The sequence below is a fragment of the Euphorbia lathyris genome, chromosome 2, assembly GCF_963576675.1.
Source record: "Euphorbia lathyris chromosome 2, ddEupLath1.1, whole genome shotgun sequence".
Taxonomy (NCBI): domain Eukaryota; kingdom Viridiplantae; phylum Streptophyta; class Magnoliopsida; order Malpighiales; family Euphorbiaceae; genus Euphorbia; species Euphorbia lathyris.
This window is the reverse complement of record NC_088911.1, coordinates 86,187,099-86,259,187: the sequence shown is the minus strand read 5'-3', so window position 1 is coordinate 86,259,187 and position 72,089 is coordinate 86,187,099. Positions and strand designations below refer to the sequence as shown.

At 39.6% G+C, this 72,089-nt stretch overlaps 1 pseudogene; it reads right to left on the bottom strand.

Annotated features, from left to right (window-relative positions):
* Nucleotides 1-24,018: 24,018 nt before the first annotated feature.
* Nucleotides 24,019-51,185, bottom strand: LOC136217200 (uncharacterized; annotated as a pseudogene).
* Between the last annotated feature and the right edge of the window lie 20,904 nt (nucleotides 51,186-72,089).

Here is a 72,089-nt window from a genome sequence, read left to right as displayed (position 1 = left end):
AAGGCAAGTTCGTCACTCTTTCCATCTCATCGGCTAACAGCCTCTTGATCCATGAAGGATGCGGGTTCAACATAGGCATGACCATCGCGTCTGGATTAAGGAAACCAATCCCATCCTGCGACCAGCTTTTCTTCTCGGTGGTCGACAAAGCACTGATTACCGCATCACACGAATCCGTCGCCGATCCAGTATAAGGGGCTGAACCCTCACTCTCCATGTTTCGACTTCTCGACAAGACACCTCGGCTCATCCATACAGGTGAGGCATACCGCGCTTTCCTCTCGACGTTGTAGTCCACCATCGACGGATAATACACATAAGGATGCGGCATCGCAGAAATGGCTTTCTGCACCTCCAATACCTTAGCGGAATCTACGACATCCCGAAGAGACATTACGAACAGAATGTCACACTAAACGGCCTAATCCAGGTTAGGGCAGTAAGAAAACAGTTCCTATTTATAGCCCAAAGAGACGGGACATGAAAGACGCATCACCAAAGTCAGTCAAATCAAGCGCAGAGTTTCGAATAATTGCATAAAGATAAACAATCCAAAAGATCTTACAAAATCCGAAATGTACGAATGCATCATTACAGAAGAAAACATATAAAAAGATAAACTATCTTCGGCTACTTCTTCTTTTTAAAGCGCCCACAAAATTCGACGGCTTTCGCTTGGGCCTCTTTATCGTAAATATCCGGAGAGAATACCACCTCCGGAGGGACCGCATATCCGGCAGTATGAGCAGCGACGATCAGCATCATTCGGTCCATCTTAACAAGTTTCTCTTCGTGCTGCCCTGCGAAAGCACGAAGGTCAGCAGCCTCTTTCCGAGCTACCTCAAGGTCCCGATGAAGTCTCTCGTCCTCTGTCTGCGTGCTCGTCTTCTCCTCCGACAGCGCAGCAAGCTGCCGGGTCCTGTCTAACAAGTTCTCTTTAACGCGAAGAGTCTAGAGAATTGCCACCCTCAACAGCAACTTACGACAACGCAGCTCTTCGGCATCGCGTGCCAACGCCTGCAGCAGCTCGGAATTTCTTCTTTTCCTCCTTTAGCTGATCGGACAAACCGGCAATCTTGGCTTCATGGTGATCCAACAACTCGCCAGCACTGGCCAACTTCACGTTCGCCGCCTCCAGCTCGGCCACAGCACTTCGCAGACCTTGCTCCATCTCCCGAAACACTTTCTCATCATTAACACACATGTCGAACACCATATTAGCATTCGCGGTGGCCTGCGTACAAAACAACAGAATTGGACTCTCATCTTTAAACAAATCACACAACATATTAGAGAAAACTTACCACACCGAGCGCCGACAAGGTCTCTATCCCCAGATTCATCTTTGATACACCATAGCCCGAGGCAAGTCCAATGACATCATATCCGCATGCACTGATAACCCCATGATAAACTCGCGAAACTTCGCCAGTTTCACGTCCATGCTCTTCACCATCTCTGGATGGTCACCCACCCTGTTGACCAGGTCTGCCGCTAGCTCGGCCTCCACCTCGGCACGTGTTCATTTCAAACCCTCGCTCGCACCAACAACAACATCATCAGCGACCAACTCTTCATTCTCGCCCCCGACAACCTCTTTTCCCTTACTCATTTTTCGTTTCCGGGTCAGTACAGCCTCAATATGACCCTCACCAACCGAACTCTCTTCAAGCACAGCCTCTGGTTCCTCCCCGGCCTTGCCTAGCTCATTTCCTTGCACGGGCATCCCCTCGGGGATTTCTGCTGCCATATCACCATCGTCAGCCATGGACAGCACCCCGCCCATACTCTGGATCACCTGATTCGCATCTTCAAGCGAAGAAAACGAGGCCAGAGAAGCTGAGGCACCAGCAAAAGCTTCCTGAGCATTCTCAATACCCACACCAAACTAATCCAGATCGAATTCCATGCTCACCCGAGGATTCCCAACACCTGCAAAACAATGAAGGGGTCAAATACTTAGCATATTTCCAATAAACAAACGCAAGATCACTATCACATCTAAGCCACCCACACGCCTCACCTACAATGGCAACATTTACGGTTATCGACTCCAACTCGGCGAGATCACCAGCCGAGAAATTGTACCCTCTCTTCCACTTCTCAAAGTCTGACGCCGACCAACCCCGCAGCTGAGTCATCCGCCACTGATTCCAGATATATTAACCTGAGGCAAGGAAGTGATCGACGAGCTCGTCAACATCTTGTTTCTTATCCTTTCCGACAGGCAAATTCTTTAGGTATTTCACCAACTGATTCTCCGATTCCAACATCTCCCGAGGCCTCAGCCGCTGACCAGAGTCCATGGGGTCCTCATTCCAAACCACTCGGAATGGGAAGTCCCCGTCCAGCTTCCGAACAAGCAGGTAGCGATGCCTAAATTCACTCACTTTATCTTTTAGACCCCCTATTACCTTGAATTTTTAGTGGGAAAAGGTAACGTGTTGTGATCGCAGCCCTTTATTCGGCTGGAAGAACTGACGAAAAACGAGACCAGTCGCTCGAAAACCCGCTGACCTGCATAGAGAATAAAACCTGACCATCATCCTCCATCCGTTTGGGTGAATTTGGCCAGGGCAGAGGTCGTATTCTTTTAGAACCTCCACGAAGAAAGGAAGAAGGGGAAGCCACATCCCCGATTCAAGCTGTTCCTCGTAAACCACCAACTCGTTGGCCCCTCCCGCATGGTGAGCACGATCCTCTTCGCCTAGTGCAACCAATTCGTACGGGTTGCCTATTCGGTAAACCGCGGAGATAGAAGCTAGATCTGCAGACACGATAATGTTGTGTGTATCCTCTACAGTGAAAGACTCCGGTCTCTTCGAATGCTCTACCCTCTCTAAGTGTATGCCATCAGTACCTGCTACACCCGGTTGCCTCGTCCACAACTTGGCCCTCATCTCTTCGTAAATCATGCCAAGATGGCGATCCTGCATTATCAAACCATCCGGAACAACCACCACAACCTCAAGAACCCCGGCAACAACACCACCAACGGGTCGTTCCTTGCTCGGTACAGCTTGCGGTACGACCGGCTTCTTCTTCTTCGCCTTTACAACGGGAGAACTACTTTCCCCTTCCGATTCTATCCGCCTTTTCCGCTTAGAGGAACGGGTCCGTGATACGTCACGAAGCGTGAAATCACCCGGAGTGACGGGAGGCAATCGTCTGAAGGCTCCCCGGCAAGAACCTTCTGGCATACTCCCTCTCCCCCAAAAACAGTAAACAAAAGCAAAAAGAGGAAGATGTGACTGACCTCGCAAAACAAGCGGAGAAGCGGTCAGAAACAGCTTCCACCAGGTAGCACGAGAAGCACCAAACCTCGGGCACTCCAAACTAAAGACGGTTGTAGTCCAAAGAACGGCAGGCAACGTTTCGCAAATTTGGGTCCAATTGGAAGAGTCGAGTTACGCCAAGAAAAATAGGAAACAGGAAATGAGTAGAAATCATTTTCAAAGTATTTATACTTAAGCTAAAGTAAAGGCGCCGACAAAGCGCTCCATCCAAAGTATCTGGCGGCGTGTGCAGAAGCAATTAATGTCAACACATTTAATGCTACAGCAGTAGCCCTAGAGTGCATGCGTGGGAATTGAGGAGTCTTTCTAGTAAAAATCGGACTCCCTACGCTACCTCTGTTTCGCTACTCGACCACGGCGGTATCTACTACTAACTCTACCCCTCGCATGGAATACTCGCCATGCCTGTTCGCAGGGGGGACTACTTGATTCAGAATCTCACATAAAGACCCAATAGGGCCCAAAAGCCCAAGACACAAGGCCCACAAGCCATCTCAACTCATGATAAATACCCCCAACATTGGAAGGTAAAGGACACAAGAAACTGGCTAACCACAAATTGGGTAACCTCTAAAAGCTGTTCGATTATTTCCTTTCCTTAGTCGTCTCGAACATCTAACTATCTTGATCGTCGGAGTATTTGCAGGGACCGCTCCCCGCACAGAGACGATCCCCGACGAGCCGCCCGAATCCCTGTAGTCCGTTCCCTAATTAATATCTTATTAATTTTAGTCAAAAGTTATTAGAAAAAATTAATTTGGACATTATCATAAAAAAAAAAACTCAATTTTGATTTTACAATAGAAATTGTAGTACTTAATGTTATTTTTTTAGAAGAAATTTCATCATTAATTTTGTCAGAATTAATTTGAAAAATAAATTAAACTAATTTTGTTAATATAAGAATAAAAACAAGTTAAGGTTTACTATATTACCGTTCAAAAAAAGATTTACTATATTATAAAAATAAAATAAAAGTTTTTTGAAAAATAAATAAGTAGACCTAACGAAGCCCTACTTGAATAAAATGAAAGGAAAATGGGGGCACGCGCATAGTAAATAGTGTGGGTCTAAGTAGTAGAAAATTATAGTAATCATAACATTATCTATGGGACTGTGGGTCACGTGCACCCTTGGATTCTTCTCTGTTTTTTTCACCTCGTCGTTATCAACCTCCCATGTGATATCTTATTACATGAACGCCCCTGGTTTCTTATAAAATATCAAAAATACCAGTTTGTCAATTAGTTGAGGAAACGGCTAATTTGAGTTGATTATGGGGGTAGTAGAGGTAAAAAGAGTAATAATGAGAGTGATGGGGATTGGATTCAGATTCTGAGAACACAAAGAAAAGAGTGTCTCTTCAATATCAGCTTTGGTTTGTTTTAATTGTGATCTGGCCACGTTGTCTTCCTAACATGTCCACCTCATTTTTAATGTTTCTATTTCAATTATTTCCCTCCATCCCCCCTTCTAAAAATTCATATCCGCTAATCTACATAATTATCTAACCCGAATCAATAAATTGGACTAAACTGAAGTTATCTAAACCGAACGAACAAATTGTCAAAAAAAGACGTCCTTTTTCTAATGTTTAAGTGTCCGTTTATTTCTATTTTTCGAAACTGCTTTTTGCCTCTCCAGTCTAAATATGAAACAAAAAGCGTTTGGTCAGCTGTTTTTTAGACAAAAATTAATTAAAATCTGTTGCATAACCGTAACAGCAAACGGCTAACAACAACAGCAAACAGGAGCACCTGAAACAAACAAGCCCTAAATCAGTTAAATCAATATGTTATTATGAAAAGAGTAAATATACTTAAAATGAGAGTTTAAATGAATATGATTACGTATCTTGTACACTTTTATGAATGACTATTTATAGATAAATGAAAGTTACCTACTTTTAAGTAGCTTTCCACGTAAGACAGTTGATTGATTTACATTTTGTGCATTTTTGTGTGTGTCTTCTCTTTACCATAAATCACGATGTAACTTGGGGATTATGAGCATATCTTTAGAATCTGACCTTGTGATTAGCCCACATGTGTTGATAGTTACGCTTTATGTCTAAAGCCTTTTATTGGTTCATATGTCCAATCCAAACTCTTATTTAATATGATATCAGAAGTTCTCCCGGTTTGTATTGAAGCTCTGTAGGGCTTTGTTTTTAATCACTTTTCGAAAGGATGAGCCCATTTTATTATTTGGAAGTCCACTTTCTCCCTTCTGCAGACGTTTCCTTTCACTAGAAATTGTCTAGCTTATATCGTGTCACTAGATGCACTTATTACCTATCATTCATTTTTCAAAAAGATCTAGAAAATAAGCAATAATCATGAAACATGACATCCTTTGGGATCCATCTAGCTTACCTTCATAAATTATAAAGGCAAAGATTTTTGCTCACACCTTTTCTTCCCTCTTATTTCTATAAGTTCTTTTTCTTTCTTTTTTCTACTTTTTTGCATTCTTTATTAACTTGTGTTTAGCAGATTTTTCTTTTCTTTCAAATCATGATTCTCAAACCACAAAAAAACTACATCTTCCAAATCCAACAAAGCTTCCACTTCTACTCCTGCTCCAAACCCTAAAAAAGCTCCTACGGAATCCGAACAAATGAATTTAAATGTGTTTTCTCAACGTTCCACTTTATCTGAAAATACTCTAGCAGAGATTATAGTTATTATCTCTGGCCAGAACAAATGTATACTAGCCTTCCTACTGAGAATCAAAGGGCTTCTAATCCTCCTCTAGGTACCCTAGGAATCTTCACTTGATATCTCCAATGGGATATGTGTTTTCCACTATCTAGAGAAGTTTTCCAATTTGGAAATTTGGTATTATAAACAACAGGGGCTTCAAATACTCAAATTGTTTTAACCTGAGATGCCTTTGTTCAAGTAGATTTTTTATGCCAAGAATTGACTGATGCTAAAAAGGAGACCAAAGCTGCCAAAGTTACCGAATCTGAAGCAAAAAAGGAAAGAAAAAGTTGCTCTTCAAAAAGCTCAAGAGATTACAAACCTGGAGAAATTAATTGAAGAGAGAGATTCCATCATTCGGGGCCATCTGATCACCCTCAAAACTTTAGAGAATGATCTCCAAAAGAGCAAGAGCAAATTGGCCAATTATTTGAAGGTCCGGGAGAAATTTAAAGTTGATATATATAAATATAAAGACAGTGTCTCGGAGCTTGAGAACGAACTAGCTCAAGCAAAAATAGAGACTAAGGTTGAGAAAGAGAAAGTTGTTTTACTTAACCAAGGTCTTGCTCTTGCTCAGGAATCCTCTTCTGTCTTGTGAGATGAGGTAGAACTTTTAGAAACTAAGGCAAAAATTACCAACATTGCCTTTAGTTCTACTATACAGTAAAACTTCTATATAGGAATACACTTGACACTGGGCTATTTGTATAACAATTGGGAGGTTATTACTAAATAGAGTTTGGTAATAGAGGTTATTACCAAGTTGGGACCAAGGTTTTTATAACAAAATAGAGGTTATTCCTATATAGAGTATTCCTATATAGAGGTTTTATTGTATCTGACTTTAAAGAGAGATCTTCGTTAACTATGACTTCAGTTATGAAAGATACCACCAACGTTGGTCTTACACGATCTTTGAAGTATAGAGTTCTTTATTTTATTTTTTTTACTCTAATGGCTCATTTTCCTATAGCTAATTTTTCCTTATGGGTCAATCTATTCCCTCTAAAGGATGATGATGAGACGGTCGACAAAGTGACTAAAAATGAGAATTTCCCGACCCTTCGTAGTATCCCTTTATTCTTGGTGTTTCGCAAGATTTTGTGATTTCTACACATAAATGGATATTTGATTGATAAACCTCTTCGGTCCATTTACTTTTTGCAATAATCTTATGGATTCAATATCTTTTTTAGAATGTATCAACTGTATGGTTATGATTAGAATCCTTGTAGCAAGCATATGATTAATCTTTAATTTAATAAAAAAAAGGATTCTAAGTAAGATTTTAAACAAAAAAAGACGTAATCTCTTATTGTTTTCGACTATCTAAGGACATGATTTACAATTTTGCATGATGACTACCAAAGGATAGGTTTACATAATGCACTACAGATAGAATTTTCATAAAGCTATAACATTCCATGTTCGAGGAATAGCATTTCTTGAGAGCTCCCGAATCCTATACGTGTATGTGTTAAGACATTCGACAATTTGAAATGGTCATTGCCAATTACGTCCCAACTTGCCTTTGTCCTTTCTAGATTAGGAGGCTTTAGTATTTTGGAAATTAATGTCTCCCAGGAAATATTGCCTTGGAAGCACTCTTTTATCATATGTTGCTTTCATTTCCTGCTTATAAGCAACCATTCTTATCGCAGCTTGCTCCATTTTTTCCTCGAGGAAGTCCAATTTCTGAATCATGTGACTTTCATTATCAGCTTCTGAATAAAAAGTTACCATTAGACTGACCGCGCAAATTTCTACTAAAACACAAGCTTCACCCCCATATGTAAGAGAGAATGATGTTTCACCCGTGGCGGCCTTTGGGGTTGTTCTGTTTGCCCATAAAACATTTTGAAGTTGATCTACCTAAGAGCCTTTGAATTTTATAGCCTTTTCTTCAAACCTTTCACGATTGTTCTATTGCTCAACTCCATCATCCCATTAGTTTGTGGGTGAGCCACAAAAGTGAATCGAAGCTTAATATACATCTTCTCACAATTTGTCCGAAAAGCTCTACAATCAAATTGCTTACCATTGTTAGGGATTATAGCATGGGGAATGCTAAATTTGCACAAAATCATTTTCTCCATGAATGAGATAATTGGTGATAAAGTAATTAGAGCAACGGCTTCAGCCTCTACCCATTTTGTGAAATGATCAACAACCACAATAAAAAACTTATTTTTTCCTATAACTTTTGGAAAGGCCCCCACTATATCTATACCCCACGTTGCGAATGGCCATGATTTTTGACTGGGGGCGGATCGAACAAGAGTTTCTTTAGGTAGCCACCGACCAACAGTTATCCTTAAACTTTTATGCTTTGTGGAGAAAAAGCGAACAAAGGTATACTCGCTTGTTATCTTGTCCTCTGCCACGAACTGAGATCGCTTGCCAAATAGGTCAGTTTGGAGCAACATTTTTTGAGAACATATTAACTATCTTGGGGGACAAGGGGCATAATGACCTCTCGATCTACTTACTGCAGCCCAAGAATAAAAACGTATATAGCCCTCATAACTAATGTTGGAGATCGTACTATTGGTGCATAATTTTGACAACCTGAATATTTCTGTATAAACTCTGATGTATCTTTAGCCATTTTGAGCTAGTAGAAAGCTTGCAACTGAGTTTTTTTGGCAAGTGCATCTTTTCTTTCATGGGTTCCACAGATGCCCTCATGAATTTCGTGCAGGATGTACTTGGCTTCATGAAGTGTAACACATTTTAACTAGGGTCAGTCGAAAGATCTTCAATATAATGTGATGTCTATGACTAAATATCTTATTGCCTTTCTAATCACCTTTATCTGCTCATTTTTATCTTCGGGTAAAATTCTTGCAGTGGTATAAGAGTAAAAAGAGTAAAACCATTCTTTAGTAATATCAACCACCAAAACCTTTTTTTTATCAATGCTTGCGCCATGTGATTCTTTCAATGTGCCATGAATATAAGTGGGAGCCATTAGGGGTAAATGATAATTTTGCCAAATGGTATGCTTCATCATTTCCTTCTCTTGGATTTCTTTATACATCCATTATTCGGCCTTCATCTTTACCATCTTCCAAGAGTTGCCTCACTACTGTGAGATATTGTTTTATAATGATGTCATTTGCTTCGTAGTTTTCTGTGAGTTGGCATATTACTAGCTTAGAATCTCTCTTTAACATAACTCTATCTAGCTTTATTGTGTTCAAAAGCTAAAGTCCCTGAAGTAATGCCTTATATTCTACCAGATTATTAGATGCACCAAGGTCAAATGCAGCTGTATACCTGAGTTTAAGACCATAAGGGCCTCTCACACCAACACATATTCCCGCTCCATCTTTATTTGAACTTCCATCTACAAAAACTTCCCAGACTTTTGTGGGTTCTAAATTTTTAATGGAATCCTCAGGTATTTCTATCAAAACATCTTCTAGTATTTGTGCTTTAAAATCCTTTAGAGGGTCAAACCAAATATCGAATTCAATCAACTTGAATGCCCACTCCACAATTCTCCCAAATGTCTCTGGTCTCTGTAAAATCTTCTGAAGCAGCATATCTCTTCGAACCGCAATTACATGGCTTTGAAAACAATGTCTTAATTTATGCATCGCCACCACTATGTTGAATGCAAGCTTCAGATATATTGCTTTAGCATCTCTCGGGACTTTATTCATATAGTAGACTAGAAATTGCTTTGTGCCTTCTTCTCAAATTAGGAACATGCTGACAAAATCCATTGCAACACTAATGTACAAATATAGAGTCTCACCAGGCAAGGTTTTGCTTAATAATGGTGGTGAGGTGAGAAAAATCTTTAGCTTCTCGAAGGATGTTTGGCATTCTACCATCTATTTTAAATTTTTAGCACCTTTGAGGCTTTTATAGAATGACATGCATCGCTTAGATGAACATGAGATGAAATGGCCGAATGCATTTATCTTACCGTTTAATTTCTTCATATCATTCAGCTTCTTTAGTGGCTCCATGTTGATGATGACTTGTATTTTATATGGATTAGCCTCAATACCCTTTTGTGAAATCATGCCTAGGAATTTAACGAAAGATACAACGAATGTACATTTTTCTAGATTCAGTTTGAGGTTATGCTCATGCAGAGTAGAAAAGACCATAGCTGGGTTTGAAGCATGCTCCTCTACTGTCCGACTTTTCACAATCATATCATCAACCTATATTTCAACCTTATTACCAATTATATCTTTGAAGATCTTATTTACCGGTCTTTGGTATGTAGCTCTTGCATTTTTTAAACTAAAAAGGCATTATATTATTACCGTAAGTACCTTTATGAGTTCTAAAACATGTCTTCATTAGATCTTCAGGATTCATTTGGATTTGGTGATATCCTGCTGTCGCATCCAGTAATGAATAGATTGCATATCCAACGGTTAAATCTATCAGCATATCGATGTATGGTAGAGGATATAAATCCTTTGGGAAAGCCTTATTAAGATCTATAAAATCAACTCACAAACACCACTTCTCATTGGCCTTCTTGACCAGAACTACATTAGCCACCCACTTGGGATAGTAAACATTTAAGCCCATAGTCTCTCAAATTTTTTTCTACTTAGATGATCTTCTGTTTCTTCGCTCCATATGGTTTCTCTTTTTCTCAATGACTGGAATGGCGTCCAGGATGATGTTTAAAGAGTGCATCATAAGATCGGGGGATACCCCTATGACGTCTTTGGGACACCATATGAAGGCACTGATGTTTTTTTTGAAGTTGCAACAACAGCCTCCTTCGATTGCTTTGGCATCTCCGTGGAAATCTAAATATACTTTCCTTCGATCGAACAAACTATCTCCAATGTTCCAACAGGCTTTTCCCTTTCCTTCGCTCCCTCTATATGATCCTGCAATGGTTTCATATTCAAAAAAGCAATATCCGTTTCTTGAGCAACTACCCGGTTACCATGCGCCACTGTCATGCGCATTTGAGTTGGAATTTTCCATGCCAGATGATGAATGGAAAGGGCTCTGACCGATTTTGATAGGAGCGACCTACCTACGATTGTATTGTAGGGAAAAACATAACCAATCATAAGGAATTTGACCTTTGTATACAATTTCGTGGGACCGTCACCAATTGCCACTCTCATTTATGTGCCAAACAAAGGAACTGAATGACCACTGATACAAACCAAAAGGGATAAGGTATGAACCAATCACTCTAGATCTACTAATAATGCCTCAAAGTTTTTTTACATAATTATGTTACATAAGATCTCATAACCAGAACGTCATTGTGTGCCTGATGAGGACAATTCCTGAAGGTGAACTCTGATATGGATTCAGTTATTCGCTCTTTATCCTCTTATATTCGCTTTCGTTTAGCTGATCAATCTTCTTTCGGTCCTCCGATAATGATGTTGATGACACCCCTAGGTGCTCACTCTGTTTGATGTCAGTCTTTCGACTCTTTGGCTTTGATTGCACTTTTTAGAGACTTGTCTAGGTTCCCTGCTTCTATCATCTCATTAACTTTAGCAGATAATTGCATGTAGTCTTTGGTATCATAGCCTTCACTTTTATGAAACTCATAAATAAATTGTTATGCCTTTGGCCTGGGGATTTGAGCTTCGATGTGTACTGGATATCTTATCTATTTGAATCCACCCAATACAAGATCTCATTCCTATGAGTGTTTAGGGGAGCATAGTTTCGATATATTTGGTCTTTATATATCATATGATCCTCTTTGCCTATGTCATTCCTAGATTCCTTTGCATGATGAACTGGTCCCAACCTATCTTTTAACAAAGATTTGGGCGATGACCATCCCACTTGACAAAATCACATGCTCTTCTCATCAAATTTGGAAATGTTTTCAGTCTATTGGTAGTTAGCTCATTTCATAAATCCTTGCTACAGCAGTTACTTGCCATTGCTTCTACCATTTCGTAAACATCCAGATGCTTAATCTAGATGGTCATTCTCTAGAACCTCTCTAACCATTCCTTCAGAAACTCATTTGGTTCTTGCACCAAATAGTTCAGATCTTGCATTGTCTTTCTCTTATAAATGGAAGTAATGAAATGATCAGCAAATTTCTTCGAAATCTAGTTGAACGACCTGATGGAACCTGGAAGCAACTGATCATACTAGTAGGCAACATAGTCCTTCAATATTATGGAAAAATTTTACACATGATGGCATCGGTAGCCGTCGTCGTTTATAGTGTCTTGTAAAAAATTTAACATGTAAAGTAGGGTCAGTCATATGGTTATAGTCTTTAAGCAATGGATATTTAAATCCACACGACATAAAAGGAGTTTCCACATTTGTGGTCTCTAATAGTTGTGATTCCAAGCCTTCATCCCTCATTGCATGCCTAAACTCTTTTCTAATGAGATTATAGACATTATTCTTTAAGGAAGTTGCTTTATCAACTTTGGGGTTTGGATCTGACCATGGATTTCTTCACTCAAGAGATCTTGATCTAGCTAAATTGCAACGATTAGCTTCATACTGATGTATTAAGGAATCAATGGAATCATGATGAGCGCCTCTATGTCGTTTTGGGGACCTGAAGGCTTCTACTCTAGGAGGATACTTAGGAGGTGTTGGTGAATGATAACGTCTTTAATATACCAGACTAACATTCTTCTCTTTTGTCTACCTCTAATTATCTCATGAGATTCTTTCGAGGTGCCTCTCTTTATTGGACGTGTTCGGACGATATGATGTCATATAGAGCAAGTTGTAGAACCATGCCTATTTGCATGCTTATTTACCTCCCCTGTTTCCTTGAGCTTCTCTCTTATAACTGCCATTTGCATTGCATGTTTTGCCTTTAAAATATTCATCGATTCTTGAGCTGTCCCTATATTATATATGCGTTACTTCGTGATTCTATCATGAAAAATGTTGCTCATGATCCAAAGACCCTAGGTAGGCCTCGGTCTTCTGATCAAAGGCTAAAGTGACGTGCAATGGCTCCAGTGTATTGTTGCTAACATCCATGAGGCCATGATTTCATGTAGCCGAAGTACTCGAGACATTAGAGACTAACTGAAGTACAAAACTATTTAAGTGCGACATTACATGAAGTAGGATCCATATTCACCGTACCAAATAATATCCTTTAATCTACAAAATATGTTGATCAGGCTAAATTGAAGTCACCTAAACATAATGAACAAACTGTTAGAGAGGGACCGGTGTATGGCGTCCCTCTTCCGATGCTTAAGTCGGTATGTTACTAAGAATAGAGTAAGTAGACTTGAAAGCAGAGTTTATATGAATGTGATTACGTATCTTGTGCTTTTTTAGGAATGACTATTTATAGATAAATGAAATGTACCTATTGTTAAGTAGTTTTCCACGTGTTGACAGTTGATTGGTTTACATTCCGTGCGGTTTTGTATCTCTCCCTTTTACCATAAATCACGATGTAACTTAGGAATTAGTAGCGTATTTTTGGAATCCGACATTTTAATTAACCCATGTATATTGGCGATTACGCTTCATGTTTAAACCTCATTATTGATACACATGTCGATACCCTTATTTAATACAATATCACAAATTATGCAATTTCAATTTCAACATTTACAATATTGTTAAATGCAAAACAATTGTAGGATGTGGTTTCTAAGAATATGTTATCACAATTTCAATTTTACTTTTTAAATTTAATTTATATTATTAAATATAGTCAATTTAGTCTAAATCAATCTTTAGGTATCAACCCAATCTTTAAAGTTGGTGGGAATGGTATGATTAACCCATGACCAAATTAGTCATGAAAATATATATTTTTAATACTAAAATTTTATCATGTTTACATTTTGATACTTAAATCTATTTTTATACTTAAAAATTATTATATTCTGTATAACCGCAGAAAGTTTTGTTGTCTACGCGTTACTTTATGCGTCAGTGCAGAATATGAATGAACTAATACACTTTGTAATCATGAATATTGTACGAAGTTTATTCTTTTATTTCTCTTAAAAAAAATTAATTTTTTTTTACTAATGAAATAATAATATTAAGTAATAACATATGACAAAAATAAATTTCGGATTTAGTTTATTTATAAAGATAATATATCCAATTTTAGATAAGAACTAATTGAATTTAGAATTTTAATTCTAGTGAATTATTTTTTAAAAACTTTTTGCTAATGAAATAATTATATTAAGTGATAAAATATGAAAAAATAACTTTTTGCTAATGAAATAATTATATTAAGTGATAAAATGTGAAAAAATAATTAGATGCCAAAACCGCACTAACAAATAAATTTTTTAAACATCTCTCGAAATAGGAGTATGAATTATAAACAATTAATTCTGATAGAAACTCATCGAAATAGAGATAAAAAAATTTCAATAAATCCCTCAAAATAGTATTAATGTATTGATATTTTGCATTGACGTATAAAGTAATGTGCCGACTTTAAAACATTATGCAGCTGTGCAGAATATAATAGTTTTTAAGTATAAAAATAATTTTTAAATGTGAAAATATAAACATATGGTAAAGTTCGGATGTAAAAAATATATCATATTTTAAAACTGATTTGATTATGAGTTAATTTGATATTTTTTATCCACTTTAGGAATTGGGTTGATAAGAAACTCAATTTGTGGTAAATTGACCATTGACGGCAACTTTGACAATGGATTTCAACCTTTATTTGTTTTCTTTCGCTTTTTATAAATCAAATAAGTTTATATAGTAGTATAGTATGCATATTAATCAATCATGGTGATCAAATGAATAACCAAATTGTTCATCAGAGTATAGAACACTATGGTAAGTTTACAAAATAATCTTATTCAACAGTATTGCAATTGATATTACAAACCACTTAAGTAACGACATGACCCCTTTAATGATTCATAATTATAGCAATTGGACAAACAGGAAGTAATCATTAAATTACTTGGCTGTGATTTGATGGTTTTCAGCCAAGCTTCCACAACCAAACAAAACAAATGGTCAATTCACCCTCACCAAATAATCATTTTCTCAATAATCGAATTACCATATTTGCCTCATCATATTCATTTTTTTTAAATGGTTCAAACTAATCATATCCAAATTAATTATACAACTTTAATTTGTATTATTATTATTATAGATAGACAATTTTAACTCCTTTCTATCAAATTTGTTCTATACACACGAGGTTTAAGTTCTAAATTTTAACTTTAAGTGATTATAGAATCTTACTATTCAAATAAATGTCAATAATGTTATATTAAATTTCTTATACATATACGAATAATTAGTTAAATTTTTCAAGATTCTGAATAACCAAATGAATTTGGTCATTCATTATTAGATCTAAGCTTATTAGAATCTTACTATTAAATTTAAAAATATCATGATATTGTTTGGTTTATTTGTTGTTTGCTATTTACCGTTACGATTTGCCGTTTGTTGTTGGAAAATGATATTTTTCTAAAAAAAACAGTGATTCCTTGCTTTTATATATAAAAAAAAAACTATTTTTCAGCTTTAAAAATCAAACAAATGTTGAAAAGGTAGCAACGAAATGACACTTAATAAACTTGGATCTATTGGTTAATCTAACTTGTGAATTCATGTCATTCAAAATTGTTTCATTAACAAGTTTAAATTGTCATTTGCTTCCTCACAATTGAAATTTTATATATCTATTTGATAAAATAGAAAAATTAAATTCTCAATATAAGGATATTACGTTTCTATAATATGTAAACAAATATTTTTATAAAAATATGTATAGAAAAAAAATGCTCAACTTAATTTCTTTTAATTAAATTAAAAAAATATTTAAAAAAGAGTTAAATAGATTTGAGGTTGGATTCTCCATTCCATTAAAATTTAGACTTTATTAATAGGTGATCTGTAAATTCTACTTTAGTAGGTTAAGTAATTTCCTACGGAGATTGAGGTCACGAGAGAATTGTCCCAAGTAGATGGTGTAAATATTGTTCATATTGTGGTTAATATATGTAAAGAATTGCAACAATTGCTACTGACTTCATGGGAGAGTGGCTCTGGACTCTGTTAAAGTTAACACTTCATCATTTCCGTTTTTGAACAGAGAAGCAAGTTTTAGGAAAGATTTGAACTTTTTAGAGGTTATTTGTTGTATTTTTTTTTTTTTTATTTTAGACATGTTTGTAAGAAACTAAACTCTTTTATGAAGAAATATTTGAAATTTTCAATTATTGAAATATTGTACTTATTATTCAAGTTTTTAATTTGATTACATTTTTACTCATTTTATTTTAGTTTTTATAATATTTCCAATCATTAAAAAAAAAATCTGATAAAAAAACACTGCCAAAAGGGTTTATGCTTCTGCTTATTATACAAACTATTAAAATATTATATATAAAATGAAAATTAATTTTTTATTTAAAAATATATAAATAGTATTGCTGCTGAAAATTCTGTAAAACCGTCAGCTGAAAACCGTCGCAAATCTGTCGCAAAAAACGTCAAAAACCGTCGCAAAAACATCAAAAACCGTCACAAGCTAGGCGTCCCTAAAGAAACTTACCCCGACGCGTTATAAAAACCGTCGCTAGGGTAGCAACGCCTGTTGTATTGACGCTTTTGCGACGGTTTCATAAACCGTCGGTAAAAACTGTGGCGACAGTTAAAACCGTCGCTACAACAAATAAATTGCGTCGCTAAAGACATTGTTTTTTGTAGTGTGAGGTCTATGATTTACCTTGACCTATGGAGTGGGTAGATTTACCATTACCTAAATTTTTTATTTACAAAAAAGAAGAAGCTAAAATAGGCTTAATGCATGAGGAAAGAGCATACCTATAATTCATAGGGAGAGAGCATCATCAGTTTGGGCATAATACTAAGAGCATCTCTAATGGGTGTTAGAAGTTTGTCACTTGTAACACCCATCCACTAAAGCTATTGTCACAAGTTTGTTGCATAAATTAGTAAGTTGCTTACTGAAACAACAACAAAAGTAAGGGACTGGAAATAAAAAGGAACAGATAAAAAGCCCACGAAGACTTCTTGAGAGCTGAAAATGGCGCGTGTACATATACAACACTCAAAAGCCATCCAAATTTCAAGTTAGTGGCAGACAGACCACTATTTCCCACTTTTAAACTATTAATTTTTATTTTTTTAAACCATCCTTTTACCTGTAATTTTAGAACGGTAAGATTTGTTTTGTTTATTAAAAACAAATTATTTTACTTTTTTAAACATCAAATCCGTTTATTATAATGGAGTATTTTTGTGGATGTTACTTGTGCCTATGTGGCACTTTATTATTGTTACATCCATTAGACTTGCTCTAATGATTGTAAGGCCTGAAGGGAAGCCTACTAACAACTTATAGACAACGTTGTACTTTATAACCCTGGCAAAGACATGGAATTACCAATACAAGGGTATTTTCAAGCGTTTAAGCAACGTTGATATCCTCAAAAGCATTGGAAGTGAGTTGGGCCAGTTGTTTTATTCTCTCATGTTCAAGGTATATGTTTTCTTCTCATGTGGAAAATATGTTCCTTTTCTCTCCCCTCACATCAGTGGCGGAGCTAGGAATCGACACTTGGGGGCTAATTTTAGTCCGACTATTGGGAGTAATTTTTCGAAGTCCAGCCCGTTAGGGTTGGACAAATTTTTTTAAGCTTCCAGCACACTAAAACTTTATCATTTTGGTATGTTGGCTAAAAATTATAACATTTTCACACTTTTTTTTTAGCTATAATTTTTTTTTTATAATTTTCATAAAATTTAATTTAGAAATTAAGTTAATTGATTTTTTTAATAGAAAAGAGATAATAAATTCTTAAAAAATGAGATATAATAAAAATAAATTCAAATAAAACAAGAGAAAATTACAAAACTGGGTCAAATGGGAGGTCCATTTACATATTTAACTCATTTACTCAACCTACTACATATCTAGACTGATTTTGTGTGACTTTCTCATAATACCCCTAACCTTCCCACTTCCCACCACATCGCGAACGGCCGCTCGCTCCCCCTACTTCATTGGTTACGCGAAAAGTTGCTCCTGCATTAATGATTTGAAGACTTTTGATCTTCATTTCTTCCTTTAAATTGCACGAAATCTGCACCATTTTGTCAAAATCACAATGAATTTCTCTTTTTCCTCTATTCATCTCTTGATTCTGCAACTTCCTAACCCTAGAAAACGAAGCCATGGTTCTTCATCCTCCTGTTCGTTACTTGGTTTCTTTCTTTTTGTTACCATGTTAGAAATGGTTATTCTACGTTATTTCCTTCGTTTTTCCCATGTTATCATATTGTTATTGTCACTTTTGGGGGTGAAAGGGGCGGAAAATGTAAGTATCTATTGTTTTTTCTGCGTTTTTTCATGAATACACTTCGCAATCGATGGTTTCGCGAAGCTTTGCGAAGAGAAAGAGCCAGGAAAGTGACGATCTACTTTGTGAATCGATGATTTCACGAAGATCTGCGAAGAGAAAGAGTCTAAAATGTTTGGATCTACCTCGTGAATCGATTAGTTCGCGAAGTCTGCGAATAGATCCTAACGTTTCAGTCCTCGCAGAATTCGTGAATGTATCGATATGCGACGTAGATCGTCACGTTTCAGACATCGCATACCTCGCGAAAAAATCGATTAGCGAAGTAAAATCACCTATTTCCCTGCACATTTACATTCGCATGCTTCGCTAATCCTCATTTCGTGAAGCCAAAATCGTCTTTATCGCTGCCTAACACGATTAATTTTTTCTGTAGGTGGTTGAATACGTAACATCCCTTTCTAGAAGGCGGCATACTGGGCTGCAGGGGAGATGATTTTCCTTCCTATAAAGGGATGAACTTCCCCAAGATTGACACATTCAGTCGTGAAATGGTTAGTTAGGAGCGATTGTGCCAATCTTGGGGTGCACCATGGGACACGTCCATCCCATGGTGCCAATCTTCAAAGTGAACCTAACTAATCTGGTACCAATTTTGAATCGAATGAGTAATCTTGGTGTGCACCGTGAGACACGTCAATCCCAAAAGGTCTGGACTACCATTTTTGGGATGAGAAATGGAAGTCCAGACCTTTTGGGATGGATGTGTCCCACGGTGCACACCAAGATTACTCATCCGATTCAAAATTGGTGCCGGATTAGTTAGGTTCACTTTGTTATGAGTTTATTGTGGCAATCTTATTGTAAATGTTGATGTTGTTGTGATTTTAATATTGTTATTGTGGCAATCTTGTTGTAAAATTTGATAATGTTATGATTTTAATGTCAGAATCCGTTGTTGTTTGCCCTTTTTTGTTATATGCCACTTTGCGAATTAGCTTCAAAACATATCCAGGCTTCGCATATGCGAACTAAATTCATCAAGTAAACCAAACTTTAGCTTCGCAGGCTTCGCATATGCGAACTAAATTCATCAAGTAAACCAAACATTAGCTTTGCAGGCTTCGCATATAAACTCAAACATTAGCTTCGCAGGCTTCGCATAATATGGAATCTGCGAAGTCAGATGGGAGGGGGCGAGACGTGCGTAAATATTGAGGGTATTATGGGAAAATCACACAAAATCAGTCTAGATATGTAGTAGGTTGAGTAAATGGGTTAAATATGTAAATGGGCCTCCAATTTGACCCAATTTTGTAATTTTCCCATAAAACAATAAAGAGTCTAATTGAAAAAATAAAGTTCAAATAAAACAAAAAATGAGTTTAGTGTGGTTTGAACCTATGACCTCTCACTTTAAAACAAGGCTCTTCAACCAACTCAACTACTTTAAACTATTAAAATTATACTACATGGATTAAATATATACCAATATTAGGGGGCCTAGATGGGACAAAATTAACGATTCTCAAGGGCGGAGCCAGTGGCCGGGGGGGGGGGGGGGGGGGGGGGGGGGGGGGGCTTCGGCCCCCTGGGCTCTAGGCTAGCTCCGCCCCTGCCTCACATAAAGGGTGTATGTACATTTATTGTTTTATGTTGACTTTTAATCAGTGGCGGAACCAGGAGCTCGAATGACCCGGGGCTCAAACACATCAATAAAAAAAAATTTCAAAACGTTAAAAAAAATCGGAATTAACTGTGCGGTTGACGGTAAATTATGAATTGAAGGGAATCGAACACAGGACTTCTCAAATAAAAGCAAGGATCCTTAACCATCTCATCTACCTTTAAGCATTGATATAATACTACATAGAGTCAATATAATTCTCTCCAAAATATTACGAGACACCATTACTAAAAAAAAAATTTCTCAATTCTTAGGCGGCCGGCCGGGGCTGGAGCCCCGGCCAACCCCCTAGTTCCACCCCTGCTTTTAATGATACGATCATTACATTTTTTAACGAATACAAGCCTAGAGAAGTATTTCTACTTATAACAGTGTATCCAAGTGTTATCACCACCCAATGAGCAAATTCTAGAGAAATAGGTCATCGCATTCGTGATGACACCTCCGAGTATCATTCCCATTCGAGAAATGGGTTTTTGAGATAAGTTTTTTCTCTCAACTTATACGAATTATATGAATCATTCATGCAGACTACTATAAATACTTTTTCTGCAACAAATGGCTTTACATGCTTTTGCTAAATCTCCTTTTCTCCCGGGAGCGAACAAGAAGTCGGTGCTACTTGAGGAGTCTAAATTCCCTTCAGAGAGATGCTATGTATGAGCTCATTTACTATAGTGTTTGTTGTACTCTTTAATTCATGAGTTATAATAGGCTCATATTATTCCTTTTTTTGTAAATGAATTATCAGTGATATAAAGTCACAATTCAAGTATTAGTTCATCATCCATTTGACTAGATACTTGTTCACAACCATTACTCTATCTTTAAATTTAAGAGATGTTACTTTGTATATCCATGTGCCCTGAGCACTACTTTCTTTTACTCGAGTGCAAAAAAAATCGATGGTGTTTCATCATGCAATTGTTAACGAGCATGATTCACATCTAATAAGCTTATACTTAAACAAGGATCGAGTTGAACAAAGAAGGAAAGAACAAAATTCCTTATTAAAATTTAAGTCTACATATTCATATCAAATATTTGGCCAAACATATCATAGACGTGCACAAATCAGTATAAATGTGCCCCTTCACTATTATGAGGCACCTTTCTAAGAGTTATGGATTGTGCTTTCGCATGTTGGAGAGAAAAGAAGAATATAAGAAGTGAAAGAAATATAGGAGGAAGCTTTTCTTAAATTTTATTTCTCTTTAACCTGTGCTTCTTCACTTTTAGCCTATACAAGATAACTATTTATAGTACATCAAAATGTAACTATTACAAACCTAATAAATAACTCTTAATAACTCTTAATGACTAGTTAAGAGTGTAACTTAACATCACATAACTTCACATAAGTTATTCTAAAGTAACTTAATAACAATCAACATAAAGACTATTAATTATAAATTTATTATTTCTAACACACCCCCTTAAATTTATAATTTTTTTATCCTTTAGTAACACCAACTTAATCTACTGAAATCTTCAAACTTCAACGTCGTTGACCTCTTCACTTTAACCGCCATCATCCTCATTATTATCTCCATCTTTTTCTTTGAATTTCATTATAATTGACATCTTCATTCTGGCTTCTGTCATCTTCGTTATTATTTCCATTGTTTTCTTCTTCCTTGTCATCATCGTTGTTTTCCTCATTATCATCATCGTCGTCTTCCGCATTATCATCATCATCACTACCATCAACATCACTATTACCAATGTGTACTTGTATTTTGGGTTTTGGATGCGGCACATAACTCGTAATGCACCTTCTATGTGAACTTGACACAATATTACTCATGTTAATGACCCCGAGCTCTTTCACTCTTTCCTTTCTCTTTTCAACTTCCTTGACTTCCTTTTCAGATGCGTTTGATGACAATCCTTCATTGGAAAATGTCTCCTTCAATTCCTTCATTAGTTTCACCTCACATTTGTTCTCAGGCACATGCTTGATTTTCTTGTAAATGACTAGAGGTACACTCATCCTGCATGATTCGATTTGACTAGAGGTACACTCATCCTGCACATGCTCAACATCTTTACCATACGCTGGTGTTGAAACTTCTTCTTTTTTGACATGTTTTTCAACAGATGATTGAGACTGACTATCATCAAAGGCATTCTCGGTGCCTTCTGCAATGTTGTTCTCCTTCGCTGCTTCTTCCATAAGCTTGCTTTGCTTCTTGCCTGATGCTTTGATTTCTTTTTCAAGCCTCTCCCTCTTTTTAGATTCTTCATAATTTTGCACCTTTTGATTTGCACTAACTTTATTCTCTGGTTTTACTTCATCTTCATCATCCTCATCATAGTCTCTATCTGAAGACTCTAAATTCTCATTAATCCATAGAGATACCTCATATAACAGATTGCCTATATATTTCTTATATGGATCAAGTGCAAATTTATCAAGTCCAAAATCTTCCTCTAAAACTCGACAAAGACTGTTCGTCGTAACTTCCTCATAATTGGCTTTAATATAAGAATCTCTCTTTAATATGGCTGTGGTAATGCTGCTCTTACTTGGTAGTTCTTTCTTCTCACTGACTGGATCAGTTTTAGGTAAAATGCCCATCACAGGAGAATCTTCCAATTTCTCCTCATCATCTAATACATTTTCTTGTACCTTAATTTCTCCTAAATCCTCAGAATTCTCATCATCATCATTTTCTAAGGATTCCACCAGACATTGCATGACAAATTTCTTTTGTCCATCCAAAGCATATTTCTCCAATCCCAAATCATTTTCCAACACCCTCCTGATCTCCTCGAAGGTCAAAGAATCAACTTGTTCTTTGATGTCATCTATGCATAAGCGCATAGCTTTCCAAATCTGGGACTTGGTCTCCCACGAATCAATGGCGATTTCTCTTTTCACCATTATTCTCAATTTTCAGGAGAATTTTTGTCTTGGCTCTGATACTACTTTGTTGGCTCTGATACCACTTTGTTGGAGAGAAAAGAAGAATATAAGAAGTGAAAGAAATATAGGAGGAAGCTTTTCTTAAATTTTATTTCTCTTTAACTTGTGCTTCTTCACTTTTAGCCTATACAAGATAACTATTTATAGTACATCAAAATGTAACTATTACAAACCTAATAAATAACTCTTAATAACTCTTAATGACTAGTTAAGAGTGTAACTTAACATCACATAACTTCACATAAGTTATTCTAAAGTAACTTAATAACAATCAACATAAAGACTATTAATTATAAATTTATTATTTCTAACATCGCACCTTGCTTATCTTGAGTTAAGGTCACCCAATGTATTTTTTTATGCCTCATGTCTATCACATGAGATAATAAAACCCCTTTGTCGCAAGTATTAACCTTTACACATTTACTACAACATCAACTTCTTTGAGTATTAGCCTTCTAATGTTAACATTATAATCTAATTTTATGTCCACCACCATAAAATCTCATTTGATTGTTTGCCGCCATTTACCATATTCAAATTAAATTAGGAGAACTATGGTTCCAATAATTGATAGCTCAATATTTGATAGTGTTACTAGAGGAAAGTACTCTATTGCAGTAGGTAACTTCATCTACTTTAGTAACCGCACATTTAATAATTTTACTAAGCTTCTTGTATCCATCATGATACGTTCAACCATGAGTCCATCGAGGACAACCAAGTAACCAAAGCCTCACTTTATAGAGATGGGAAACTAGGTTGCACGAAAATGGCTTCACTCTTTTTTTTTCATCTGTTTACCCGAAGGAGATTCAATTGAGGAGCACATCTCCTAAAAGAATTTATTCCCCCCAATAGCTTGAGTGATTAGAATTTCCTTTCTAAGGCCCATGGTTCCTCGAATTGTGCTACTTATCCTCTTAATGTGAGGATTCCATTCTTGGCCTCTTGACCAATGAGACACTCTAGTTCCCTATTAAAATGGTTGCATTCCTCTGTTGAATGTCCATCTTCTTATGAAATTTACAAAAAAACTTGGCTGGGGGCCGATTCAACGGGTCCTCGAGCATGTCATTCATTATTTCATTTGACTTTTTTTATGTTATCCACTATTATAGACAATTGATGCACAAACTTTTGTATAATGAGCATTTTCATATAAATGTACTGCTTTCACCTCAAACTTACCAGGCCTTCGCTCCTTTCTAAAAAAATGAATGCCATCTATTTCAAATTTTGTGACTCGAGCCATGACCACTAGTCCTTCACTCACAAGGTTCCCTTTTGTCATTAACTTGTTTCCCCTTCTCCTATCACCAAAATCTCTACGTACTTCGTCATTTTCTTCTTCTACATAATTAACAAGATTTTTATTGTTACCATAACAAACAAAACTCTAGCCACCGCCATCAACTCTTCAAAAGTTTTAGGTAGAATCATTTAACACTTTTACTTATAAGATTCACAAGTTGTTCCTTTTGCCTGGGCATATATAGCAATCTTTAAGTTAAAAGATCTAATAAAAGCGGCCATTTGATGAAATGTCATGAGATAATCCCTAAGAGGCTTTGTAACCCTCTATCGGGCAATAGTAAACTCATCCATAAAAGGCAATTGTATTATCAATTCTTTATCGAACGAAAAAACTTAAAACTTTGCTTTTCAATTTTTCATCTTCCATTTGTTTTGCTTTGACCCCAAAATCTAAATTTCCCATTTCCAAACTTAATATCATTATTTTATGTGAATTTCTACGTTTTTAGATACACAACTCTTGTGGAGAATAATGTACTCCTATAAACCATACACAACTCTATAATACCATGTAGATATTGCTCGCTTTAGCTCAAATCCAATATTTTGGGCCGCGTGAATTTAAAAAATGTATACACGTATTGAATAGACATCGTACTAATAAGCGTAATCACTCTTTCTTTATTTTTGATATGGAATTAAAAAAATCATTCTTGTCCCATCGCCATTCCTTAAGACCACTCCTTACTTAGAGCCTCTAATTTGATGTCATCCACACTAGATCATATCGTTATAGGCCCACTAGATTCTGCCTAGTTCGTACATGGAGAGTCAACTTTGATACCAATTATAATAACATGGTCCAATGTCATGTAAATATTGTACGCTTTGGTCCAAATCTAACACCTTGGGCCTCACGACTTTAAAATTCATTTACATGTATCCACACTCTATCAATAAGCCTAATCACTCTCTCTTTATTTTCAGTATGTGACTCAGTTCATTCCATTAGTATTGCCATTTTTATAGCTATTATTTACTCAAACCTTCTACCTCCACACGATTAAATTAGTGACGAGTGATTACATTATCATTATTATTATTATTATTATTATTATTATTATGTAAAAACGCAATAACCTTAAGTTTGTTTACCGTTTAAAAAAAAGTAAAACTAAAAGATTTAAGGGTTAACTATAAAATTGGCCCAATTGAAAGACTCGTTTGTATTTTTAGATCAATTACAACACATATTGTTGAAACACCTTTCCACAAGATTTTAATTTGACAAAATCATTTAAGTTTAATCCATGATTAAGAGACAATTAAATTTAAGTGCTTTGATTTAATTGTACTAATCCGTTTGTTCAATATTGAGTATAAATATAAATGCAAAAGGAAATAAAAATTAAGACAGGACAAAGTCAGCATAAGAACACAACACAAGCTGAGTGAAGAGCAACTCAGCACAAGAGAAGATAAGTCATCTTCAAAACAACAGCTTAAGAAAGAAGCTGATCAAAGAAGCTGAGTGGAACGAAGCTCAACATAAAAGAAGTCTGCTTCAGAACTAGATCTTACAGAACGAAGCTGACCATGGAAGCTGAGTGAAAAAGAACTCAGTATGAGATTTGGTGACAATCAAAGACAATGACTATCGAAGTGAAGCTGAGTGTCTTCAGGACAGTATGAACGATCCGTTAGCTAAAAGACAAATCCGACAACCATCTGCACCAATAATTGAAGCCTTGGAATTACGCAAAAGCCAAATTCCGAGATGCATGGGTCAACTGTTCGTTGCTAAAAGACAAACTGCCGCAAGAAGACAAAGCCTGTAGGAAGAAGACAAGCCTGGCATCTGAAGAAATCAGAAAACAAGATTGGTCGGCACATCTGAAGCTGACCAGAAGCTTGTCCCCCAAAAGAGCCATTTTGGACTCAACGGACAAATCCAATTCAAATCATTTGATCCTAAAAATACAACTATAAAAGGTCAAGCAATTCTCTTGGATCATTGCCGAATTACAGAATATACAAGAGAGAAAAATCCAAGCTCAAAGCACTCAAAAACAAGAAAGAAATCTTACACCAACTTTCTATTCCTTGTGTAAATGCTAGATTGATTGTTTGTAATCATCTAAAGTGTTCTTTAGCTGAAAAAGAGCAAATTGTATCAATTGTGAATTGAGAGTGTTGTGCTGAGTATTTGGTTGTAAATACTCAGTGGTAGAGAAATCTAGGTGCTGGGTTGTAGCACTTAGTAGGAGTTGAGTAGACGAATAGAGGAAGGTACTCTTGCATATTCAACTGCCTTGTAACCGGTTTGTGCTCTACCATTAAAGATGTAACACCCGTATCAAAAGCCGTTTTATTTAATTAACATTTAGCTATAATAAACAGTTAAAACATCATTAAAACAAACAGTTGTTTTGAACACGCCGATCTATTAATTGATCACAACTTTACACCTTAAAACTTACAATAAGTCTATATTTCATACTATAAACTGCAACATAGTTTAACATACTGATCATCCTTGCCGCTAGTCAATTATTACTTTTAACCTGAAAAGAAAACTGGTGGAGAGTGGGGTGAGCTTGGTGGGCTCAGTAAAATAGCTAATTATATACATAACTCAACCACACGCGCATACAATTCAGTTTACATGCATTTAATAACTAATAGGTGACCAAGCATCAAAACACGACCTTTATTATTTATTTATTTATTAGTATCTGTTTTAAGGGCCCCATTTGTCACGAGGAGATATACCCAATGGTTCATCGGTCAATTCAAACAATCACAGTCTCATCATATTATTATATATCAACAGCACAGGATACCATTCCACGTCAGGTATCCCCGCACCACTCTGGTGCGTAGCAAAAACAGCACAGAATATCTCCTGCATCCCGAGATACTCCGACACTAGCCTCAAGGACAAGTGCCTAGCAAATCATATATCCACTCAAACATATATACCATCAATTAACCATTGAATATATCTTCGTCATGACAAGCTATAATTATCATCTTTTTCTTTCTTTACCGAACACCTCTTACATTCGTTTTTCTCAATAATAATTATTTCATAACATTTAATATCACACTATTATTATATGCCTCTAGCCATATTAAGTAAGCAAATCAAAACGGTCACGTAGTTTCAACCATCATCATAGATGTCATCAACCGTTTCATATTCACAAACTTAACACATCAATCAACAACCCAATATAATAATTCTAAACTTAGCAATCAGATACACTGAATCTCTAAATAAACATTATTATGCATATAATTAACCACTTACCTCTATTTCGAAACAGAGTGCTAAATTAGCAAGTGATGATGATCATCTATCTTCAATTCATACATCGTTTCCTATCTAGAACAATAAAAAGAAATTTTCTGGAGTATCAATGTGGTGGTTTGCGGCCTCCCCTCTCCCCCTTTTCTCAAAACCGAATTCCTCCTATGTATCCATAGGGAAAAAAGTTGTAACCTAATTAAAATTGATTTGTTTTTTAAATATAATTATTACTTATCTTCTAATATAAATATTTATTTGTGTTATATTTCAATACAAACACATTATACTCAACAATTAGTAATATATCTTAGCACAAACCTATTACTCTTTCAACAAATAAAAATACTGATTTATTACGAATTTTTCTTTTCAATATAACTATATAATATTTTTTTTAGATAAATAATAAACCTTAATTAATTAATTTAGAAACCCAATTTTAAAGATTTAAATGCATGAATATAATATTGACCCCCTTTTTTCTGGGCGTTACAGTTCTTCCCCTCTAAAAAAAATTTCGTCCCCGAAATTCACATCCAATGTGTATTGAAAATACTAACTATATATAAGGAGCATGCATTTATCATAAAGCATAATAGTATACCTAACATGTTTAGTTGAACTGAAACAAATCAATTTCACTTTTACTGCCACCTTTAATTGAATATATGAATAAGAAGAAATTCGGTATTTCTCAAAAAAAAAAAAAATAAATAAATAAATCAGTAAATAACAAAATATTAAGAATGAATGTAAGCAAAAGAAATTAACTTTTACAAAAAGGGATGAATAATAACTAAAATAGAAGGTTAATGGTTTTAAGTAAACTACACAAATATCAATAACATAATCTATAATAATGAAAAACTAATTTACTTTAAGAATGACTAATAAGATTTTTTTTTTTAATACGACCTTTTTTTAAAAAAAAAATTTACGCAATGCGCTTACATTATAAAGAAGAAAAAAAAAATCCCCTCCCAAGGTATATGTAAGCTCTCAACCATTAGGCTAAGAGTTTCACCACGAAAAAAATGGATATTTTTTTATATGACCTTAATAGTAGATTGAAACTTACAAAATGAAATTTTACTTCAATTAAATAGCTATTTTCACTTAACAACCTCACTGACACATTTTTTTTTCAAATGGAATAATACAAAGAATCTCTTCTAATCAAAATAGACAGCAATATTTTTTTTTTAATTCTAATAACAAAATAATAATAAACAAAAATTATAAACATACCACTGAAAATTGTAGACTTTAACTAACATTATAAGAACAAATATACTCATACAACTTTAATATGTTAAAAGAAAAAAAAACGCAACGATGATGCATGTAAAAGCAAATATTTATCAAAGGTTCAAATTTGCATTTTTCTTTTTAAATAAAAACAACTTTCACCTCAGAAAGTTTAGTAAATGGAAAGCGGATAACTATTTGGCCATATCAGGTTGCCCGCCATGGTTTTTGAAAAAGAATGGGACTCAAATTCTTTTAAGGAACTGAAATAAAATTTAATTGACACTTGTCTATATTTCATTGGCTCTGGTATACCACATGGGACTGTGATGTGGTATGACAGGCACATCGTATAATTTCTCCTAACTCTAATAGTAATACAAATAGTTTATTTTGTCCCTAAAAACGTAGACCCGCTCTGATACCATAATGTAACACCCGTGTCAAAAACCGTTTTATTTAATTAACATTTAGCTATAATAAACAGTTAAAACATCATTAAAACAAACAGTTGTTTTGAACACGCCGATCTATTAATTGATCACAACTTTACACCTTAAAACTTACAATAAGTCTATATTTCATACTATAGACTGCAACATAGTTTAACATACTGATCATCCTTGCCGCTAGTCAATTATTACTTTTAACCTGAAAAGAAAACTGGTGGAGAGTGGGGTGAGCTTGGTGTGCTCAGTAAAATAGCTAATTATATACATAACTCAACCACACGCGCATACAATTCAGTTTACATACATTTAATAACTAATAGGTGACCAAGCATCAAAACACGACCTTTATTATTTATTTATTAGTATCTGTTTTAAGGGCCCCACTTGTCACGAGGAGATATACCCAATGGTTCATCGGTCAATTCAAACAATCACAGTCTCATCATATTATTATATATCAACAGCACAGGATACCATTCCACGTCAGGTATCCCTGCACCACTCCGGTGCGTAGCAAAAACAGCACAGAATATCTCCTGCATCCCGAGATACTCCGACATAGCGTCAAGGACAAGTGCCTAGAAAATCATATATCCACTCAAACATATATACCATCAATTAACCATTGAATAAATCTTCGTCATGACAAGCTATAATTATCATCTTTTTCTTTCTTTACCGAACACCTCTTACATTCGTTTTTCTCAATAATAATTATTTCATAACATTTAATATCACACTATTATTATATGCCTCTAGCCATATTAAGTAAGCAAATCAAAACGGTCACGTAGTTTCAACCATCATCATAGATGTCATCAACCGTTTCATATTCACAAACTTAACACATCAATCAACAACCCAATATAATAATTCTAAACTTAGCAATCAGATACACTGAATCTCTAAATAAACATTATTATGCATATAATTAACCACTTACCTCTATTTCGAAACAGAGTGCTAAATTAGCAAGTGATGATGATCATCTATCTTCAATTCATACATCGTTTCCTATCTAGAACAATAAAAAGAAATTTTCTGGAGTATCAATGTGGTGGTTTGCGGCCTCCCCTCTCCCCCTTTTCTCAAAACCGAATTCCTCCTATGTATCCATAGGGAAAAGAGTTGTAACCTAATTAAAATTGATTTGTTTTTTAAATATAATTATTACTTATCTTCTAATATAAATATTTATTTGTGTTATATTTCAATACAAACACATTATACTCAACAATTAGTAATATATCTTAGCACAAACCTATTACTCTTTCAACAAATAAAAATACTGATTTATTACGAATTTTTCTTTTCAATATAACTATATAATATTTTTTTTAGATAAATAATAAACCTTAATTAATTAATTTAGAAACCCAATTTTAAAGATTTAAATGCATGAATATAATATTGACCCCCTTTTTTCCGGGCGTTACAAAAGAGCTCAGTATTGGATTCTAAAAGCCCAGAGGAATCTGGGGACGAGATTTTCCACCGCTTCCTTCCGTTCAATTGATTTTCATCTCTTTCTCTTTATCCTTGATCTTGTGTTGATTAATTAGAGACAATCTACTTTGGTTGTTAATAAACGGTTGATTGATCTTCTGTTGGTTTTGTTTTGTGCTCGGGAAATCGAAGTAAGAGTTGTGGGCACTTCATTTGCAACGGTAGATAGAACATCTAAAAGGTATTTCTTCTTATCCCTCTTTGTATGAAATAACGGTTAACGGATCTTCGGGTTAATGGAAATAGGTTAAAATTTTTATATTTCCGCTGCTATACGTTAGCCTATTTTCCTTCAGTGGTATCAGAGCCTGCGTTAAATCCGTTATTTCATATATGAAAATTTAAAAGTTTTTCAATCAGATTGAATAAATATTTATAGTTAGGCTAATTAACAAAAATGTTTTGATTAATTAGTTCTAAAAGATAAATAAGTTTTAATTAATTGTTAATTAAAATAAGTTATGCACATGTTCCTAATAATTTTGGTCGATAATCATTATAACAAAATCTATTAGTTTTATGGTTAGATTGATAAAATCAGTTTTATTTATTCTAAAAGATAAAACGGAAAATCTATGATAGTTTTTCCTATTTTCTGAAAATCGTTTTAAAACTGGTATATATATATATATGTTTTATATTTATATAAAAAAAATTACAGCACGTAAGGCGCGACCCGACTGCTATTGCGCGGTTGCTGCCGCGCGGCAGCAACCACACGCGGCGCCTGACCGCCGCTACCGCAAGGCAGCGGCGGATCAGACGCCTAGGGCTGGTGCCAAATGGCAGCAGCCCGACCTCGGACCCGGCCCGAGACCCACCTAGTTTTAAATCGTTTGAAAACTAGTTTTAAATATATATATATGTATGTTTCAGAAATTAATAGTTTTCTGTTTTGATTATCGAATGAAAATTTATTTAAAAGTTTGTTTTACCTGTTTGTAAATCAAAAGGTTTTAAATGAATTCAAATCAAAATAATTGGGACGTGCATAATTAAAGTTTTGTATAGTTATATTAATCTAAAAGTTTAATATAAAAGGATACGAAACTGTTAGAAGTAAAATTGGATGAAAGTTAATTTGATGAGTTAATGTGATTAACCTAAATATTACATAAAATACTTATGTAATCAACCAATTAAATTTATTTAATTGAGCCTATGCATGTTTGGAGTTATGGACATATTTGGACCCTCTTTTAGTCTTTCGGTATTTTTGAAATAGGGCCTGCGAGTCCTGCTTTTCTACTATATATTGTAATTTCTCCTCTCATCTAATTCTCTTCAATTCAATTGAAGTTTTCTTTAGTAGAATAGAAATTAATATGTAATTTCAATGCGCCATGGAGAAGACGGAGGACCTAAAGAGAAATATGTAATAGTTAGTATTTCCCTAGGTTTGGCCTTTTATTCCGTCTCTGGCTCGACGGAATAATTTAGATAATATGTCCATAATGCCAATGTATGTGTCTGATGTATGCTAAAGCAAATCAAGACTAAGTTAGATTGTGAGACCTAAAATAAAATCCCTCATTAAAAAGTTAAGTAAATAAACAAGTTATTAAAATCGGTTGCCCCTCCCTAATATTATAATTCAGCCGGCAGTACTGGGGGCCTTTGGGTTGTTGAGCAAACTCAAGCTCGGGGTCTTACGGTAACACCTGTATTATCGAAAATCACTTTTCATGAATATGGGTAATACTTAAATTAGATTATGATAATTGGATGAGCAAACTCATGTTGTCATAAACTAATGGGCAATATGGTTGGGATTAATCTGAATAGCATATTAGTTACTAATGTGGTTAGTAACCCAATAACCTAGGAATCACATTAAAGATGTGATTGATTACATGAATCTACCTAACGAATGAGACTAGCTTGTTGAGCAAACTCAAGGCGAAATCTCAGGAGTTAGGATCCTAGCTCACTAAAGGATTTGTGAAATTCTTCGAATTAATATGGAGGGCTATTAATTTGGCAAAATAGTGGGAGCAATCTAAAATAAACTAAAAGGCCTATAATTTTAGATTGATATACTTTAAAGCAAATGAATAACATACGTTTACTCTTTCTCACTCTCAGGTTTAATTAAACACTCTTAAAATCATGACTAAAACCAATCTGCAAAACATTCTTACCGATAACAAGTTGAATGGTTCAAACTTCACCGACTGGTTTCGTAACCTCAAAATTGTTTTGAAGTTCGATAAGATAGGGTATGTACTTGATACATCGATACCCCCTATCCCTACTGATGATGCTCCCATCGAAGAAATTGATGCTTACCAGAAGCACAAAGCTGATGATGATCATGCGGGATACATCATACTTGCATCGATGACACCGGAATTACAAAGGCAACATGAGGAAATGGATGCCTATTCCATCATCATGCACCTTAAGGAACTGTTTGGGAAACAGACTAGGTGCGAACGCTACGAGATATCCAAATTACTATATTGTAGCAGGATGCAAGAAGGCACATCCGTCATGACACATTGTGTCAAGATGATTGGCTATATTACCAAACTTTCTAGTATTGGATTCGCGATGGATAACGAACTAAGCATAGACTTAATTCTTCAATCCCTCCCAGAGAGTTATTCACAGTTCATTATGAACTATCAGATGAATGACTTGCAAACCTCTCTTGAAGAGCTTGCAAATTTGCTCAAGTCAGTTGAGCCCAATATGAAAAAGGACAAGGCAATATCAGCCCTTGTCATAGAGGGATCAAAGAAAAGGAAGGGGAATTTTCCCAATCCTAAATATCCCAAGAAAGGCAAGGGAGCCATGCCCACTAAAGCTAAGGGAAAGGAAGTGAAGAAGCCCAAAGGAGAGTGCCACTTCTGTGGTAAAGACGGGCATTTGAAAAGGAATTGCAAGGAGTACCTAGCCTCCCTCAAGAAGGGAAAAGGCAGTGCTTCAACATCTGGTATGTTTTATATTGAAATAAATACAGTTTCACAGTCTGAATCTTGGGTACTTGATACCGGTTGCGGATCTCATATTTGTACAAATATGCAGGAACTAAATCGGACAGGGAACTGAAGAAAGGAAACATAAACTTGCGAGTAGGAAATGGAGCAAGAGTTGCCGCCCTTGCAATTGAAGATTATGTTTTAAATTTGCCCTCTGGGCTTGTAATGGAATTAAGGAACTGTTTATACGTTCCACAAATGTCTCGTAACATTATTTCTATTAGCCGTCTTGTTGACGACGGTTTTCATATTTCAATAAAAGACAAACATTGCGATTTTTATAGAGATTCGATTTTCTATTTTTCAGGAATATCACAAAATGGGATTTATGTGTTAGATGACAAAATTTCTGTTTTCGCAATTGATACCAAAAGACATAAGCTAGATAATTCAACTTACTTGTGGCATTGTCGTTTAGGCCATATAAACAAAAGACGCATGCTTAAGCTACATCAAGATGGGCTTATAAATTCAATTGATCCTGAATCATTGGAAACATGCGAAGCATGTTTAAAAGGTAAAATGACAAAGACACCCTTTAGCAATAAAGGTGAACGTGTATCAGACTACTCAAAGCTTATTTAGACATGTGCATCACACAAACGCTCAGCGTGACATTTACGACAAAGCTGTGCTTCGAATATACCATCAATCTTATGCTCAGCTAACCGACGCAATATCATGGCTAACTAAGTCACAGGAATACATACTCAGCATGATCAGCGCATCTATTCGCGTCCCCGGTTCAGTTCTGGATGATGGAGTCCCAGTGCTTGATGGGTTATTTGAAAGCACGAAACGTCTAAAGGCATATTCGGTCAAGCTGACTCGTGCTGCTCTCAATGACACCTTCATTGCTCCTCCGCCTGATGGTGGCAAAACGGGGGAGAAAGCACAAGCTGATGGAACTCAGCCTAAGGCAGGCGAAACCTTAGGCAGTAAGCAAAAGAGGAAGGACAAAGGCAAAGGGGTAGCTCAAGCCTAGTTTTAAGAAATTGACCTATGTATTTTTTTTGTATGCTGACCATTTATATTATTTTAAGCGTCCTTTCATTCACATTATTTCTCATAAGTAATGCTTACTATTATACCATATGCTGATCTGTCTAAAATTGAACAAACAAATAAATTCAAAGTAAAAATATACTCAGTATACATTAACTCTGATACCAAAACTATTCATGTATCAAACTGAGTAAACATTGAACTCTTCTGAAAGTTGACCTAGGCTCATCTCAATTAAATCTTAGAAGGTTTAGAGTTAAGTTAAATATATGCAACCCTTACGGGGGAGTAATTTCAGAAGAATAAAAAGTAATTCAATCATGGGAATTTCAATACTGAGTTCCATAAATTAAATATTTTGCCAACATCAAAATGGGGGAGTTTGTTGAAACACCTTTCCACAAGATTTTGATTTGACAAAATCATTTAAGTTTAATCCATGATTAAGAGACAATTAAATTTAAGTGCTTTGATTTAATTGTACTAATCTGTTTGTTCAATATTGAGTATAAATATAAATGCAAAAGGAAATAAAAATTAAGATAGGACAAAGTCAGCATAAGAACATAACACAAACTGAGTGAAGAGCAACTCAGCACAAGAGAAGATAAGTCATCTTCAAAACAACAGCTTAAGAATGAAGCTGATCAAAGAAGCTGAGTGGAACGAAGCTCAGTATAAAAGAAGTCTGCTTCAGAACTAGATCTTGTAGAACGAAGCTGACCATGGAAGCTGAGTGAAAAAGAACTCAGTATGAGATTTGGTGACAATCAAAGACAATGACTATCGAAGTGAAGCTGAGTGATCTTTAGGACAGCATGAACGATCTGTTAGCTAAAAGACAAATCCGACAACCGTCTGCACCAATAATTGAAGCCTTGGAATTACGCAAAAGCCAAATTCCGAGATGCATGGGTCAACTGTTCATTGCTAAAAGACAAACTGCCGCAAGAAGACAAAGCCTGTAGGAAGAAGACAAGCCTGACATCTGAAGAAATCAGAAAACAAGATTGGCCGGCACATCTGAAGCTGACCAGAAGCTTGTCCCCCAAAAGAGCCGTTTTGGACTCAACGGACAAATCCAATTCAAATCATTTGATCCTAAAAATACAACTATAAAAGGACAAGCAATCCTCTTGGATCATTGCCGAATTACAGAATATACAAGAGAGAAAAATCCAAGCTCAAAGCACTCAAAAACAAGAAAGAAATCTTACACCAACTTTCTATTCCTTGTGTAAATGCTAGATTGATTGTTTGTAATCATCTAAAGTGTTCTTTAGCTGAAAAAGAGCAAATTGTATCAATTGTGAATTGAGAGTGTTGTGCTGAGTATTTGGTTGTAAATACTTAGTGGTAGAGAAATCTAGGTGCTGGGTTGTAGCACTTAGTAGGAGTTGAGTAGACGAATAGAGGAAGGTACTCTTGCATATTCAACTGCCTTATAACCGGTTTGTACTCTACCATTAAAGAGCTCAGTATTGGATTCTAAAAGCCCGGAGGAATTTGGGGGACTGGACGTAGGCGGAGAGGCCGAACCAGGATAAGTGATACTGAGTAATTTCTAACTCTCTCAATATATATATATATATATATGTGCATGTGTTGCGTGTTATACTTGTTGGTCCCTGGTAATTAGTTCCAAGGGGGGGTTAGGAACTATTATAACTTTTTCGTGTTTTAATTAAGCTGACTGGAAGTTATTTTGAGAGTTTATCAACTCAGCTTATGGTCAGCTTGGTGAGATATGTTTGAAGACAGCTTTAGTCAGATGTTGACTAAAGTTGTTTTCTTGTGAGTTGAGAATTGACACTCTTGGAGGTCAGCTTCTAACTCAGCACCACTTACTTACTCAAGATCAGCTTAGACAATTTATATGCTGAGTAAATAAAGTAAACAACACATGCAATTATAAGAGAGAGTTTAGAGATTACTCAGTATCACTTATCCTGGTTCGGCCTCTCTGCCTACGTCCAGTCCCCAGAGTCCTTCGGGATTTTTGAATCCAATACTGAGCTATTTAAAGGTAGAGCACAAACCGATTACAAGGCAGTTGAATATGCAAGAATACCTTCCTCTATTTGTCTACTCAACTCCTACTAAGTGCTACAACCCAGCTCCTAGATTTCTCTACCACTGAAATGCTTACAACCAAGCACTCAGCTTTACACTCTCAATATTCCTATTGATCACAGACTTGTTCTTTTTTAACTAAAGAACACTTTAGATGATTACAAATCAATCTAGCATTTACACATAGAATAGAAAAGTCGGTGTAAGATTCTTTTTGTATTTGAGTGCTTTTGAAACTTTCTCTCTTATATTTTTCTTTCGATGCTTCAGTATTTATCCAAGTTTTTCGATTGTCCTTTTATAGAAGGAAATCTGTAGATTTGATCGTTTTGAAATGTCCTAACCGTTAACATCAAAACGGCTCTTTTGGGGAACAATTTCTGGAAAGCTTCAGACTGCACCTCCATTCCCTTTCTCTGTTTTCTTCAGGTGTCAGGTTTGTCTTCTAGCGTCTGGTTTGTCTGTTTATGCCAGTTGTCTGTTTTCAATAATCCAACATCCCATGACTCTTGGAATTAGTCTTTTAGGTGTCTTCGAGGTTCCAATTATTAGTGCAGAAGATTGGCAGACTTTGTCTTTTAGTGAACGGATCCTTCATGCTGTCCTGACTGTTACTCAGCTTCGTTTGTTCTTTTCGAATGTTCAACGTTCATGCTGAGTTCCTTTAAGGTCAGCTCCGTTCTGTTTAACCTCTCTTGAAGAAGTCTTCAAATTTAGTCAGCTTCGTTTTGCTTCTGAATTTTAACTCCACTCAGCTTCTATTCTGTCATGCTGAGTTCCGTTCTACTCAGCTTCGTTTATGCTGACTTTTGTCCTGTCTTTACTTTATATATTTTTGCACTCAATATTTAACAAACATATTAGTACAATTAAATCAAAGCATCTAAATTTAATTGCCTCTTAATCATGGATGATTTTGTCAAATCAAAATCTTGTGGAAAGGTGTTTCAACAAACTCCCCCATTTTGATGTTGGCAAAATACATAATTACGGAACTCAGTTATAAGTTGCCCCATGATTGATATTTTTGATATGACTCCCCCGTAAGGGTTGCATACATTTTGTCTTAATTTTATTCTAAACCTTCCAAGATCTAATTTGATTAGACTTAAGATATTTGTGTGTACTGACTCAGTTTTGGAAGGATATTGTCTCTCAGTTTTTAGTGTTAATGTGTTTAACCTTTTTGATTCGTTTGTTCAAACTTGATTAGTCAGATCAGGAAGAAAACTGATACTTGTGATATTAGATTAAACTATAACAACAAAAAAACATATTAACCTAACCAGTAGACAATAAAAATAGGAAACAGGATATGATGCTAAGTCTCTAGACACAGACTAGGATATGATGCTAAGTCTCTAGACACAGATTAGCTAGTTTTACTTCTTCTTTCTTTGAGCTGAGGGATCAACATAAGCAATGCCTTTTCCTTTGCTTCCATACGCAGTACCTGCAGGCTGAGGCTGAGTTCCTCCTTTACTTGTCTCCCCCGTTTTGCCATCATCGGGTTTGTAGAGGAAAGTTTCATTCCGTGCTGCGGAGGAGAGATACTGAGAGTAGCGCTGGAGCCTTTTGGTGCTTTCACCCAAGCCATCAATGACTGGCACACTATTGTCTTGGATATGCCGAGGAACCCTAAGAGAGCTGCTGATCATACTGAGGAGGCATTCATGAGATTTGCTCAGGCAGGTGAGGGAGCTTGTGATCTGACCAAAAGCTTGATGGAACAGCTTGAGCAGAGCAGAATCATAAAACATGCGCTGGCCATTGTTGATGCGCATTGCCTTCATGATAGCTTGTGAAAAGCTCATGAGTTCAGTGTTGGAGATGGGATCAACATCCATTTGGACTCGGTCAATGTTGAGTAGTCTGACTGCCTCACTCAATTGGTCAATAGTACACTGGGAAGAGGAGGATACTAGATCACGTGTGCTGGTCAGCTCAGTATGAAGTTGGGTGAAACATTTTTGAAGTTCGGCAGAGGTGGAAAACTCAGCATTGCCGGGTGGACTTAATTTGGTCAGCTCAGCATTCAATTTGGTAAAACAGTCTTGCAATTCAGTAGATGTAACAGACTCAGGATTGGCAGTTGCTTTAGAGGTGGTCAGTTCCCCTGCTAGCTTAACAAAGTAGCTTTGAAGCTCAGTGGAAGTGACATACCCTGGATTGACTTCTGACAGTTGGTGAATTTTGCCTTCAAGCAAATTCATATGGGTGGCCATTGTAAGCACTAGTTCAGTCAGTTTTGCAATTTGCTCTTGATTAGGTTGCTGAGTTTGAACCGCAGTGATAACACTAACTAGATCCTTAAGCCCTCGAAGTTCATTTAGAAGCTGAGTAATACCAGACAGGTGAGAGGACTCAGCTTGAGTGGATTGGTGACCATCAGCTTGAGTAGTATTGAAGTCTTGAAGCAAGGACTGAGCAGAAGCAATGACACGTCGGCCAGACTCAGTAGCATTCAAGTATGCAAACTTAGCAGTATTGGACTCAGAGGCTGGTACAAAGTTTGATGGTGGTGGAGGAGTTGGTTCTCTGCCAGATTGAGTACCTTGATTGGTACCTGGACTTTGATGGGTTTCTTGAGCTGAATCATCAACATGTTGTATTGGGGGTGGAACTTGATTAGATAAGTTAATCTTCTCAGCTTGAAGTGAGGAAGTGGAGACAGGAAGTGTGCTACCTTGAGCATCTTGGATTGGATCTGCAGGGTTTTTGGCTTGTTCCTCATCCTGAGTAACAGAGGCTTGTTTTTCCACTGGATCTTCTGGTGGTGACTCAGTTTCATTTGAGAAGTACTGAAACTGGATTGTCGAGAGGTCAGTTTCAGGCTCATCAATGGGATAGTCGTCCATGAGATCAATTTGCTTTTGTGCTTTCTTTTTGAGTCTTCGCCGTGTCTCAGTTCTTGGCGGTGAATGGTCAGTTCGAATACCTTCACTGGACTCAGTAGCAACTGTCTCCTCTTCTACAGGTTGCTCAAAAGGACCCTCAACGGCATTACTTTCTTTCTTTCTCTGCTCAGTATTAACTTCTTGGTGTTCAACATGTTGCTCAGTCTCTTCCACAGATTCATTTTCTTGGTCAGTTCCATGACCTTCAGGTTGAGTAGAGGCTAGTGGGACAGCTTCTACTATCTTTAAGGAGTTACCCTTTTTCTTCTTCTTTAAAGGGGTTTCTGGAGTTTCTTCATTCTCATCCTCAGGCTCTTCTTGCCTCTTTCTTTTCTCAGCTTGCTCCTTAGCCTTGTCGGCTTTAGCGTTTTCTCTTGATGAAAGCCTTACTTTCTTTGGGACAGCATGAATGTCCTTGGAGCAGGTTTCTACAGCCTTCCTCTTCTTCCTTCTCTCAGGCTGAGCTGTTTCTGGTGACTCAGCACGAGCTTCAACCTCTTCTGCAGGCTCAGCTTCAGGCTCAATTTCTTGTTGCTCATCTTCTTCATCTTCTTCAGCATCTCCAGCTCCTTCATATCCCTTCAAGGGTTGATTGTACAACAATCCATCCAGCAGAACTGTAGTAATTTCACTTCCCAAGCTACTTGTTTCACTTTTCGTCTCAATCTGCTTGTCCTGTATAATTTTTGTAATGATTGAGCCCAAGCGGAGTTTCTTACCACTTCGTTGAAACGCTCCAACTAGAAAGACGGGAAGATTGAACGGAGTGCAGGTCAACATGTGCTAGATGAAGCACTGTTCGAAGTTTTATGCGGATGAAGCTGAGCTGAGTTTGGGGAAGATAAAGTTGGTCAGCATGAAGTGGACCATCTTTTGTGCTTTACCCATACAGGTGCTGGGTATTTCCCCCTTATGATCTTTGGGTTTACAGAACCCCTTTAGCTTATCAGATGTGGCTTTTGGTATTTTCTCCTTTGTCATTCTAAACTGAATTCCTTCGTCTGGTAAGTCTAGCAATGTGGCTAGATAGACAGGGGTTACGACGATTTTCTGACCTTTAACAGTGGTCTCCAGATAGTCACAGTCATCTGCATCAACATGTAGATTCGAGTAGAATTCCCGTACTAACCTGGGATAGGTTGTTCCTGAAAGAGAGAAGAGACATTTCCATTTGTTCTTCTCGATCCATTCGCAGAATGGTTTCTCAGACGAGACGAAACTTGGAGAAAACCATCGGCACTTTAAAACCTCCAGATTGTTGACCTTGGAGTGTACCTTGATCATTTTCCTTTCTATTTCCGTTGAAGGACCCGCGAGGTCAGTGGGTTTATCTGTGGTTTGAGTTTTAGGGTTTTTGTTTTTGCCGGGAGCCATTTTTGAAGATTTTGAAGTTCTTAGAGAGAAAGAAATTCGATTTTAGGAGATTACAGTCGTAGTGAATGAAGAGTGGGGATTTTTCCACTTTTTATATAAATCTACGACGGTCCTTAATCATTAACTAGCCGTTTTTACCTAGGGACGTTCAACCGACAAGAATTCTGTCAATTATGACATCTTCGGCACGTGGGATTTGCCATTAATGTGCATCTTCCCAAGGTGCCAGAGGTTACACGTGTAGGTTCTCTTTACGCGAGTGGGTTTTTACTAAGTTTTACTAGAATTCGAAGCATCCACGATATTTATTGCCTAACTTTTGAGAAGATAATTCCTCTATCACTAAGTAACTCAACATATATTACTTACTCAGCATGCGTATGTACTCAGCATAGAGTGATTACTCAATATGTTTATCTACTCAGCATAGGATGTTTACTCAGCTTTTATGCCTACTCAGTGTCATCACTTAATATATATGTCAATTCAGCATAAGGTGGCTTTTTCATTTTCAAGCTTAGTAAGGAGTAGATATTTTACTCAACATGGCATTTGCACAATTATTCAAAGTTCAACTCATGTGACAATTTATTCAATACAGATTTAGTTAGAGTGGATTTGACATACCAATTGCTTCCCTTAGTGTGTTGAATTGTTCTCGTGCCAAGGGCTTTGTGAAGATATCTGCAAGCTGAACGTTTGTAGGCACGTAGGTCAGCTTGATCTCATCTTTTAGTACATGGTCTCTGATGAAGTGATGCCTTATGCTAACATGCTTCATCCTGCTGTGTTGGAATGGATTTTTAGATAGATCAATGGCACTTTTGTTGTCGCATTTGATCTCTATTGTGTTTGTTTTGACTCCGTAATCCTCAAGCTGTTGCTTTATCCATAGGACTTGTGCAACACAGCTTCCAGCAGCCACGTACTCAGCTTCAGTTGTAGATAGGGCTACGGATGATTGCTTCTTGCTAAAGCAAGATACTAGACAGCTTCCAAGGAAATGACATCCTCCTGAAGTACTTTTTCGTTCTAGCTTATCTCGTCCGTAGTCAGCATCAGTATATCCAATGAGTGTGAAATCATTTGAGGTTGGATACCATAGACCTGCATCAACTGAGTTTTGCAAGTATCTAAAAATTCTTTTTACAGCAGTTAGATGAGATTCCCTGGGGCCAGCTTGATATCTAGCACAATAGCATACTGAGTATTGAATATCTGGTCTACTAGCAGTGAGATAGAGTAATGAACCTATCATACCTCGATAGAGTTTACTATCAACTGACTTACTCTTTTCATCCTTGCATAGGACAGTATCAGTACCCATGGGAGTTGATATTGGTTTGCAATCTACCATGCTGAATTTCTTTAACATTTCCTTGGTGTACTTAGACTGACTTATAAAGATGCCATTCTTTCCTTGCTTGATTTGAAGTCCAAGGAAGAAGTTGAGTTCACCCATCATGGACATTTCGAACTCAGTTTGCATCTGTTGGCTAAATTCTTTGCACAAGGATTCGTCAGTAGCACCAAAAATTATATCATCAACATATATCTGCGCAAGTAGGGTATGTTTACCCTTTTTCTTAATAAACAAGGTTGTGTCAGCTTTTCCCCTGACATAGTTCCTGGTCAGCAGGAAGTTGGTCAACCTCTCATACCAAGCTCTTGGAGCTTGCTTTAGGCCGTACAGGGCCTTTTTGAGTTTATAAACGTGGTTTGGAAATTTTGAATCTTCAAACCCAGGAGGTTGATTAACATATACCTCTTCGTTTATAAAGCCATTAAGAAACGCACTTTTTACATCCATTTGGTATAGTTTAAAATTCATGTAACTAGCATAGGCACACAATATACGTATAGCTTCTAATCTAGCAATAGGAGCAAATGTTTCTCCATAGTCTATACCCTCTTGCTGACTGTAGCCTTGGGCTACAAGTCAAGCTTTGTTTCTAATCACATTTCCATGCTCATCTAGCTTATTTCTAAAGACCCATTTGGTTCCTATGGGCTTTTGATTCCTAGGTTTAGGTACTAAATCCCATACCTCATTTCTGGTGAATTGGTCAAGCTCTTCTTGCATAGCATTGATCCAATATTCATCTTGCTCAGCATCAGCAAAGTTCTTTGGCTCATGTATTGAGACGAATGCAACATTGCTGAGGTATTTTCTAAGTTGATCTTTGGTCATTAATTTGTTGTTGGCGGCATCAAGAATAGCTTGTTCTGTATGTCCTCTTGGGATCTTTATTTCCTTGGGCAGTGTTGAGTCGTTTGGAATAGGTGTTTCTACAATCTCTACAGGAATAGATTGGTCAGCAAATGATATTTCAATTTCTTGCTTACCTTGAGTCAGCTCCTGTATAGATGACACAGAGGCTTCTGGTTGATTAGCGGAAGCTGAGCCTAGTTCATCTTCTTCAGGCTGAGCTGACTTACCTGTAGGGTCAGTTTCATCGAACTCAACATGTACAGACTCTTCTACGACCTGAGTTCTTTTGTTAAATACTCTATATGCTTTACTGTTTGTTGAGTACCCTAAAAAGATCGCCTCGTCAGCTTTAGCATCAAATTTAGCAAGGTTGTCTTTTGTATTGAGTATAAAGCATTTACACCCAAAGGCACGAAAGTATCCAATGTTGGGCTTTCGACCTTTCCAAAGTTCATATGGGGTTTTCTTTAGTATAGGTCTAACTAGAGCCCTATTCAGTATGTAACATGCCGTGTGAACAGCTTCACCCCAGAAGTACTTTAGAAGCCTATTTTCACTCAGCATTGTCCTAGCTATTTCGACAATGGTTCTATTTTTCCTTTCAACGACCCCATTTTTTTGAGGTGTTCTAGGAGCAGAGAAGTTGTGGTCAATACCACTGGTTTCACAGAATTCATCAAACTGTTGATTTTTGAATTCTCCACCATTGTCGCTTCTAATGTGAGCTACTCTTAGGTCTTTATCATTTTCAAGCTTTTTGATCAATGTGGTAAACATCTCAAAGGGTTTCATCCTTGCTACTCAGCAAGATGATCCAAGTGTACCGAGAGAAATCATCTACAATAACCAAGGAAAATTTCTTACCTCCCAAGCTGAGTGGCTGGATAGGTCCGAAAAGATCCAAGTGTAGTAATTCCAATGGTCTTTTGGTTGAGACAATATTTTTGCTATGAAATGACTTTTTAGTTTGTTTGCCTTGCTGGCACGCTTTACAAAGTTGATCTTTTTCAAACATTAATTTGGGTAATCCCTCAACTAATTGCTTTCTAGCTAATTTGGCAAGAAGGTCCATGCTGACATGCCCAAGTCTTCTATGCCATAGCCAGGAGTTGTCCTCTTTAGTCACTAAGCATATGTTTTTAGAAAACAGTTTTTCTAAGTTTAACATGTATACATTTTCTACACGAGGGGCAGTTAAAATTAACTCATGTGTATTTCCCTCGAGTATTTGACACTTAGTATCATCAAATACAACCTTTCTGCCGCTCTTGCAAAGCTGAGCTACACTCAGCAGATTGTATTTGAGACCTTTAACTAAGGAGACAGACTCAATAGTTGGGTTACCTCCGATAGTACCTGAGCCGACTATCTTACCCTTCTTGTTGTCTCCAAAGCTTACACTTCCACCTCGTTTAAGCTCTAGTGTGATGAACTGAGTTTCATCACCTGTCATATGCCTTGAGCATGCGCTGTCTATATACCATAGTTTTGACTTCTCCATGCATGTCAAGCTGACCTGCAGTTTAAACTATTCATTTTTAGGTACCCAATTTCTTTTGGGTCCTTTCTTGTTAGTATAAACAGGAGCAAAATCTTATTTTAACTTGTGACGGCATACTTTTATGGTATGACCTGGCTTACCACAGAAATCACAAAAAGGTACCCTTTGTGGGTTGAACTGAGTATGGTCAGCATTATTGTGTTGGGCATGCCAACATACTTTTGTGGTGTGCCCTTTTCTTCCGCAGAAGTCACATTGGACAGACCGCTTGTTATGCCAACACATACCCTTCATGTGTCCCCTTTTTCCACAACACTCACATTGAGTGAATTGTTTATGCTGACTAGTATTTGCGTACTCAGCATGGGGTTTATTTCTAGTTGAGCCCTTCCCTTGACTCTGTAACATTGTGATATCCTTTCTAAGTTTCTTTGACTCAGATTGAACCTCCGTGACAAACTTATGTAAGATTTGCATGTTGGTATGCAAGTTAGAGTTGTCCTGGAGAAGATATCGGAGGTCACTCAGCTTGACCTCTTCAATCTCATCACAGCGCCTGCTGAGTGCCTTAATCTTTTTGTTACACTTTTTGGTTAGTGTATACAAGTCACTCAGGGCATTTACCATTTCTTTTCTAAGTAAGAGTAAAGATGTTACCTCATTGCTGTGATCCTCCTGGTCAGTTTCATCAGAAAGGTCAGCTTGCTCAGATTGGGATTGGTCAGCTCCATCATCCGCCATAAAGCATATGTTGGCTGTTTCATTTTGCTCAGCTTCAGATGATGTTGATTCGTCACTGTCACTCCATGTGGCTACCATAGCCTTTTTGCTTCCCTTCTTCTCTTTCTTGAGATTGGGACAGCTTGACTTGATGTGCCCAGTTTGATGACACTCAAAACATGTGACAGACTTTGAGCTGTCCTTCTTGTACTTGTCACTTGACTCAGCTTTATACTTATCATTTCTTCTAAATGACCTTTTGCTGTTTCTATCATTTCTCCTGAACAGCTTTTTCATCTTTCTGGTGAACATGGCCAATTCCTCATCATCAGTTGACTCTACTTCAGTTGAGTCAGCTTTCATGACAAGTGACTTTTGTTTCTTGTCTTCTGATTTTTCTTTCTCTTTGGCTTCAAAGTTTTTCATAGAGATTTCATGGGTCAGCAGGGATCCAATCAACTCATCATATTTGTAGGTAGTCAAGTCTTGGGCTTCTTCTACAGCTGTTTTCTTTGCTTGCCAGCTCTTGGGCAGACTTCTCAGAATTTTCTTCACCTGTTCTTCTTCAGTGAAGTTCTTTCCAAGCCTTTTTAGCTCATTTATAATGTTTGTGAACCTTGCGTTCATTTCTGATATGTCTTCATTCTCCTTCATTTCAAACAGCTCGTAGAGTCTCATATGTTGATTGACTTTAGACTCCTTAACTTTGCTTGTGCCTTCATAGGCTACTTCAAGCTTTTTCCAAATCTCCTGTGCTGACTCGCAACCTGAAATCTTATTGTATTCTGCAGCATCTAACGCACAGTGAAGCATATTTATAGCCGAAGCATTATTTTGTAATTTTCTGAGGTCATCCTCTGTCCATTCAGCCTCACTTTTAACAATTTTCTCATCGTTAACAGTTTTGTATGGCACATGTGGACCTTGAACAATTGCAAGCCATGCACTCATGTTTGTGGCTTGAATAAAGTTTTTCATCCTATTCTTCCAGAATGTATAATTTGACCCAAAGAATAGGGGAGGTCTAGTGATTGATAGTCCCTCAGGGAGTATCTGTGTTGTTTGGTTTCCTGGAAGGAACCGAGTGCTATTCTCACCCATTTTTCGGGATCAGCTCAAGATTGTTAAATCTTTGAGTAGTGAGCTTCAGCTCTGATACCACTTGTTGGTCCCTGGTAATTAGTTCCAAGGGGGGGGGGGTTAGGAACTATTATAACTTTTTCGTGTTTTAATTAAGCTGACTGGAAGTTATTTTGAGAGTTTATCAACTCAGCTTATGGTCAGCTTGGTGAGATATGTTTGAAGACAGCTTTAGTCAGATGTTGACTAAAGTTGTTTTCTTGTGAGTTGAGAATTGACACTCTTGGAGGTCAGCTTCTAACTCCGCACCACTTACTTACTCAAGATCAGCTTAGACAATTTATATGCTGAGTAAATAAAGTAAACAACACATGCAATTATAAGAGAGAGTTTAGAGATTACTCAGTATCACTTATCCTGGTTCGGCCTCTCTGCCTACGTCCAGTCCCCAGAGTCCTCCGGGATTTTTGAATCTAATACTGAGCTCTTTAAAGGTAGAGCACAAACCGATTACAAGGCAGTTGAATATGCAAGAGTACCTTCCTCTATTCGTCTACTCAACTCCTACTAAGTGCTACAACCCAGCACCTAGATTTCTCTACCACTGAAATGCTTACAACCAAGCACTCAGCTTTACACTCTCAATATTCCTATTGATCACAGACTTGTTCTTTTTGAACTAAAGAACACTTTAGATGATTACAAATCAATCTAGCATTTACACATAGAATAGAAAAGTCGGTGTAAGATTCTTTTTGTATTTGAGTGCTTTTGAAACTTTCTCTCTTATATTTTTCTTTCGATGCTTCAGTATTTATCCAAGTTTTTCGATTGTCCTTTTATAGAAGGAAATCTGTAGATTTGATCATTTTGAAATGTCCTAACCGTTAACATCAAAATGGCTCTTTTGGGGAACAATTTCTGGAAAGCTTCAGACTGCACCTCTATTCCCTTTCTCTGTTTTCTTCAGGCGTCAGGTTTGTCTTCTAGTGTCTGGTTTGTCTGTTTATGCCAGTTGTCTGTTTCTAATAATCCAACTGTTGGTCCCTTGTTTAGTTGCAAGTATAGTTCCAAGGGGGGGGTTAGGAACTATTTAAACTTTTTAACAATTAGGGCAGACTTCTTTTTCTAAGGAAAAAGGTTTGAACAGCAGCGCTGAGTAAACAGTAAGATACCGGCTTAGTCAACTGGTGACTAGGTCAGTTTCTCAGCTTGAGTCAGGAAATAGCACTTAGAGTCTATTCCTGAGCTCTTACGTTTAATGCGCACAACTCAACTTGACCTCTTTACTTGGTCAGTTTTTGATTATTTAAGCAGGCAATATAAATAAGGAGTTAAAGGTTTAGAAATACTTCACTCAGCAGATTTATCCAGGTTCGGCTTCTTCTAAGCCTACGTCCTGTCCCCGGAACACGTTCCGAGATTTCAAATCCTCTACTGAGCTCTTTAAAGGTAGAGCCTCAAACCTTTTACAATATCAGCAATTGAGTATGACAAGAGTACCTTCCTCTATACTTCTACTCAATCCTAATCTCTCGCTGAGTACTTAAAACCGAGTACTCAGCCTCTCCTTTCTATCTCTAGAAATGATAAGTGTTTTGTCCTAATACAAAGATGTGCTAAGACACTTTAGATGATTTACAATCACTCTAGACTTTTACACAGATATGAGAAATGTAGTGTAAGAATTTTGCTTTGCTTCTTGCTTGCAGAACTTGTAGAGATTTGGTCAGCGTAATGGCTTGATCAAGTTCTATATGTTGTGAAGCTTGTGATGGCACTATTTATAGAGATGTATAAGTCGTCGGTCATTTCGAATTTCGAAATAACCGTTGGAGGGAAACGGCTATGTGTCGTTGTCATCCTGACTTGCACAGAGCTCTCGGCCAATCACAATCATGTATCTTCTGTCCTTGGTCAGCTCAGCAGATGGTCTCTCCTTTTATGGTAAGGTCAACTGGACAACATACTGTGTCGTCTGAACTTTGCCAAAAGAGGAAACACTTTGTCTGGAAGTTTTCCTTTGCCAGCTGCTGTTTTGTACGCTTTGTCGAGACTACTCAGCAGCTTCATCTTGAAGTTGTTCCCGAAGGTCTTCTAGATCCTTCCGTTTGCTGAGTTGCGATTTCATTCAAAATGGCAACGTCTTGACATACGCAGGCCGAGTGTACTGAGTTGTTTGACATGGGCCTTGGATTCCGTATTGGGCCTGGACCTTTTGATTCTTATGTCTTATAACATTTTAACTCAACATTGAACAAACACATTAGTAGAAATAAATCAAAGCATTTAAACTTAGTGTGTTTAGAATATGTATTTTAATTATACTTAAACAATTTTGTCAAATCAAAATTATATGGAAAGGTGTTTCAACAAACTCCCCCATTTTGATGTTGGCAAAACTATTCAGCAAGGAACTCAGTATGAGCTCCCCCATGATAGTTGACCTAGTATAATTTAGCAGACTCCCCCGTAAGGGTTGAGCTACTGACTTAGTTTTACTTAAAACATTTAAGGGTTTAAATGAGTAAGTCTAAGGTCAGTTTTCAGATATAGGTCAGCTATATCACATATTCTATTTACTCAGTGTTAAGCGGAAGTTTTAGACATATAGAGCGCGCTGAGTAATTTGTTGTTCAATGAGTTCTTATCAGAATGTTCCATAAGTACATAGGTTAATGTCAAACATGTTATCAGCATATCATTTAGTCAATAAATATTATACGTATTAAACATAGCTGATATAGATGAAGATACATAACAACTCAGTACTTAATAGCATATATCATTACTCGGTATTTGAATAAGAAAAGTAAGTATGATATATATTGAAAGAAGTCAGCAAGTACATAGTAAAAGAAATAAACTAGACAAATAGATTACACTGGTATGGCCTAAGTTATGCTAGCCTATCTATTTCTTTTTCTTGCCTTGTGACTGACTTCGCTCGTACTGACGTCGCTCATGCTGAGCCCTAGCAGCATGCGCTTTCTCCCCCGTTTTGTCAACTTCAGGGAGCTTGAACGCATCGGTTAAGACAGCGCGAGTCAGTTCTTGTGAAAGCTCTTTTAGCTTGTCAGCACTATCGTTGACGCCATAAAAAATGGCAACTCCATCAGCTGATACTTCGACTGGTACTCGAAGATCAGCAGCACTGAGCATATTGATGCTGAACGCTTGAGCTTTGGCTTGCCAGATGAGAGCTTCAGAGAGGCCAACAAAGACTTGGTGGAAAGTCTTCAAGAGAGCTGAGTCATAATGATGACGCTGGATATTATTATGACGGATGTGGTTGAAAGATTGCTTTGCGAGAGACAGCAACTCATTCTGCTTCAACGCGTCAGTATCCATCTCTTGCTTGTTGAGGTTAAGTAGCCTGATGGCCTCACCGATTTGCTCGACTGAGCACTGACTATAGGACACCATTTGCTCATTTGTCTTAAGTTGCTCAGTATGAAGCTGAGCAAAAAGCATTTTAAGTTCTGAGGAAGTGGCGTAGTCAGTGTTCACAGCAGACAACTTCTGAACTTGCTGATGGAGAGAGTTCAGATGTTGAATTGTTGACAGCTGTATCTCTGCCAACTTGGCAAGTGAATCCTGCTTAGCTTGCTGAGCTTGGAAGGACAAGACTACATTCAGCAGATCCTTGAGTCCCTTAACTTCGTTGAGAAGCTGAGTGACCTGGGAGAGCTGAGTTGTCTCAGGAATTGAAGATCCAGCAGCAGGCGAAGCGGAATGTTGAAGATCGTGGATAAGTGCTTGCACTGAGTCAATGAGCTTTTTATCGGACTCAGTGGCATCCCGATGTACATTAGTATGACCAGAAGAAGGTGGAGTGAAGGGAGTGCCCTGGTCAGTGACTGGATGACTTGGCTCAATCTGCACTTGAGTTGGAGGTAAGGTTGATTGATCAACAGAGAGGCTTGTTGTGGAAGTAATAACCCGAACACTGTCTGTGCTGACGGCGGAAGGATGGGGAGTCAGCACCATGCTTGAGGAGACAGCATGAGCAGTGGTCGGTTCAACCTGACTAGTTGAAGTGGTTGAAGTATGATGATCGGCATGTTCCTGTTGAGAAGAAACAGAGGCTTGTTTTTCTAACAGCGTGGAGGAAGTTGAAGTGGATTGCCGCTTGAAGAATGTCAGTTTGACAGTAGAAGGGTCCTTTGTTGTCTTGGAGAGGACAAGTTCAGTAATAGATGGTGATTGCACAGGAGGTTCACTGACCATCTTCTCACTGTCCTTAACCAGCTTTCGCCTTATTCGTGGTGGAGTGAAAGTAGGAGCAGCTTCTTCTGAGTGAGTAGGAGTAGGTTCCTTTTCCTCAGTATGGGTCTGGTCAGCTTGATCAACTTGCTCAACTTGCTCAACTCCAGCAGCTAACTCAGTGTCAGTTTGCACATTTCTACCAGCTAACCCAGTGTTAGCATCCTCAGCTTCAATTTCGCTGGCAGTTTCTTCTGAATCCTCAACGTCATCCTGACCGCTGGTTTCTTCTTCTTCCTCTTCCTCCTCAGTACTATCTCCGTCAAGTTCTTCCTCAACTTGGGAGATGAACTGGTCATCTAACTGGACCTCGGTTTCCTCAGCATCAGTACCTTGGCATTGAGTGAAATGAGAATCACTCGGTACAATAAAGTCGGTTGGCATGACGTCCAGAGGTGCCAGTGTTGAAGTCTTTGGCTTCTTCTGAGGTAGCTCAGCAGCTTCCTCAGTGCCAGGCTCATCTTTCCTGCTTCTCTTCTTAGCTGACTTTCCAGCTGACCTCTGCCTTTTTGCAGGAGACTCAACATTCGGTGACTCAGTAGATTTTCTCTTGCGAGAAGCTGGGGCCTTAGTTCTTCGCCCTTTCTTAGGCTCAACAACAGTTTCCTCAGTTTGGCCAGCTTGGCCAGCAGCAGGAGCAGCTTTTCCTTTCTTCAAGGGTTGCCCAAATTTCAGTGCCCTCAGCGAGGCAGCTGTGATCTCGATTCCTTTGAAAGATTCCTCACCTTCGAGGTCAATCTTGTGGTCGATGAGGATCCTGGTGATGATTGACCCTAACCTCAGTGTACCAGTGCTGCGTAGAAACCCAGCAACGAGAAAAACTGGTAGGTTGATGGGGGTGTACGTCAGCATGTGCCAGATGAAGCACTATTCAAAGTTGGTTGCTGATGTAGTGCAGTTTATCTTGGGGTAAATGAAATAGCTCAGTAGGTAGTGGGCCATCTTCTGGTGCTGTCCCATTGAAGATGCTGAGATCTCTCCTGAGTGACCCTCAAGTTTGCAAAAGGTATGGACGTAGTCGGTTTTGTCCTGATCGCCAGACTTCCTCAGCCTTACTCCCTCAGTTTTGAGCTGGAGGAGATTTCCTATGTACAGAGGGTTGATGAAGATGGTTTTCCCTCTTACTTCAGTGCTTACGTAGTCGGCGGAGTCACTGGCAACCTTGAGGTTATGGTAAAACTCCCTTACCAGGTCAGGATATGTCTCATCTCTGACCGAGAACAGCCCAGTCCATTCGTTCTTAGAAATCCATTCGGCAAATGGCTGTTCATGTTGCACGAAATGCTCAGAGACCCATCTGGAGGGCTCAACCTTCCATTCGCGGACATTTTCGAAGACCTTGGAGTAGGTCCTGATCTTAACAGCTTTCCCTTTGCCAGAAGTTTGGCCAGTTTTACCCTTGCTCGGTGTAGAAGGGTTTTGTGAAGGTTCATCGGAGCTGGACTTTTGGTGGCCGGCACCGGAGACGTTGAAAGATAACTTAGTCATTTTTAGAAGATGGGAAACTTAGAGAAATTTGAGAGAGGAGAAGTTCTAAGTGATTTCTTTGCCTCTAGAATTGATTAAGCGTAAAGAATAAAAGATGGGGAAATACCCATAATTTATAGACGAAATGAACGGTGTGGATCTTAATCGAATCCATGTGTCAGTTTTGCCTTGGGATCATGTACCGACAACGATCCTGGCATTTATGACACATTACGGCGAATATGTCATTCTAGGCTATACGCATGCTTTGCATTTATGCTAACGGATTAATCATTCAGTATTTAGAATGTCAAGCGTTTGATATTCTGAGTGGTCAGTGTAGTATTTAAGGATGATTTTAAGTTCAAGTTCTAAACTAATTTACTCAGTGTGCAAGTTTACTCAATATTGTAAGTTCAGTCAGTTTCGATGAGTTACTCAGCAAACAATAAATCATTCAGCATGTAATTCACTCAGCATTCATATTCATTTAGCACAGGAGTTTACTGAAGAGGATTAAACATACCAATTGCTTCTCTCAGTATGTTGAACTGCTCACGGGCCAGTGGCTTCGTAAAGATATCCGCAAGCTGTTCGTCCGTTGGGACAAAAGTCAGCTTGATCTCACCCTTGAGTACATGGTCTCTAATGAAGTGATGTCTGATGCTGACATGCTTCATTCTGCTGTGTTGAATTGGGTTCTTGGCAAGATCAATTGCACTTTTGTTGTGACATTTGACTTCAATTGTCTTCGTTTGAACACCATAATCTTCAAGTTGTTGCTTGATCCATAGGACTTAAGCAACACAATGACCAGCAGCAATGTACTCAGCTTCAGTGGTGGACAAGGCTACTAACGCCTGCTTTTTGCTGAACCAGGATACAAGACAGCTTCCTAAGAAGTGGCATCCTCCAGAGGTGCTTTTTCGTTCCAGCTTATCTCATCCATAGTCAGCGTCAGTGTATCCGATGAGTGTAAAATCATGAGTATTTGGATACCACAAACCTGCGTTCACTGAGCTTTGCAAATATCTAAGGATTCTTTTTACAGCAATGTAATGAGATTCCTTAGGGTTAGATTGATATCTAGCACAGTAGCATACTGAAAACTGAATGTCCGGTCTACTGGCTGTTAAGTAAAGTAGAGAGCCTATCATACCTCGATATAATTTGCTGTCTACTGACTTACCATTCTCATCAGCGCAGAGGACAGTGTCAGTGCCCATAGGAGTGGATATTGGCTTGCAATTTTCCAAGTCATATTTCTTTAAGATCTCCTTGGCATATTTGGCTTGACTGATGAAGATGCCATTCTTTCCTTGTTTAATTTGAAGACCGAGGAAGAAGTTGAGTTCTCCCATCATGGACATTTCAAACTCAGTCTGCATTTGTTTGCTAAACTCCTTGCACATTGATTCGTTAGTTGCACCAAATATTATATCATCAACATAAATTTGGGCCAGCAGGGTATCTTTACCCTTTTTCTTAATGAATAAGGTTGTATCAGCTTTGCCCCTGACGTAATTTCTAGCCAGCAGAAAACTGGTCAGCCTCTCATACCAAGCACGTGGTGCTTGCTTGAGGCCGTACAGAGCCTTTTTGAGTTTGTAAACATGGTTTGGGAACTTAGGGTCCTCAAAACCTGGAGGTTGATTTACATAAACCTCCTCGTTTATAACTCCATTAAGAAATGCACTTTTGACATCCATTTGGAATAATTTAAAATTCATGTAAGATGCATATGCACATAGTATTCTAATTGCCTCTAGCCTTGCCACAGGGGAAAAGGTCTCACCGTAGTCAATACCTTCTTGCTGACTGTAGCCCTGAGCTACAAGCCTTGCTTTGTTCCTGACTACGTTTCCTTGTTCGTCCATCTTGTTCCTGAAGACCCATCTTGTTCCGATGGTCTTTTGACTCTTTGGATGAGGCACTAACTCCCATACATCATTTCTTCGAAATTGATCGAGCTCCTCTTGCATTGCGTTCATCCAGAATTCATCGTACTCAGCTTCAGCGAAATTCTTCGGTTCTTGTACTGAGACGAAAGCAACATTGCTGAGGTACTTCCTGAGTTGATTCCTCGTCATCAGGGTATTCCCAACAGAATCAAGGATTGCACTTTTGGAGTGCCCTCTTGGAATCCTTATTTCTTTGGGTAGATTTATGTCTTGTGCTGTTCCTGTTTCAACAATCTCTGCAGAAGTAGACGGGTCAGTAAAAGTAATTTTAGGTTCACTCTTACTCTTGGTCAGCCTTTTAGTGAATGACTCAGTAGCTGGTTCTGGATCAGCAGTGGTTACTGAGTTTGGATCATCTTCGGTCAGCGGCTGGTATCTACCTGTAGGGTCAGTTTCATCGAACTCTACATGTATTGACTCTTCTAAAACTTGAGTTCGCTTATTAAAAACTCTGTATGCTTTGCTGTTTGTTGAGTAGCCCAAAAAGATAGCCTCATCAGCTTTTGAATCAAACTTTGCTAAGTTATCTTTGGTATTTAAAATAAAACATCTACAGCCAAAGGCACGAAAGTATCCAATATTGGGCTTTCGTCCTTTCCAAAGTTCATAGGGGGTTTTCTTTAATATAGGTCTAACTAGAGCCCTATTAAGAATATAGCATGCTGTGTTAACAGCCTCTTCCCAAAAATACTTTGGAAGCCTATGCTCATCCAGCATTGTCCTGGCTATTTCAACCAGAGTTCTGTTCTTCCTTTCCATAACCTCATTTTGCTGAGGTGTTCTAGGAGCAGAAAAATTGTGGTCAATGTCGCTGGCTTCACAGAATTCAACAAACTTTTGGTTTTTGAATTCTCCACCGTTATCACTACGGATATGAGCTAATTTTAGGTCTTTTTCATTTTCAATTTTTCTAACTAAATTTGAAAATGTCTCAAAGGTCTCATCCTTGCTGGTCAGCAAGATAACCCACGTATACCGAGAGAAGTCATCTACAATGACCAAGGAAAATCTTCTTCCACCCAGACTCAGCGGCTGGACTGGACCAAAGAGATCCAAGTGTAGCAACTCTAACGGATGTTTAGTTGAGACAATATTTTTGCTATGAAAAGATTGCTTGGTTTGTTTTCCAGCTTGGCAAGCGTGGCATAATTGATCTTTTTGAAATTTAAGTTCGGGCAGTCCCTCAACCAATTGCTTTCTTGCTAGTTTGGCCAGGAGGTCCATGCTTACATGACCAAGTCTCCTGTGCCATAGCCAGGAATTTTCTTCCTTTGTTACTAAGCACACAGTTTTTGAAAACTTTTTCTCTAAGTCTAGCATAAAGACATTATCTATCCGAGGGGCAGTTAAAATTAACTCATTTGTTTTACCCTCGTATATTTTACATCCAGTAGCATCAAATATAACTTTTCTCCCATTGTCACATAGCTGAGCTACGCTGAGTAAGTTATATTTGAGTCCGCTGACCAGGGAGACAGATTCAATAGTAGGATTACCTCCGATGGTTCCTGACCCTACTATCTTACCCTTCTTGTTGTCTCCAAAACTTACGCTCCCTCCTCGTTTACGCTCAAACGTGATGAACTGTGTTTCATCACCCGTCATATGCCTTGAGCATGCGCTGTCAATATACCACATCTTTGACTTCTCGGCACATCTCAGGCTTACCTACATAGTAACTAGTTACTTTTAGGTACCCAATTCTTTTTGGGTCCTGACTTGTTAGGTGCAACAGGTATAGCATCATATTTTATTTTATGGCGGCATACATGGACAGTATGGCCATTCTTTCCACAGAAGTCACAACTGACCTTCTGTTTAGGATTTTTTACTGACTTGTCAGCACCCCAGTGCTGAGCGTGCCATCACACCTTAGTGGTGTGTCCTAACTTCCCACAAAAGTCACACTGGACTTTTCGCTGGGGATTCCATCTCTGCCGAGTACCTTGGTACTGAGTTCTCAGAGGAATGTTATTTTTATTTGGAACCTTTAGTTGGTTCTGGATGGTTGTGACGTCCTTCCTCAGTTTCTTTGAAACTGTCTGGACTTCAGAGACATACTCATGCATGATCTTCATGTTATCATGCAGAGTCGAATTGTCCTGAAGAAGGTATCTGAAGTCACTCAGTTTGACCTCTTCCACTTCGTCACAGCGCCTGCTGAGTGCTCTAACTTTCTTATTACACTTCTTGACAAGTGTATAGAGATCACTCAGGGCATTAACCATATCGTTTCTGAGCTGGGGAAGAGAAATTACCTCATTTGATTGTTCCTCATCATCTGATGCGATGGATGTGTCAGCATGCTCAGAGACGCATGGTTCAGCAAGTTCGTCAGCCATGAAGCATATCTTCGCTGACTCGGTGGCCTCAGTTTCTGTGGATGAAGACTCATCGCTGTCGCTCCAAGTAGCCACCATTGCTTTCTTCCCACTTTTCTTGTCTTTTCTCAGCGTGGGGCAGTTTGACTTAATATGGCCAGTTTGATGGCACTCAAAGCATGTAATGGGCTTTGAGCTGTCCTTTCTGTATTTGCTATCACTTGAGTCAGCCTTATACTTATCAAACTTTCTATAAGGCTTTTTAGAGTATTTGTCACTCTTCTTGAATAGCCTTTTCATCTTCCTTGTGAACATATCCATCTCCTCATCATCAGTTGAACTCCCGTCAGTGGAGTCAGCTTTCATGACAAGTGACTTCTGCTTCTTGTCTTCAGATTTTTCCTTCACCTCAAAGTTTTTCATGGATATCTCATGGGTCAGCAATGAACCGATGAGTTCGTCATATTTGTAGGTGGTTAAATCCTGAGCTTCCTCAACTGCTGTCTTCTTTGCTTGCCAGTCTTTAGGAAGACTCCTGAGAATCTTTTTGACTTGTTCTTCCTCGGTGAAGATTTTCCCAAGTCTCTTGAGCTCATTAATGATGTTGGTAAACCTTGCATTCATGTCTGAAATGCCCTCATCATTGTTCATCTCGAACAGCTCGTACAGTCTCATCTGCTGATTTACCTTGGATTCTTTTACTTTATTTGTTCCCTCGTAGGTGACTTCCAGCTTTCTCCAGATCTCTTGTGCCGACTCACAACCTGAGATTTTATTATATTCTGCAGCATCGAGCGCACAGTGAAGCATATTGATAGCCGAAGCATGGTTTTGGAGCTTCTTAAGATCATCCTCTGTCCATTTGGCCTCAGCTTTTACAACTGTTTGGCCAGCCACAACATCGATAGGTACAAATGGGCCTTGGACTATAGATAGCCAGGCACTCATGTTTGTAGCCTGAATGAAGTTCTTCATCCTATTCTTCCAGAAGGTATAGTTTGACCCGAAGAATAGGGGAGGCCTAGTAATGAACATCCCCTCAGACAGTATTTGAGTTGTTTGGTTTCCAGGGAGAAACCGAGTGCTGTTTTCGCCCATGGTAGGGATCAGCTCAAGGTTGTTAGACCTTTTAGAGTGAGCTTTTAAGCTCTGATACCACTTGTTGGTCCCTTGTTTAGTTGCAAGTATAGTTCCAAGGGGGGGGGGTCATTTCGAATTTCGAAATAACCGTTGGAGGGAAACGGCTATGTGTCATTGTCATCCTGACTTGCACAGAGCTCTTGGCCAATCACAATCATGTATCTTCTGTCCTTGGTCAGCTCAGCAGATGGTCTCTCCTTTTATGGTAAGGTCAACTGGACAGCATACTGTGTCGTCTGAACTTTGCCAAAAGAGGAAACACTTTGTCTGGAAGTTTTCCTTTGCCAGCTGCTGTTTTGTACGCTTTGTCGAGACTACTCAGCAACTTCATCTTGAAGTTGTTCCTGAAGGTCTTCTAGATCCTTCCGTTTGCTGAGTTGCGATTTCATTCAAAACGGCAACGTCTTGACATACGCGGGCCGAGTGTACTGAGTTGTTTGACATGGGCCTTGGATTCCGTATTAGGCCTGGACCTTTTGATTCTTATGTCTTATAACATTTTAACTCAACATTGAACAAACATATTAGTAGAAATAAATCAAAGCATTTAAACTTAGTGTGTTTAGAATATGTATTTTAATTATACTTAAACAATTTTGTCAAATCAAAATTATGTGGAAAGGTGTTTCAACACCAACGTCCCATGACTCTTGGAATTAGTCTTTTAGGTGTCTTCGAGGTTCCAATTATTGGTGCAGAAGATTGGCAGACTTTGTCTTTTAGTGAACGGATCCTTCATGCTGTCCTGAATGTTACTCAGCTTCGTTTGTTCTTTTCGAATGTTCAACGTTCATGCTGAGTTCCTTCAAGGTCAGCTCCGTTCTGTTTAACCGCTCCTGAAGAAGTCTTCAACTTTAGTCAGCTTCGTTTTGCTTCTGAATTTTAACTCCACTCAGCTTCTATTCTGTCATGCTGAGTTCTGTTCTACTCAGCTTCGTTTATGCTGACTTTTGTCCTGTCTTTACTTTATATATTTTTGCACTCAATATTTAACAAACATATTAGTACAATTAAATCAAAGCATCTAAATTTAATTGCCTCTTAATCATGGATGATTTTGTCAAATCAAAATCTTGTGGAAAGGTGTTTCAACAATACTTACTCAGCATATAAACTGTTTAAAGCTGACACTGAGTAAATTAGAGTGCTGAGTTGGAAGCTGACCACAAAAGTGTCAATTCCCAACTCACAAGTGAAACAGTCTTAGTCAACATCTGACTAAAGCTGTCTTACACTAAGATCGCCCAAGCTGACCAACGTTGAGTTAATAAACTCACTAAAATTATCAAGTCAGGAAGATTAATTAGCGAAAAAGTTACATTAGTTCCTAACCCCCCCTTGGAACTAATCACACGGGACCAACACATATTACCAAACTAAACACATTCATTGTTAATTTTTTCGAAATACCCCTATTTTGTTCTAACCACCATTTGTAGACAAAAGTGTTATATGAAGTAATTAGGTATGCGAACACAATGATCCCAGTCTTCGATGAGGTGCTCTAGTTTACCGATGGCTCGTCCCTGCGCCGGGAAGGGTCCCTGCGGACACTCCGACGAGCAAGACAGTTAGCTGTTCAAGAGAATATATTCAATGAAAGGTATAAGTGATTTTAGAGATTACCCGCCCCTTGCTCCTAATGTGAATTGTGTATATATAGAGGGTGTTTGGGCCGTGGGCCTTTCCGCCCGCTTGGGCCTTCTTGGGCCATTTATTCATATCCCGAATCAAGTAGTCCCCCCCCATCGAAGAGCTAAATCGAGTATTTGATGCGAGAAGATAGGAGTGTGTATCCGTTTTTTGTAGGGATACCTGGTGCCCAACCGTAAAGAGGGCCGCTCGGATAAATGTGAGAAAAAGACCTCTGAGTTCGCTGCATGCGTGCTTTATTCTCAGTGCCGCATTGATTACGCATGTGCTTTTAATCACTCATGTGCCGTAAAAATTAATTGCAAAATTACAACTGTGCCGGCGCCTTGATACCTCCCCCAACTATAAATATTAGGAGGGATGAGATGAAATCTTTTTACTTCATTTTTCAAAATTGTTTGAGAAAAAACTCTGCTTGCTTTTGTTTTCTATGCTCCCTCCTGCGATTCTGTCAGCCTGCCCCTACTTGTTCGCGTGGTAAGCATCCGGTGGTTTATCCGAGACCTATTGTTCGTCGGGAGTTTTCTTGCGTCAGAGTTTGTCGTATCGTTTGCTGAGGTTAGTCGCACAACTCCTTAGCCTTGATTTTTGCGTTTTTCTTTGCTTTATTTCGACTTCTGGGGAGGGGTATTATGTCAGAGGGTTCTTCACGGGGAGCCCTAAGCAAACTGCCGCCGGTTGCCCATAGTGACTTCATGCTTCGAGAGTCTTCGCGGATGCGAACGGTATCGCGAAAAAGGCAAGCTGAAAAGGATATCGGAGATAGCGCGGCGGGTGGTGCGGCAAAAAAAAGGAAGAAACACGTTGATCGCCCGCCACCTACCGTCGATCGTCCAGCCGGGGGCGTTGCCGCCGGTATCCTAGAAGTGGTGGTGGCCGTGTCGGAGGGTTTGATTACTGTAGAGCGGCCCCTTGCCGAGATTTACGAGGAAATGCGTGAGAGAGTGTGGACGCGAGCTCTAGGCCCTTATGGTAGTGAGGGTAAACGTTTTGAAAGAGTCGAGCGTCCGAGGAGGCCTGAGTCCCTTGTTGTCGAAGATGCATATAGTATAATTGTCGCGGAGGACCTGCCCGCGATATCTGCGGTGTACCGGCTTGGAGAGCCCTATGAATTGGTAGCTTTGAGCGAGGAGACCAGAGCCCATCATGCGGGTCGCGCGAATGAGCTCATTATCTACGAAGAACAATTAGAGTCGGGGATGCGGCTGCCACTTCTGCCTTTTTTTGTGGAAGTACTGAAGGAATACGATTTGTGTCCTGGGTAGATACATCCGAATGGGTGGAGAATGATGGTCGCCTTCTATTCGCTGTGCCATTCTGTCGGGTATCGGGCAACAGGTCTAGTCTTTCGTGAGTTTTTTAAACCGAGCAAAGGGCAGAGATGTCAACATGTCACCTTCTCCCATCAGAAGTTCAGAGTGATGGGTGGGTTGAAGGATAAACTGTCCGAATATCGTCACCGCTTTTTTCTAGTAAGGAAGCTCGATGGGGATTTTCCCTTTCGGGTCGTGTGGAACGACGACCCCATGGACTCCAGTCGGTGGTTGAAAACCCGACCAAAGCTTCCATTCGAGGAGAAGTTGGTGACGCATTTGAAAGGCCTTCCGGCGGATAAAGACCACAAGCAGGACGTAGACGAGCTCGTTCGCCATTTTCTTGCCGCTGGCTACTATATTTGGAATAAATGGCGGATGGCCGACATCAGAGGGTGGTCGGCTGCGGATTTTGAGAAATGGAAAAAGGGCTATAATTTCAAGGCTGGGGAGCTGGCGGAATTGGAGGCGATCTCCGTGAACGTTGTCGTTGTAGGTGAGGGGCTGGGATTGTTTTCTGCTTTGTGAATTATGTAGTATCATATGTGTTGTTCATTATTCAGAAATCTGATGCTCCTTTTTTTTGCATATGCAGGTCCAGGAGATCCTCGTGTCAGTATGTATTTTGATCATAACGAATTTAGTGTTGGTCTGGAGACCGTTGACGAGGCATTTGGAGGAGCTTCAGGTTCACTGGTTTCATATTCCTCGCTCGAGGATGCGAACCAGGTGGTGCAAAGCATTGGAGGGGTTCTTGATGCTCGGGAAGACGCTGACGGGGTAGTTGGCATTCCGTAAGGAAAACCTGTGACTGATCCGGCTGCCCAGGAACCTGAGGGAAGTGTGGAGATGATATCTCTTGACGAAGAGACAGTTGGTAGTCCGACCCGTGGTGTGCTTGCTCGAAAAAGAAAGAGGGACACGGGGAAGATGTAGTTGCGGAGAAGTCCGCTGAGGAAGGTGTTGCTGGGGCCAGCGAAGGTGATAAGAAACCCTGTTCTGACGGCGCGAAGGAGCTGTCGGCTGATGTGCCGGATCGAGTAGGGGATCATCCGGAAATGGTCAAGAGGATGGAAACGAAAATTTCCAAATTCAGGGATTATGTGATGAATCTTTCGGTGCATTCTGATATGATGACTTCCGATCTGGCTCGCGCGATGGCCCGTGTGGCCCGGGTTCCTGGCGAGCAACAGCGGATGGATGGGGTTTCGAAAATGAACTTGGGTCTGGAGACCTTATCGGCCCTTGGTGTGGTGAGTTTTCCTATTCGTGTTCTTAGCCTTGTGTTATCTCTTGCAAGTTTCTTTTTTATCTTCTCACTCCCGTTCTTATATGCAGTCTATCCAGAACGCAACCCGAGTTTTCGACATGTGCGTTAATGATGAAAACGCGTTTCGTGACATGGAAGAGGGTTTGCGAAGATCTATAGCGATCTTGAGGAGGCGAACAAGAAATTAGCGGCTGCGCGGGAGCTTCTAGATCGTCGCGAGGCTGAGATAACCGTTGTGTCGGAGAAACTGAAGGTAGAAACAGCTGGTCGAGTGGAACTTTCTCAGCGTTTGAAGCAAGATGTCGAGGAGATCTGTGCGTACTGGGTGCTGCTAAGGATGGCAGTCGGGTGGACTCGCCGGGTAGCGGAGGTTTTGAAGGAGAGGACGGGACGCGCGGCAGAGCTGGTCGAGGAGAACGAGTCTCTCAAGCGACAACTGGAGACTACGTGCAAAGAAGCTGCTGATCTTCGCGCTCTGGCTGGTCAGCGTGAGGAGAAACTCGTAAAACTAGATCGTATGATGCTGATTACCGCAGCTCACTCTGCGGGCTACGACGTTCCTCCGAAAGTGATTTTTGCTCCGAACATCTATGATAAGGCTGCCTAGGCGAAAGCTGTTGAGTTTTGTAGTCATTTCAAGAAATAGGCAGTCTGTACCTTGATTTTGCATTTCCAAGATGTAATGATGATTCGTACAATTTGAATCTTTTTTGTGACACTGTGTTGCTCCTAATTATGTTTGCCTGTTGATGTGATTGTGGTGCATTGTGATGTCTTTCATGTCTTTTCCTTGATGTTCTATAAATAAGGGTCGGATTTTTCTGTATGGACTTGCAGCTTGTTTTGTTTTCACTACTTTGCTTCTTTCTTGAGATAAGTTCTTCGGGAGAATGTCGCTTCGGGACATCGTCAATCCGGCTCGAGTGTTGGAGGTTCAGAAAGCCATATCGGCAATGCCACATCCCTATGTTTATTGCCCCACACCTGAGGAGAAAGATGCGGAGAGGAAGGTGAGGTACTCGTCCCCTGTCTGGATGAACCGGGACTGGGCATCGCAAAGGAGAAGAGTGGAGAGTGAGAATTCCGTTCCTTATACCGGGTCTGTCACCGATTCCTGTGAGGTTGTTGCCAGCGCACTTTCTACCACAGAAAAGAAAATTTGGTCTCATGAGGGTATCGGATATCTCCTCCCTGATGAGACCGTCGCTCCGGTGCTCAACCCGCATCCTTCCTGGATCAAGAGGCTTCTATCAGATGAGATGAAAAGGGTGTTGAACTTGCCCTATGAGGTGGAGTACCGTCGGGTAGGGCATCATGCTTCACCCACGCGTCCCTATGGACCAACCTTTATTGATCCTATCAAACCACGAAGCGTGGTTTTCCTGGAATTTGCGAGGCAAGGAAGGCTGGGTCCCATTCCTGCTAACCCGAATCATTGCGTGACCCACGTGGGCAAAGCCTGTTTGTATCATGGGCAAAATGGCCACAATACCGACGAGTGTGTGGACTGGAGAGCGATGCATCAGGATTTGATGGACGAGGAGGAAATCCCGGACCCTGATCGTCCTAAACCCATCTGAAGGTTTGTGTTCAATCCGGCTTGGTGCAGCTCCAGTGGCTTCTATAATGTTTTTATGTATTTCTTGTTTGAGATGTAAGATCGTTGTAATCGTTGTATTTCGCTGTTTTAGTGCAATGTGTTGTGAAATGTCCTGAAACTTGAGCATCTATTTTACGTCTGTTCGAGGCTTTTGATATCATCGAATGCTTGGTTTGGCGGAGAACGCGATAGGGTTTTGTTTGCCCAAAATCGTTAACTAAATGACAGTTAGACGATGAAAGGAGGCGTTCGATATGATCGAAGAGCCTAATCGCTTCAGCATTTTGGGTGCTTAATTGGCGGAGAACACGATAGGGTTCTGTTCGCCCAAAATCGTTAACTAAATGACAGTTAGACGATGAAAGGAGGCGTTCGATATGATCGAAGAGCCTGATCATTTGAGCATTTTGGATGCTTGATTGGCGGAGAACACGATAGGGTTCTATTCGCCCAAAATCGTTAACTAAATGACAGTTGAACGATGAAAGGAGGCGTTCGATATGATCGAAGAGCCCAATCGCTTGAGCATTTTGGATGCTTAGTTGGCGGAGAACACGATAGGGTTCTGTTCGCCCAGAATCGTTAACTAAATGTCAGTTAGACGATGAAAGGAGGCGTTCGATATGATCGAAGAGCCTAATCGCTTGAGCATTTTGGATGCTTAGTTGGCGGAGAACACGATAGGGTTCTGTTCGCCCAGAATCGTTAACTAAATGTCAGTTAGACGATGAAAGGAGGCGTTCGATATGATCGAAGAGCCTAATCGCTTGAGCATTTTGGATGCTTAATTGGCGGAGAACACGATAGGGTTCTGTTCGCCCAGAATCGTTAACTAAATGACAGACGATGTACCCAAAGTATTGTAAACCATAATTTGCGTATATTATTGATAATATCTTTTCAAGGTCTGGACATTCCAGCTATTGTCGTAAACCACCCCCTCTAGAGAGGCAATTTTATATGCCCCGTTGTGGAGAATAGTGCGAATCTTGTACGGCCCCTCCCATGACTGGCCGAGCTTTCCTTGAGCTAGCGAGGACTGCGCAGCTGCGGCATCTCTGAGCACAAGGTCCCGACCTAAAAAGTGCAGGGGCGAACCCTTCTATCGTGATAGCGCGCGATATTCTGCTTATGGGCCGTGATGTGTAATAGAGCATCAAGGCGCTCTTCTTCAAGTCGGTCGCCGGCTTCCTTGAGCTCTGCACTGTTGTCGATCTCTTCAAAATTGGTCTGTCGGGGGGAGCGAAGAATAACTTCAGATGGTGCCATTGCTTCTGACCCGTAGGCGAGGAAAAAGGGGGTACGGCCTGTCCCTGTGTGTGGTGTCGTGCGATATGATCACCAGATTGCCGCAATGTGATCGGGCCATGCCCTGCTTTGATCGGTTAGTCGTGCTTTGATCCCTCGAAGGAGCGTTCGATTGCTAACCTCCGTGAGGCCGTTGCTTTGAGGGTGAGCTACCGATGTGTATCGGCCTTTGATACCCCAGTCTGCGCAAAAATCGCGAAACAGAGTACAGTCGAACTGCTTCCCATTGTCGGTGATGAAGGAATGGGGGACCCCGAAATGGTAAATAATAGCTCGCTTGAGAAAACTGATGACGTTGCCAGCGGTTATCTTGGCGAGAGCTTCAGCTTCGATCCATTTGGTAAAATGATCGACTGCCACAACCACGAAACGTTTATGTGCTATAGCCATTGGGAAAGGGCCCAGCAGGTCAACACCCCATACTGTGAATGGCCATGGGCTTATGATACCCTTGAATGGGACCGTCGGGGCGTGATGGGTATTGGCGTGTAGCTGACATGCCTGACATCTGCGGACCAAGCGTGTTGCGTCGGAATCCATGGTCTGCCAGTAGAACCCCTGGAGCCGGGCCTTCTTCGCAATTGTTCGGGCTCCCTGATGCGAGCTGCATATGCCTTGGTGAATTTCCTTCAGGCAGTGATCCCCCTCCTCCTCTGATATACAACGCAACCAGGGATGCGTGGCTGATTTTCGATAAAGTATGCCATCCTGTAACGTATAACGCCAAGAACGTCGAACAACTAGGGATGCCGCTGTCCGATCTGCTGGAAGCGTCCCATCCCGAAGGTACCCGATAATCGGGCTTCTCCATCTTGCTGCCGCGGCGTCCGCTGAGTCAATCTGTAGCGAATTCTCAGTGCGAAAGGCTGGGGCGCTTGTAACCTCGATCAAGGTGAGCGGATCACTAGACTGTTCGCCGGCTGCAAGTGCAGCGATAGCGTCTGTCTCCTCATTTTCTTCTCGCGGGACTAACACCAGATCCACGGTTACTCCTCTGTTTCTGAGATCATTAAGTAGGGACGTGGCAAGGTTCAGGTATTGACACATTGTAGGGTCCTTCGCTTGATAAGCTCCGCTGATATGGCTAACGACCAGCTTCGAGTCCGAGCATATTGTCAACCGGCCAGTGACTATTGTTTTCGACAGTCGGAGGGCAGTGATCAAGGCCTCATATTCGGCCTGATTATTTATGGTCGGGAAATTCAATCGGACGGCGTAACATAAACGGAGATTGTTTGGTCCTTGAATGGAAATACCAGCGCCTGCCCGTCCGGGAGCGCAAGACCCGTCGATGCTCATCGTCCAGACGTCGCCCGGTTGAGCCGACGTCGCCGCAATTTCGGTGGTAGCACGGCCGGTAAACTCGACAATAAAATCGGATAAAGCCTGAGGCTTGATAGTCGTTTTGGGCTCAAAACGGACGTCAAACTGGGAGAGACGAACAGGCCAATTGGTGATACACCCGGACACCTCTGGCCATTGGACGACCTTCTTTAGCGGATAGTTCGTTCTGATGACGATCGTGTGTGCCTGAAAATATGGCCTCAGATGTTCTGAAGCTTGCGTGATGGCGAAAATGGCCTTTTCCACCTCGGAGTATCGGATTTCGCCTCCCTTCAATACTCTGCTTAGGAAATAAATCGAAAAAAGCTCTGTCCCCTCCTCTTGAGTTAAGACAACCCCTATCGTTTCATCCGTTATGGTGAAATATAAGTGAATGTCCTGTTCCGGCTTTGGCACCGATAGCAGAGGGGGAGTGGCGAGGAAAGTTTTTATGGCGTTGAACGCGGCCTGGCAGTCGGTCGACCACTTAAAGGGGTGCTCCTTCTTGATTGCTTTATAGAACGGGAGACATCGCTGAGCCGAGCAGGAGATGAAACGTCCCAGAGCGATGATTCTTCCATTGAGCCTCTGCACCCCTTGCAGGTCGCGGGGTGGCTCCATTGCTAAAATGGCTTCGATTTTCGCGGGATTAGGCTCGATGCCCTTCTCCGACACCACGTAACCTAGAAACTTCCCACTGCGAATTCCGAAGAAGCACTTTTCTGGGTTCAGCTTGAGGTTATAGGCTCTGAAGATTTTGAACACCTCTGCTAAGTCTCACGAATGATCGCCCTCTTTGGTGCTTAGGACCACCATGTCGTCGATGTACACCTGTACCGTCTTACCGATGAGAGTGACGAACATCTTATCTACCAAACCCTAGTACGTGGCTCCTGCATTCTTTAACCCAAAAGGCATGACGTTATAGCAATATGTCCCCTCGTGCGTAATGAAGGAGGTCTTTTCAGCGTCGGCTGGGTCCAAAGGGATCTGCTGGAAACCGGCGATGGCGTCAAACTGCGACAAGATCTTTCGACCAGCCGTCTGATCTAGGAGTTGATCTATGTTGGGCAGCGGATAAGAATCCTTGGGGCAGGCTTTATTGACATTCGTGAAATCTACACACATACGGTACTTTCCGCTGGCTTTCTTTACAAGTACAACATTAGAAAGCCAGTCCGGATAGTTGACCTCGCGGATAAATTTTACAGCTAGGAGTTTGTCAATTTCTTCTTTTACTGCCGCCTGCTTGTCTTTCGCATGCACTCTCATCTTCTGCTTCATTGGTTCGATGGAGGGGTCGATATTTAGCTTATGCATCGCTCTCTCAGGTGCGACCCCCGTGATGTCCTCGGTGCGCCAGGCGAACACATCTGAATGCTCCTTCAGGACCGCCTTGATTTCCTCGGCCAGCGGGGAAGCGAGCTTCATTCCCATTTTCACAATCATGCCATCCCCGAGGATACAGTCGTCGACTGGTTCAATGGGCATAGGATTGTAACCCCTCATGTCCATCAAACCCTCCTCTAAGTAGAGCATCGTTCGAGGTTGAGTTGCCTCCCACTGCAGCTTTTTGGCCAGCATACGGTCTCCCTGGACGGTGATCATTCCGCGTGGGGAGGGTAGCGTCAAGCATAGCTCGAAGATATCTACGGTGGCCCTTAGGGCGGCCAGGAGAGGCCTCCCGATAATGGCGTTGTAAGCCAGTGGGATATCAACCACCACCCATTCCGCGGTGCTCTCGACCTCTTCAACCTCTTCGGCCAAGCTAGTCGGCATTGTTATAACTCCTTTCACCGGCACTTCAATTTCTGAAAGGCCAACCAGGGGGAAGGTCCTAGCTCGAAGGGCGGTGCAGGTATTCTTCATGGCGCGGAGCGCCACCCAGGTGAGTAGGTTTACCGAACTTCCGGTGTCGATAAGCACACGGTGAGTTTTAAAACCCGCGATGCTCATAGTGACCACCAGGGCCTCCGAGTGGCTAGTTCGGAGTGGAGGCTGCACCGTTAATGTCTGTCTGGTCGCCTTTCTCTTTCGGGAGCCATCGGACTGTGCGGAAAATGCCGGTGCTCCCTCCCTTATGACGTGTATTTCTCCATGGTACCTTGGCTTCTTCGACTCCTCTGCTCGTCCCGCCTCCCTTTGCTTCGGGCTTTGCTCTCTTTGCCTGCTCGCTTTCAATGGAGCCCCTGCTCCGTGATTCGCTCGACCTCCTTCTGTAGCTGATAACAGTTGTCGGTGGAATGCCCGGAAGATCTGTGGTACTTGCAGTACTCCTTTTCTGTTCGGGCCTTGCCCTTATCACCGACCGGAATTTGCTGCGTGAACCGACGAGGCTGATGTTGAGTGGTGTAATGCACCTCCTTGCCCCGGGATCGGTCCCCCCTTCGCTCTGGGTTGGTGCGCTCGGCTCGGGCCGGATAGGGCATTGGAGCCTCTCTGCGGATTCGGGCCTCTTCACGCGGCTCCGGGGCCGCTCTACTTCTTTCTTGCTTTTGTGTGTCACCCTTGGCCCTATCCCTCTCCGTTTCCTCGTACCCGGCGGGTCGGTCACAGTCATCGTATCGGACAAACGTTTGTGCCATGGTCATCAGTTCTTCGAAGGTTCTAGGCATCTTTCGGAAACATTTCTGCTTTAGCGGCTCGCAAGTGGTCCCCTTTGCTAAGGCGTCATGGGCCACCTCTAGATTGAGTCCTTTGACTTGCGAGGCCATGTGATGAAACCTCGATAGGAAATTGCGCAGAGGCTCGGTCGTTTGCTGCTTAAGACCGTTGAGGTCCGAGCTGATTTTCCTGACCTTCGCCGCTGCGGCAAAACGAGAGAGAAACATGTCCTTCAGGAGATCAAACGAATCGATAGACTCCGGGGCTAGCCCCCGATACCATTCATGCGCACTGGATGAGAGAGTGGTGGGGAAGACCTTGCACATGATATCTTCGTCCTTTGAGTATAAATTTATGGTGCTCATGAACGACGCCACATGATCGTTAGGGTCCTCGGTCCCTGAATATTGGGCCAGGTGAGGAGCTTTCCAGTCACGCGGGAACCTTTTCTCGATAATCCTCTGCACCAGAGGTGTTTTGCTGGATGTGACGCTACCCCCCATAACTCCCCTCAGCGCCCTTTTGTCGAGGAAACGCTGAATCTTCAGTTCCAACAACTCTTCACTATCGGCGGCTGTGGCTCCTGCTCGCCGCTCCTCGCCTTCTCTGGTAACCCCAGCTCCGGTTTCTCTTCCCGCGGTGACCTCTGCCTCCGGGGCCTGCTCCGGGTAGGGTCCCTCCTTCTGTAACTCTGCCGCCGTCTTGAGGTATTGCCAAATTTTGGCATTCTCCTCATGCAGGCTTCTCTGTTGGTCAATGATCTTCATTTGAGCCGCCGTGTGCACGGCCTGCGTAGTTTGAAAACCTTGGATTGCACTGAGGAGCTGAGTGGCGCTAAAGGCCTCCTCCTCTTCCGGGCCTACCTCCTCCAGCAAAGGCCCGAGGTTCCTAGGGGAAATCGGAAGGTTCTGGGCCATGCCTCCGGCGTGGGTCATGGAGCTGGTCGCTCCCGCTTCATGAACTACGGTAGGAGCCGAGTCATTAGGGGTTTGCATCTTGTCTGAAGATCCGAAGTCACTCGTAGTCCACGTTCACCGCACCAAATAATTAGGTATGTGAACACAGTGATCCCGGTCTTCGATGAGGTGCTCTGGTTTACCGATGGCTCGTCCCTGCGCCGGGAAGGGTCCCATGCGGACACTCTGACGAGCAAGACAGTTAGCTGTTCAAGAGAATATATTCAATGAAAGGTACACGTGATTTTAGAGATTACCCGCCCCTTGCTCCCAATGTGAATTGTGTATATATAGAGGGTGTTTGGGCTGTGGGCCTTTCCGCCCGCTTGGGCCTTCTTGGGCCCTTTATTCATATCCCGAATCATGAAGCAACTGCGGATTCCTCTCAACGTGATAACACTTGTGAACAACTTTTGTGATTTTGGCTGCGATTTTCGATGGATTTTTGCATAAAATTCATTTTCAAAGATCAGAAAGAAGGTACGTTTCAATCTCATTGCATCTAATAACATGAAAATTGCATCATGTTTAGGGTTTGTTAGGGTTTACGATTTAATTTTTTGTATGATTTAAGGTCTTATTAGGGTTAGAGTTATGTTTAGTAGCATGTTTATGCATTGGAAACTTATTTAGAATGCATTTGCATGATTGAATGCATTAGAAATCCTTTTATTTAACAACTCAATAGTTTTGCCGTCATGAAAAACCTTCCATGGTGGAAACAACTGCAAAGAAAATTCATATCATTCATTTGAATTTCTATGCAATTGCTTTCACGATGGAAGGTTTTTCATGACTGCGAAAATAATTAAATGGAGGAGTACCTTCGCAGTCACATACACCGTGAAGGGATTGCAGGAAATACGAAGATAATTGTCTTCACGATTTTATTATCTGTTACGTAGTTGCTTCAATTGTAAAATATTTTAAGCTTATTTGTTTTCGCAGTTTGGTTAACTGCGAAGTAGTTCTGTTTTCTTATTTACCTTACACTAAATGCGAATTTTTTTATAGTGTGAAGGTTTCAACCAAAGATCCTTCTAAGAAGGATTCCAATAAGAGAAAGAGAGGGGTACCTCTTGATGATAGTTTGAAAGACATCAAAGGATTCAAGTATCACTTTAGCTTATATAGAAAGGCATCAATCACGGTGAGGGCTGACTTGGAGGTAATGAAGAAAGTGAAGAGTAAATTGTAAAAAATAAAATGGAAATGTTTAAAAGGACTTCTTTGGACATTTGGTGGATATGGAACTGTGCACATTATCTACTCCCATATGCTATGGTGTATTAACTAGAGATATTATTCCAAGCTTGCATATAAGACATGTTGATTTACACATTTTCTCAAAATCTTTAACAATGTCCTTTGGTCGATACACTCTATCATCAAGATCAAACTCACCGACAAGTAGTATACCGGTAACTCATTTTCCTGCTTGCCTGTTATTTGGTAATACTTGATCTCTGGCACATGTGTGTTGGTCAACCTCATCCATTCTTCGAAGCCTGACCATATCAGAATTCTGTATCGCAATAGTTGTAGCCCGCCATTTACATTTATCATCATGCTTACATATAACTTCAAATAAGGACTTGTTAAATTTGTACAATTTCCATTCGAACACATTCTTAACTAGATGTTTTCCAAGTGCATCTTGTAATTCTCGTTTGTTTGAGAATATATCATGCACCTTTAAACTGACAACCCCTTTTGATCTACTTGATATAATAGGAATCATAAGTTCATCATGGACCTCTAGTAGCCATTGAAATGGATCAATATTCCTTCTTCTTCTTTCTTCATCATCCGTCTTATAGATACTTAATGAGACATTGTCAACTCATGCGTTTGTTTCGGGAACACCTTCACAACGAGTTTGTTTCCATCGGATAGGTTGTTCATCATCATCATCACCAATGGGGTTATAAGGACCCCAAATATCTTCTTTAGATATCATTCCTTCGGGAAAAAAAACGGATTCTCGATTATATCATCTAAATCGGGTTGGATATGAGGTTGGAATTCATGATCTTTTTTTTGCTTGGCCTATAAGTGTCAACTTCAATGGTGGGTTCACAACTTGATTGAACTGACACAAGGTTTAGATGTGTAATGTCTTCCCTTCTGAGCGGTCACTCATCCCGACATTCTCCTTTTTCATAACTTGCTAGTTGTGCATCTATTGTTCATGGTTTAAAAGTAACATATAGTGGGATCACATCGCTTGGATTCATTTGGCAAAACTCTATGAAGCACTGAACATCACTGGAATAAAAAATAAGTACTACTAAGCCAAGAACTATGTTTGGATCGTAAGTTGTTTGCATGACCATACATAGTTCAGATGAGGTTGAATCAATACATACAAA